General features: G+C 44.3%; 1 long non-coding RNA gene across 1 annotated transcript; it reads right to left on the bottom strand.

Annotated features, from left to right (window-relative positions):
* Positions 1 to 4,239: 4,239 nt before the first annotated feature.
* LOC119088489 lies at positions 4,240 to 54,204 on the bottom strand. The gene is made up of 4 exons (XR_005092114.1): positions 53,796 to 54,204; positions 22,400 to 22,542; positions 7,895 to 8,245; positions 4,240 to 5,754 (listed from the first exon to the last, which is right to left on the bottom strand). It is a non-coding gene; the product is annotated as an uncharacterized LOC119088489 (long non-coding RNA).
* Between the last annotated feature and the right edge of the window lie 10,713 nt (positions 54,205 to 64,917).

Below are 64,917 nucleotides of genomic sequence, written 5' to 3'. Positions count from 1 at the left end.
TCTGACACCACTCATTTCACACTCCAGAAGAGTGAACGAAAGTCCTGTGACAATGCAAACACCCTTGAATGCTCTTCAGTTCACATGAAATCATCCTTAGATTTCAAAACGGTGTGATCCATATCAGGTCGCTGTTACACAGGCCTACTAAATCCTGCTCAGAAACACTGGCTTAGTGCATGGAACAGAAGCACTCCCAAAACCTCGTTTGGTCCAGTTATTTGATCACCCTTAAAATATGACAACATTGGAATGATAATATTTACATTACTGCTAATAAGTAATGAAGGTGTCCTCGGACGAGGATAAACATGAACAGATGCAGTCCCTGCTTTTGGAAGGCTCAGTCTGGTGGGGGCAAATGAGTAAACAGGAAATCGGAGCGAAATAATATAAGTAATAAAGGAATTACAAATGTGTAAGTGCACCTAGCTATCCAACCAACAAAGCTGGTTTTTAAGTATATGATGCCAGTGGAGGCCAAGTATAGGAATACTGTAACGCTCTGCCCAAAACGTACTAATTCAAATGGGCTTTCCAGGAGCTGACGCAATGGCTCCGTGGTTAAAGTACTGGCTGCTCTTCCAGAGGACACAGCGTTGATTCCCAGCACCCACACGCCTTACAACCGTCTGAAACTCCAGTTCCAGTACTGATTCCCAGCACCCACACATGCCTTACAACTGTCTGAATCTCCAGTTCCAGTACTGATTCCCAGCACCCACACATGCCTTACAACTGTCTGAATCTCCAGTTCCAGTACTGATTCCCAGCACCCACACATGCCTTACAACTGTCTGAATCTCCAGTTCCAGGAGGTCCAACAGCCCCTTCTGACCTCTGCCTCTACCAAGAATTCACATTGTACCCATATACCTATTTGAGCAAAACACGCCCCCAAAATAAAAGTAAGTCTTTGAGAAAATAGTAAAATAGACTTTTCAGTGTCACCGTGAAACCCATTACTTTCACACTGACCTAGAAAATTAGTCCAAGTGTCTTTTCTGTAAACAGTTTGGCAGAATTTACTAGAGGCCTCATCCTTTGAGCCAATCTTTCACTTTAGGAATTTTAATGATATCAAGGTGAAAAGTCAGACACGATAATCACCGTGTGTGAGCACCTAGAGAAGGCTGCTCAGAGGTGGGACTGGAGCCAGAGTGGAGCAGAGGGCTTCCAGCACAAAGGGCGAGGAGGAAAAGGAAGCCAGAGAAGAGTGCAGCAGGATGGAAAGACGGCGAGCGTACCGATCCACACCTCCTCTTCCCTGTGTCTCGGGGATCCCCTTCTGGGTAAATTATAATCAAAACCCAGGCCCACCCCAGTGCTGAGGACCGAACCAAGGCCCTTGGGCTTTACCGCGTCCACAGCTGCTCTGCCGGCTTGTTTTTGTGACAGGACCCTCACTGTCCTGCCAAGGCTGACCTCGAACTCCCAATCTCAAGGCACCCTCCTGCCCCAGCCTCCCAGCAGCTGGGACTACAGGTGTACCCCACATGCCCATCTTAGCATTCAGATTCTTGTCTTTAGGTTTGGTTTCAAGTACCAAACCACAGAGATAGAAAAATATCCATATAGTGAAGTGAAGCCATTAATCCAATTATGTTCCAGAGTGCATAAAATTCAAGTGGGACAAATGCTCCAGAACTTTAATAGAGCACCCTGAGGTTATAGGCAATTAAAACTCAGAGCTAATGTAAATCCTTCCAAGTTTTCCAAACTGACCTTCCAAGAAAAAAGATAAGTCTTGGTTTGGTTTGGTTTGGTTTGATTTGCTTTTTGTTTTTTTGAGACAGGGTTTCTCTCTGTAGTCCTGGCTGTCCTGGAACTTGTTCTGTAGACCAGGCTGGACTTGAACCCACAGAGAGCCACCTGCCTCTGCCTCCTGAGTGCTGGAATTAAAGGCATGAACCACCTCTGCTCAGCAAAAAGTAAGTTTTTTTTTTTTTTTTTTTTTTTTTTTTTTTTGGTTTCTCTAGACAGGGTTTCTCGAGACAGGGTTTCTCTGTGTAGCTTTGCACCTTTCCTGGAACTCGTTTTGGAGACCAGGCTGGCCTGGAACTCACAGAGATCCGCCTGCCTCTGCCTCCCGAGTGCTGGGATTAAAAGCGTGTGCCACCACCGCCTGGCCCAAAAAGTAAGTTTTTAAAGAAAGTATTGTATTGTTGTAATATAGAAATGAACAAGAAGCAGGCTGAGGATATGGCTCGGTTGGAAGAGTGCTTACTGAGCATGAATGAAGCCCTACAATTTATCCTCAGCACCATATAAACCCAGCATGGTAGACATACTGTAGTCCCATCACTCAGGACAGGCAGAAGTTTACAGTGATCCTCAGCTGACCTATGCTGTTCTGGGCTTCATGAGACAGTATCTCAAAACTGCGAATCTCGGAAGTCTATCTTCAAAACACAAAATTGCTTAAACCATCACTAAAGTTAGTTATCCCAGCAATACATAGAAAATGAAGTACCAGTATTCACAGGAGACATGAAAAAAAAATCAAGTTATCAAAGAAGTAAATTCAGGTTAGAATCATGTTTCAAGCCAAATGTTATTTATGTATGTCATACACAATAATCATTTGCCAAAACATGATTTTTATTACCCTTGTTTATTTGGTGTAGGTGAGAGCATACAAGCACATATGTGAACATAAAGTGGTGATATAGCACGAATCTTAAAAGGGCTTATTAATAAAAACAAACCCGGAGCCAGGTATTGGGGTGAATGCTGGAAGATCAGAGAAGCAGAACAAGCCACAGCCACCTCACCTTGCCAGTTCCTCAGCTGATCCTGTTTCCTCAGACTGGAAGCCTCTGAGTCCTCATCCATATGGATCTCAGCTGAACTGCTGCTCAAAAGCCTAAAAGCTTAACCAAGCTCTGGTTCCTGGTTTTCACATCTTATGTACCTTTCTGCTTCCTGCCATCACTTCCTGGGATTAAAAGTGTGTGTCACCGTGTCTAGCTGTTTCCAGTGTGGCTTTGAACTCACAGGGATCTGGATGGATCTCTGACTTTGGAATGCTAGGATTAAAGGTGTGTGTGCCACCATTTTCTGGCCTCTATGTCTATCTAGCAACTGTTCTGTCCTCTGACCCCAGATAAGTTTATTAGGGTGCACAATATATTGGGGGACACAATATATCACCACATGGTGATGTAGAGGTCAGAGGACAACCTGCAGGAGTCAGTTTTTTCTTTCCACTGTGTGGGTCCCAGGGTTCCAGCTCAGATCTCCAGGTTTGGAGGCATGCGCCTTTACTCAATGAGCCGTCTTGCTGGACCCCAGTAATTATGTTTTCTTTCATAATATTTACCCTTCATTGAGTGGGAACTGTACCTTTTTCCATCTCACCAACTTCTCCCCATCGTACTTGGGATCACATGCTGTGCACTATCAATAAAGTTCAGAGCAAGTGATATAAACGCTCTTGTGTGTGTGTGTGTGTGTGTGTGTGTGTGTGTGTGTGGTAGGGGACAAAACGAGATTGGGCCAAAGTCCTTGGTTGTTGTAACATCTCAGTTTCCCACCCGCCTCCCGTCTCTTCCCACATATTTTAGTGTTACCACTAAAAAATGAAAATCAGGGATTATAGTCAGTGAGTCAACGATTCTGCGGCCTCTGATGTAATACACACCACAAGGCCGGGCATGAACAAAGAGATGGCGGGCAGGAGCCAAGGGCCGCCGCAGAGGAAGTTGGCACAGGCTCCCCAGAGCCAAGTTGGTGGAATGACTGACAGGAAAGCTGTGGCCCTTTAAACCCTGGAGTGTAGACATTGCTACCAGAGCAGCAGAGAAGTCACCTTGTCCATCAGCCAGAGATGCCATTTTAAAGAAAAGAAAAAAGCTCAGACTCTGAAAAGTGCAATTTTAAAGCTCATTCGGTGCTAGAGAGATCGTCCAGTGAGTAAAGAGTTTGCTGTGCGAATGTGAAGCCCTGAGTTCTGGTCCCCAGGTGAAGGAGGCCAGGCTGGGTAGCAAGGATCTGTAACCCCAGTGCTGAGTGAGGATGGGGATGGAGGGACCCTGGACCATCAGGGTCTGGCCAGCCGTGAGCCAAAACCATGAGCTCCAGATTCAGTGAGAGACCCTGTCTCAAAAAGATGGAGAGAGAGAGAGAGAACCATAACCAAAGTTGACCTCTGGCCTTCACATACACACACGTGAACAGATGAATGCACCACATACATGTGCACAGAAATACAAGACATATATGCATGCCACACACATATGAATAGATGAATGAATATATAGACAATTTATTCGAGAGCAGTGATCTTAACTTTTCTACCCATGTGCAGTACACGCTGAGTGAATACTGGAAGCCCTTCTTCTCTCCTGTTTACATACGAAATGTTAATTATTCCTCAGGACTTAAAGCAGAATGAGTATCGCCCGTGTTGGTTCAATCTGTTGCCTTACAAAAACAAAATTAATAACAGACATTTGCACAAGAAGGGACTAAATAATCTCAGGTTTTATTCCCAGACCTCAATCAACCCCGTAGAGGGGTGTGTGTGTGTGAGAGAGGGGGGGGGAGGGAGAGGGAGAGGGTGAGGGAAAGAGATCTGAAGAAAAGTGAAGAAAAGATAAAAGAAAGGGTGTAACTTCTCGAGTGGACACACAAAATGCAGCATGTACCTACTACAGTGGAACATTATTCAGCCTTAAAAGGAAAAGAGGGGCTAGAAATGGCTCGGCAGTTAAGCAGGCTTACTGCTCTTGTGGATGAGGTGAGTTTAGTTCCCAGAAACGACATCAGGTGGCTCATCACTGCCTGTTATTCCAACGCCACAGGATCTGGAGCACTTGCTGGGTCCAGAGGACCCAGGTTCAATTCCCAGCACTCAAATGGAGGCGCACTTACCTGTAACTCCAGGATCTGATGCCCTCTTCTGACCTCCACAGGCATCAGGAATGCACATGATACAAAGACATGCATGCCGGCAAAACACCCATACACATACATTGTTTTTTTTTAATTTTAAATAAATCACTACAAGCACATTATTAATGCTGGAATAAAACTTAGGAGAAATACTAATCCTCATTAGCTCAAACAGGCTTATGTGGAACAAAAGTTCCAAGAATTTCAAAGACATAAAGGTTAGGCAGAACAGAGACTACAGAAACAAAGGACAGAAGAGGGCCAGTGAGGACGTAGCTTAGTGACACAGAATATATTCAGTATACATGAGCCTCCAGACACTGTCTCAAGCACTCTCACCCAAAAAGTTCAGGTTGACAATTCAGAGAAGAAATACAAAAAGCTGTAATTAAATAAAATAAAAAAAAAAAAACTAAAGTACTCAGGCATGGAAAGCATGATGAAACACAATGGACTCCAATTTTAGATAACAATATAAGGAATTTCGAGGCAGAAAGTCAGATGAATAAAAAATGGATATATCACTCCATAAATGGTACCAGGACATCTGGTTAGTGATTTGGAAAAGATAGAATGCGCCAGATCCTATTTATACTGAAAATTATGGATCTGCTACTTAAGTAGTTCTAAGTAAAAGAGCCGGCAAACTCATCTCCTGTTTCACAGTGCAGAGGAGAGCTGCAGTTGTTTTGTGCCCTCTACTCTTTGCTGGGAAGGGAGAGTGAATCTTCCTCACCATCCCGGAAAACCTGCAGGTACAGCACCATGACCTCCTGAGGAAATACTGCACTATTGAGAGGAGCAGCTCTTCTCAGCCCAGCCCCTCTGACTGAACCATTCAGCCCAGTGGACAGCATCCTGTGTGAAAGAGAGATCAGAAGGAAATACAGCCTATTATTGGATAATTCGATTGTTTCTCTAAAAACTAGAATTACGGGTGGTTTCTTCTTGCCATTTTTCTGTTTTCTAAATTTCCTATGATAATCATGTGTACATTGTTGCCAATATATATATATATATATATATATATATATATATATATATATATATATATATACCATGCCACCAAGTTAACATAAATTTAGTAATGAAACGGATGGTGAGCAGCAGCTCCCAGAGGTCCTACCTGCCTTTCACACTGTCCGTGAGCCCTGGGAACTTCTTCTGAGGAAGGGGGATGTGCCTGCTCACCAATCCACAGTGTGGGCTTTTCTTTCATGTCTCACAAATGACAATGTCCTCATCTGACCCTGGTGACTCAGGGGGCATGGAGGAAAGGGGAGGGCTAAGTGCTTGGTGGCCAGCTGCCCTGCGCTCTCAGGACCTTATCCTGCCTTTGAGCCTCCTAGCATATCAACAGGATATGGCCTGGACATTTTCCTCCCCTGGCTTCCCCAAACACAAAATGCAGTCCTTTGTCTGGACAGCACTTGGATGGGCTCTGGATAGGACCATTTTCAACTTTCTCTCGTTAGATGAAAACGTCCTCCAGCCAATTAAAATTTAATCTGTGAAAGTAATGCTTGTACATTCTAGATCCACAGCCTGGATGAAGTTTGGCTTCTGATACTTCTCATATGCTTAGCCTGGATTTGATTCTGAAGAGCTATTTTATTGTTCAAAAAGTCTTAGCACTGTATAGTGCCTTCCAGTTTGGTCTCATCTTAGGCTAATAGGAGCTCTACTTTTTGAAATAGTACATTACTTTGCAAACCTTCAAAATCTAGCTATTGTCTTACTCTGTTTTCAGTTGCTATAACTGAATGCTTGAAACTACAGGAATTATAAAGAACGATACATATGTGTCTTAACGGTTCTGGAAGCTTAGAAGCCTAAGATCAAGGGGCCACATCTAGTGTGGACCTTCTCACTGACAGGGACTCTGCACAAAGTCCCGGGGTTGCACAGGGCATGGAGTGGTAAAGGAGCTCACCAAAGCAGCTAATCTGGTTTGAGAATACATCTAATCCTGTTAACTTCCTTCCTCCATTACTAATTAATCCACTAATCCATGTATGGATCGATCTATTCATAAATTCATAGTCTTCCCTTACTCACCTTTAAATGGTCCTATCTCTAAATACTATTAAATATAACTTTGGGGGATTAAGTTTTCAACTAAAAAATTCTGAAGATAAACATTCAAGCCATAGCAGCTATTTTGTAAGAAGCACACACAAAAAAAACCCTCATACATTTTTCATGTGAATTAAAATGGACAGTCTAAGAGCAAGCCTACATAACAGGAAGCAGCACCATTTTTACTGTTTTAGAATGGCATTAGCTCTTGTCAGGGCTTCGTCCGTGTAAGGTCTGGAGAGTATCTACTGCCTAGTTTGTAGGGCTCAGTGCAAAATGAAAAGATGTGACTCGTTATTTAAAAATTATGAAGACTTCTCAGCCGATGACAGCAACTCATTCAGCCAGTCTCGTGGCCCTTCTAACCATGGGGTCCCGGGCTGCACAGGTCACCTATCCGCAAGGCTGTTGAGATAGAAAGCCTGAGTGCAAATTATACTGTGTGTCAAAATGCATTCACAGACTACACAAACTGTGTTCTTATGGGAATCGCCTTTGAAAATACTTTGCTTTTAAACTCAGGTGGCTGCAAGTCATGTGTTTATTTTGTGAGAGGCTCTGATAGAGCTATAAATAGCATTCTGTGTGTGTTTTGGAATTCGTGGACAGTGAGAAAATCGGGCCTTTCAAGTCACCTTCAAAGCTAACAAACTTTATGAGCACAACAATGGGCAGTGGATGAGGCTGTCATGCTACTCTGTGTGTAAGTATTTAGTCAAACAGCTACAACCCATGATTATGACTTTCTTTTGATATTTTGAAACTGACGCTCTATTTAATCCATGTATTTTCACTGGTATTTGAAACATTCGTGGGGTCCATGTGGTGTAATGAGAGCACGTACTGGGGGAAAACACAGCACTAAGCCATGTCTCCCATTCCAACGCATCCTCTCCCAAGAGAAGACAGTGCCACTCACCTGTCATACAAGAAAAAGGTCATTGACAAAGCACATCAGGCCACCAAGCTCTGTTCAGTCAAGAGAGAATTTGGGTCTTGCATTTTCTTCTTTTTACAACTGAAATTCAGAACTGAGTATCTTGATATCTAGGGAAAGTTTGTTTCCTTTATGGTGTGAGCTATGGCGGGCTGGAACCATCACAGATTCTAATGAGATATGGTACAGCATGACGTGGGTACAGATGGTTCAATCGGCTTCCTCACCACCAGTTGGTCTCGTTAGACTCTCAATCCGACTTGATCCGTGGAGTACAGACTTGTACACGTGGCGTCTGTTATGGCTGAGATCTTCAGTGTCCTCTGTAGGCCTCTGATGGTAAAGGAGAAGGTGGTAAGGCCTGTGATGAGAAGGATTTAGTAGAAGAAAACTTCCCAAGCATCCCGTGGAAGGGGATACAGGGACTCTTGCTTCCTGCTGCCATGAAGCAGTAATATTTCCTCCTCTGTGTTAATCTCCAACAGGCCCAAAATCAACAGGGCTGAGAAACATGAACCACAAACCCTGAGCCCAAACAAACATTTCTCTGGTTAAGTTGCCTCAGCCTTTTGTCGTAGTGAAGGAAACCAACAGGCCATCACGCTTGGGTTTCTAAACAGCAGTTCACAGCAGAGATGAAGACATGGAAGAGGGGAAGAATCACCTTTGAGCCAAGTGGACATGTGGGTATTTTTTTAAGATTTAATGTATATGTTTGGATGTATGTGTACCACATGCATGCTGGTGCCCTTAGAGGTTAAAAGAGGGCCACCATGTGGGTGCTGGGAACCAAACCCAGATTCTCTGCAAGAACAGCCAGTGCTCTTAACCACTGAACCATCTTACCAGGTCAAGGGAACATGTCTTAATTTGAATTTGGACACTGTATTTGCACTTTGTGGTTAAGTTCCTCTTTTAAAACATTTCCTTACTTGTCAAGTGGAGAATTATTAATATGTACTTTATAAAACTGTCATGAGAATTAAAAAAATTAAATACATGTGTAGATATCCACACATATAATCATGTATGTATAGCTACATGTGCACACATATGTAAAATTTGGCCCATTGACACTAAGTAAATGGCAGTTTTTAATAATATTTATTTGTTTATTTATTAAAAATTGTTCAACACAGTCTCACTATGTAACACAGACTGGTCATGAATTTGTCATGCTCATGTCTCAGCTCCTCAGGTGCTGGGATTATAAGTATATTTCATCACACCTAGCTAGAATTTGTATTATTACTAACTATTCAAGCAAGAAATTTGCAAGACAGTCTCCTTGATAGGAAAAGAAAGAAAGAAAACTCTACACAGCATTAAGTTACTTACGTTATCTCCATAAAATTAGATCTGAGGACAAAGAGAAACATCTCAAAACAAGCAGAAAATAATAAACTCCAGTGTGTGTCTGACTACTAATTAAATGTCATTAACTTGCATTCTGTCTCTCTCTCTCTCTCTCTCTCTCTCTCTCTCTCTCTCTCTCTCTCTCTCTCTCTCTTTCTCACACACACACACACACACACACACACACACCAGCCCTCTCTCCCTCCCTCCCTTTCCCTGTCTTTCTCCTTCTCCCTCCTCTCCCACTCAGAGCTCTTATATCTGCTAAGCACAAGTTCTACCACTGAGCCACAGCCCGGACTTCTATAATTTAATGAAGATGTTAGTCAGAGGGTCAAATGTCCATGGACAGTTGTATAAAACCCGCACGCACGCACACAACTCTGCTAAGGGAGTTTGCGCTGCCGGGAAGGCTCAGCAATGGAACACTTATTTGACATGCACAAGGTCTTAGATTCAATGTCTAGCATTGTAAAAAAACACAAAAGTACATGATTCTGGCAGCTTATTGAGCCCATTTCAAAGATGATTTTGTTTGTATCTACCAAATGGAGACAGTGAGTTGTGGTGGTTTGAAAGAAAATGGCCTCCATAGGTTGTGGCACTATTAGGAGGTGTGGCCTTGTTAGAGTAGGTGTGGCCTCCTTTGACGAAGTGTATCACCATGGGGGTGGGCTTTGAGGTCTCTTATGCTCAAGCTACGCCCAGCGTGGAACACAGACTCCTTCTGCTGCCTGTAGATCAAGATGTAGAACTCTCAGCTCCTTCTCTAACACCATGTCTGCCTATACTCTACCATGTCCCACCCTGACGATAATGGACTAAACCTCTGAAACTGTAAGCCAGCCCCAATTAAATGTTTTCCTTTATAAGAGTTGTTGTGGTCATGATGTGTTTTTACAGCAATAAAAACCTTAAGATATGAGTATCCTTGTATAAGATTGGTACTTTTGGCTACATATTACTCTATCTCAATTAATTGACCCTAACACAATAAAGTATATTCTCTCCAAAGGCATAATTATTATAAAGGTAGTTCAATTGTTGGGGATCCAGGTCCTTTCTATACATCTGCCCTGCCATCTTTGGAATGTTAATAATTTTGTCTCCCAGTGGTGATGTGGCTCAAAAGCTCCAAACACTGCATCCTCCCTCAGAACCTATGAAAAGGCTGAAAATAATCAAAGAAAAGGAAAGAATATAAAAATATTATCTCTAACTTGTGGCTTAAGAACAAAAGAATAAACTTTGCTCATAAGTGTCCTCATAACAGACTCTTCGTATCTCATTAGTTAAAGTCAGATCACATGTTCATTCCTAAGCCACTCGATGGCAAGTGGTATAGAGTCAGCTTCTGAAGAGGCTGGAGCCACCTCTGCAGAAACACAGGGCTCCATGGAGTTTAGACACTAGAAGAAAGTCAGAGATGGGACCAGGGAACAAGAAGGGGACATCTAGCCGTGTTTGCTCACCACTCTAGGCTTCCTGTGAAAATGAGTGAAATAATTCACTGGAAAAGCTTTAATCCCCTAAAAATGGGCACTGCTCTGGACAGCTGCCATCAAGCATAACATTTAATCACAGGGATATGATCACCCACTGGAACTGTCAACAAGAGTGGGCCTACCGATGTTGTCTCATAGAAGGGGGTGTGCGTGGAGCCATTGGGCACTCTCTGAAACTGCAGTCACTTCCTCTTATGCCTGCCTCTGCTACCATTGCTGGAGAGCTGGCCAGATGTTTCCAGATTCTTGGCCTCTTATCCAAAGAACTGAAAATAAGGGCTCACACAGATTTGCAAAAGAAGCAAAATCTCTTTATTTAAAGCAAAGAGATAGTACAGATTAAAGAGGGATACACTGTCAAGATTGACAGCAGGCCAGATGAGTAACAGTACTTGAGGGTCTCAGCCTACAGCCTGCGATCTCTTTATGGGATATAAAGGAAGGAGTTGGTTACTATGGGATGCACTTTCAGTGGTTCCCTGATTGGCAAGTGAGATCATGCATTCTTTTTTCCTACTGCCCATGTCCCTTCCCATAATGCATCTTAATGCATTTTAATAATATGCATGTCCAATTATACATAGATGTAAGATAGTGTGATGGTCCAATTAGCAGTGTTCCCCTTAGGCTCGTGTATTTGAACTCTTTGTCCCCAGCTGTTTGGGATGTTGTGAAACCTTTAGAAGGTGGAACCTTGGTAGAGGAAGTACATCCCTGGAGGTGGGCTTTATAGCCTGAGCCCACTTCCTGTCCTCACTTTCTGCTTCCTGTGCACTGATGAAAAGTGGTTTCTCTGCTTCCTGACTACAAGGCTGCCCTCACAACCCTGCTGCCTTTTCTACCACGATGGACTATGTCTCCTCCGGAACCTAAAGCTAAGATAACACCTTTCCTCCCGTGAATTGCTTTTGGTCATTGTATTTTATCACAGCAACAGAAAATTAAATGGTGTGGATAGTATATGGGAAATTCTCCTAAAAATGTAGTAGACATAGTTTTGCCTCATTGCATATGCACCCCAAATCAGTTCAGGTTGGATTAGCCCTCTGTTCTTTATATCATGATACACTGGGAATACACATGAATAGAAACTGCCTGAATTTGAGTTGTTATTAGAGGTGGGACCTATACTGTTGCTCAGAGATGGGAGCAGCTCAATGTGGGGGAGGGGGGCCGCGAGGGGGCATTGAGGGTTTTTCTGAGGTTTTCAGGTGTATTGTTTGGAGAGAAAGATGTGTGTACACAGTACACGCAGGTGAAGTAACCAGACAACCAACATCACTAATGGAAGAGGAGGCTGTGAATAACCCCAAGTAAGCAGAGTTGCAGGACAAATTACCCCTCACCCCTGCCTCACCACCCCTCACCTTTGCATAATTCGGTCCTGCTGTACCTGATCGTGGGTGGCTGCTAGAGTACAGAGGATATGGAAAGTTACCTGAAGGGAGGTCTCTATCTGTGGAGAAGTCATTGTCCATTTGAGGGTGGAAGCTTTCCACAGTGCCGCAGTTTGGGGGTCACCCACATTCTTGTAAGTAACCACCATATTTGTATAAATAAACCCAGTAGGCTCATTGGTCCATCAAGCTGAGTTGGGTGGAATCATTCCTTTGGCCTTTCCTTGGTGCCATATCTAGGGTGAACAGGCATTTGTTCAGGTTGCGCCAGGAAAAATTAAAGTGACAGGTACATGGAAAGAGTCCTTCACTTTGAAAATTTGTAATTCCTAGCTGGGCAGTGGTGGCTCATGCCTTTAACCCCAGCACTCAGGAGGCAGAGGCCAGCCTGGTCTACAAAGTGAGTTCCAGGACAGCCAAGGCTACACAGAGAAATCCTGTCTCAAAAAAAAAAAAAAAAAAAAAAAAAAGGAAAAAGGAAGGAAGGGAAGAAAGTTTGTAATTGTAATTCCTGCATCCACACCAGGCAGTTCACAATTGCCTCTAACTCCAGTTCCAGAGGTAGCAGCAGTCATTAACACATACCCACACCCAGAAACATAATTAAAATAAACCTTTTAAAATAGAAACCAGTAAATCAAACAACTTTCTCTCTCTCTCTCTCTCTCTCTCTCTCTCTCTCTCTCTCTCTCTCTCTCTCTCTCACACACACACACACACACACACACACACACACACACACACACCCTTAACCAGATTGACGCAAAGCCCAGAATTATCCTTCCAGCTCATCTTGTCTTTCCCAGAGTTCCCATCAGCAGAGGCCTGTCTGTCCTCTGTCCTCCCCCACGGTGTAGGCAGCTCTGGCATGGCCCTCGTGGTCCTCCCCCACGGTGTAGGCAGCTCTGGCATGGCCCTCGTGGTCCTCCCCCACGGTGTAGGCAACTCTGGCATGGCCCTCATGGTCCTGCCCCATCTCACTGCTTCCCTTGGCTGTAGGCTGGACTTGATCATTTGTTTTTGTCAAACAGAGCAGTGAATTTCTGGGATACAGTGTCCAAGCTGAGGTAATACGAGACTATGACTTTCATCTTGCTCGACTGCTTTGTTATTTCCTCATTTATTACATTTCAGTGAAGGAAGACACTGTGTGGGGAGAGGCCCCGTGGCAAGGAGCTGAGTGGCCTTGTGCCAAGGCTGTGTGAGGAACGAAGTCCTTCCAACAACTACAAGCGGGTTTGGAAATGCCTCATTCTCCCGATGAGCTTTGAGAGAGACTGCTGTGCCAGCTGGTGCCTTGACAACGGCCCATGAGAGGCCAAAAAGGTGAATGTCGGACCCAGCGCTGCTGGTTCCTGGTCCATGAGTATTATGGGATGAGACATGCTATTTCAAGCTACTTCAGTTGGAAGTCATTGTGTGGGTTCACTTTGTGAGCTAACTTGAGTAGATTAAAGGATACCTAGGTAGCCAGTAAATACATTCTGAGTGTGTTTCCTGAAGAGATGAATGTGTGAAGATGTGTCTTTGGCTCTGTGAGCAGGTGTCATCCAATCTACCCTCAGACACAGACTGGGATGACCCCTCCAGTTTCCCTGACTCTCCGGCTTGTGAGACATTTGATTTCTTTGATAAATCTCCATATATGCATATACATATCACACAGCATATACATACATAAGTCTCACATACTTACATACAAATAACACCGTATATATCTATATAGGTGAACATAGGTATTACATTATTTTAATTACCTATCTACTTATTGAAGGGCACAGTGTGTGTGCCATGGTGTCTTTGTGGAAGTCAGAACAAATTTAGGGGTTAGTTCAGCCCAGTCCTTCCACTGTGTGGGTTCCTGAGCTTGAACTCAGGTCATCAGACTCACTGACAAGGACCTCTACTGGCTGGGCCATCTCATCAACACACAGCTCCCCTTAAAAGACAAGATCTAAGTAGCTCAGGTTGGCCTCTAACTTGCCATTGTAGCTAACAATGACATCAAACTTGCAGTCCTTCTGTCTCAACCCCCCACCCCCCACCCTCCACCCCCTACCCCCGGTGCTGGAATTATAGACATGTGGACAATGTTATTCACGGCTAAGTGTGGAACTCAGAGCTTCATGCATGCTAGGCACACACTACCAACTGAGATCCATCTCCAAACCTCAACTGTTACATTCTTTAAGAGAACAAAAAAATCCAGCTGCATGTGACGGCACACAACACTGATCCCAGCTGTGGTAAGAGGACTGAGAGTTCCAGACCAGCCTGGGCTGCAGAATGAGGTTCTGTCATGAAATTTCAGGAAGGGACAGAAGTAGGATTGGACTCAGATGTGGCTTTACTTAAGAAGAACGAATACTAGCTGAGCCTACTATGTGCTGATTTTGTGCTGGACGCTATTTGAAGTGCCGTAGATACAGCAGCTTGCTATAGCAACCTCACGAGATGGGTGCTGCATTCTCTCCACATAAATGAGATAACCGTAGCACCAACCAATTAGGGCATGTGTCTAATGTTACATATTGAGCTACAGGCTTTGATTCCTGTCCAGCTCCCTAATAATTCCTAGCTTTGTTGTTGTTGTTGTTATTGTTGCTGTTTGTTTTGTTTTTGTTTTGATGTGTGATTTTTCTGTGTTGTCCAGGCTGGCCTCAAACTCCTGGATCTGAGTGATCCTCCGCCTGAAGAGTAGTTGAGCCTCTGGGTATATGCCACTGTGCTCTGCTTATTGGTGTCAAGTGTGAACAAAGGGGCAAGAAATCCAGGCAAAGCACGCAAGCACAGCACACACTTTGGAATCCTATTTGGATTTGGTCGCATACGCCTAAGCCCCTTGTAACAGAGTACTTGGCATACCAATCCCCTCACCTGCGTGTACTGTGTGCACTCACCTCTCTCCAAGCACTGCTCCCAGCAACCTCAGAACCCGCTGGACCCCGTCCCCTACATCTGCATTGAGCTACATGTACTCCTACCTAAGCAAGAGTATGAGCTTTCTTATCCATAGTAACAACCAAATTTAGGCACTTTCTACTCAAGTATATTCCCAGTATATTATGATTTAAGGAATAAAAGGGCAGGTGTATAGTGAACTGGTTTTCTTTTGATTTTATTAGTAAATTTTGTTTTCTCACAATTTTACACATACACTGTAGTTTCTGGTTACTCTCCCTACACCCTCTTGTGGTAGTTTGAAAGAAAACAGCCCCCAAAGGGAGCGGCACTAATGAGAGGTGTGGCCTTCTTGGGGAGGAAGTTTGTCACTGTGGAGGAGGGCTTTGAGGTCTCCTATGTCCAAGCTATACCCAGTGAGACAAACCACTTCCTGTTGCCTTTGAGTCAAGATGTAGGACTGTCAGCTCCTTCTCCAGCACCATGTCCACTGCATGCCACCATGTTGCACCATGACAATAATGGACTGAACCTCTGTAAATGTAAGCCACCCCAGTGAAATGTTTTACAAGAGTTGCTGTAATCATAGTGTCTCTTCACAGCGATAGAAACCCTAATTAAGACACCCTCCTATTTCCTCCCACACTACAAGAACTTGTACTCCTTACAAATCTCTTTCCCACAAAATTTGACCAAGGTCATCTGTTTGACCCCATGTTTAGAAGTAACTATTAACAGCCTGGTGAGCTCACCTGTGGGTATACAACTGAATACTATACCTCCAGAACCTGTTGGTTGCCAGCAGCTCAGCAGAAAATGACAGGGTCCTGGAAGTCCATTCCCTCTCATAGCTGACTATTAGGAGGTCCCAATTTCTATGAACCCAGTGTCAGTATAAGTCTGTGGCTGCCATGACCTTATCACGCTTTGAAGATGGTGTTTTACAGCCTCGATCCCCTACAGCTCTTACATCCTTTGCATATCCTCTTCCTCAATGTTTCTTGAGCCTTCAATGATGGTGCAAATATTTTGTCTTAGGCTAAGCCTTGTCTGAGCTCAACCATCCTTCTTGTACCATAATGGGTCTTTGCATGTATCTCTGTTCACTGCAAGGAGAAATATCTCTGTGTAAGACTGAGAGTAGCCTTTGTCTGCGGGTATAAACAGATAGTTAGGGGGTGATTTAATGCTATGTCAATCCTGCTAATCAGACATTTGAGGTCCCTCCACCCCCACTCCCAGAGCCTGAGACCTCTTCAAACACCAGCGTTGGACCAATTTTACAGAGTGAACCTGCAATCCAATTGGCAAGCAGTTGGTTATCCCCATAACAGTAATGCCACCATTGCACCAACGGGCACGTCTTTCTAGGCAGCTGAGTACTACAGTTTGTAGAGTTTACATCTGAGTTGGAGTATCGGTACTTTTACCCACAAAAGCCTCCATAGGACCATCTGGCACTATAAGAGCCAGTTGGTAGGAAGGAATCTTCCAACCCAGCTGAACTGGTTGGGATATGCACTGTATCCTTTAGTATAAAGGTTTAGGTGAAGCCCCTATTTACCATCTTATGCTTATGAATAACTGGGCATGCATATGACTGAAGTCAGATGCATTAAGGGAAGAGATGTGTGCAATAAGAAAAATAAACATGACCTAATGTATCAAAGTGGGGAACTACCCAAACTATGCCTCTTAGTATCTAGCCACTGCTTTTGAATCTCATATAAAAGAAGGCCCAAACAACAATTGGGGACCTTGAGTCCTCTTCCTCATGTGGCCCTCTTTCGATCTTGATGGCAATTCTCTTTCTAATCTGTACTGTTATTTTGCTCTGAATAAAATAGTTTTGTTACTTTTATAAATCTATGTGAGCCATTATTTCTAATTCTTTGGACAAAGGGCCTGGAAACATCTGGTCCAACACCCAACCACCAGTACTCCAGGAAATTCTTGGAGCAATAACAACAGCTGCAATGGACCCTCTGGGTGAATTATGAGGGGTGCAGCTGAGGGGTGCAGGCCATAAGATGTATGCTATATTTGTTCATGGCTACCATGTCATTCTGGCCTTTGGGAAAACATGGTTAAAGTTAGCATGCTTTTCCAAAAAATAGGATAAGGTATACACAATTTAAAAATCTATCATTTTAACTATTTTTCAGTGCTCATCTCGGTGGCATGAAGAGCACTCTCAGTGAAGGCTGGGGATGTACCTGTTGGTAGATGCTTGCTTAACATGCATGAAGCCCTGGACTTACTCCCCAACACTGAGGAGAACTGGGCTGTAAGGAAGATCAGAAGTTTAAGGTCATCCTTGGCTACATAGAAACTTTGAGGCCAGACTGGGATACGTGAGATCCTGTTCCCCACCTCTGCTCCTCCCACCACCAGAGAAAGAGAGCCGGAGAGATGGCTCTGTCAGTAAAGTGCCTGCCATGAAAGCCTGAGGACCTGAGTTCAGATCCCCAGCACCCATGTACTGTCAAGGGTATCAGCACACATCTGTCACCCTTAGTTGGGGAAGAAGAACAGAGATGGGCAGATCCCTGGAGCTTCTGACCAGCCAGTCTAGTCATCAGTGATCTCTGGGTTTAGTGAGAGACCTTCTCTCACAACAAACAGACCTCTGACCTCCATTAATACATGTATATACATGCATGTTCCTTGCATGCACACACACATGAACACACACTTCACATACACAAAATTTTAGAAAGAATTATTATCAATGTTATACAATTATCACCATCATCCCTTATATAATTAAATATGCCAAGAAAGCGTGCCCAGTCCTCAAAATGCAGCCTGGAGCTTTCTGGCTAACTAATGCTAGGCTATTTTGAAAGGACTGCCAGGTGGTGGTGGCGCACACCTTTAATCCCAGCACATGGGAGGCAGAGGAGAGTGGATCTCTGAGTTCGAGGCCAGCCTGGTCTACAGAGCGAGTTCCAGGACAGCCAGAGCTACACTGAGAAACCCTGTCTTGAAAAAACAAAAATAAAAAAAGAGGCAAAGAATCAAGTTGCTTTTTCTTGTAGTTAGAGACAGAGATTGAACGTACCTACCTTGAAAAGGAGGCAATAGTTTGCCTTACCCTTATTCACCTGAGTGAGTGTCAGGAATGGCTTTTGCTATTCTTATTGGCCACTTAGCATCTGTTTTTGTTAGGGTTCCTATGTCTATGAGGAGATTCCATGACCATGGCACTCCTTTAAAGGAAAACATTTAATTGAGGTGGCAGCTTACAGTTTCAGAGGTTCAGTATACTATCATCATGATGGGGAGCATGGCGGCAGGCAGATGTGGTGCTGGAGGAGTAGCTGGGAGTCCTACGTCTTACAGGCAACAGGAAGTCAACTGAGACACTGAAGGGTTCACAACACGCTCCCACGGTCGCATATACCAGGTGGACACTTCCGCCTAGCCAGTTCCAGGTCAGGATAGGCATTTCCGGGTCAGGGCGTCTCTCGTAACCAGGATACCCAGCAGACCTGGACACCTCCGCCTAGCCAGTTCCAGGTCAAGATAGCCATTTCTGGGTCAAGGCGTCTCGCGTGACCAGGATCCGTGACGTTTCATGGCCACATAAGTGTGCAACGTGGCCATGTGATCTACACACATGCGTGGAGTAGTGATGTGACCTGGCCACACCCAGCCTTTTAAAAACTGAGCGCCATGTTCCCGGTTCCTTCTTCTTCTCCACGCACGTGTCTCTCCCACAGGCCTGCGCACTCTCTATCCCTTTATCTCTAATAAACTCTTATTAGCGGATTCTGTCGTGTTTCGTGACATTTCCTTGCAGGGTAAGAAAACAACGCGGCTAAATAACTAACAGACACTAGGCAGTATCCTGAGCATAGGAAACCTCAAATCCTGCCCCCACGGTGACACACTTCCTCCAACAAGGCCACGCCCACTCCAACAAAGCCACACCTCCTAATAGTGCCACTCCCTATGAGATGATGGGGTCCAATTACCAAACTACCACGGCATTAAAGTCCATTATCCTGTGCAAAGGTCTGGACTAAGGAGAAGCAGGGGCAGCCTTCCTAAACAGGAACTTGATGCTCTCATGACTCCAACTTCCTTTGCAGCGAAGACACACTCCTCCCCAGACTCTGTCATGTGGACTCTCTCACATGGAGTTTTGACTCAGGATCTCACAATGCAAAGAGGCAATACTTGGCTGGAATCCAATCTAGTATAGGTAGCAAACACTAGGACAGCCATCTTCAGAGTATGGACTAGCATTTCTCACCATGGTGTTCTGGGGACAATCCCCAAAGACACAAGCATCTGTGCTTATGACAGCAGCAGAGGACATCTCCACAGGCCCGGCTTGGTGGCAGAATCTTGGATGTTTTCCTGTAGGCATGACTTCTAATCCTGGCTTTCCTGATTCTAAACATGCTGAGAATTACTCAAAGGCCTTTTATAGACCTGGGTATGGTGACACATGCCATTAGTGCCGGCATAGAGTCGTGCTCTTGTAACCGAATTGACCATCACTCTATCCTTCTGACAGAGGTGAGGGACAGCATCTCACTGCTACCTGTGAGAAGGTCATGTAGAACTCAGGTGACCAGATGGGAACTTTATTTCCATGATGCTATTTCATAGCTTGATAGACAGCTCTGACATCTGCTTGGGTCACCCAAAACTGAACTCAGAAGCCTCAACAGAGGAATTTTGATTTGACCCTGGAAAGGAGGAAGTGGCCTCTGTCTCTGAGCATGAATTCCTCCTGGATGTGTCAATCCCTTACCACTCCTTTGAGTGGCCTCAGGGATCTTTCCTGGGATGGAGAGGTTCAGTACTGGAAGCGAAAGTTCCTCAATGGCCAAGGGCAAAGATGAGCATTTCTTATTTCATAATACAGCCCAGCTCCCCACTCCACTTTTATCTACTCAGCAAAACTAAGATGAGTGCCTGGAGATGCGGACTAGGCATTAGACAGACTCCCTGGTGGGCAGACAGAGAGGGAGAGGCAGACTGTGCACCTCCAAGATGGCTGGCTTCTTCCTCATCTTCAGACCTGAGACAAAAGCCTTGGAGCTTAAAACAAAGGCCTTGTGGGCTTTTTCTGCTGCTGACAGACTGGCTCTACAAGCTCCAGATTGGATCAGGACATGTTTACACAGTTGTGGGCCAATCAACCATCCTGTCATTCTTCAAACTGACTAACCCTAAATTAAGGGGAGGAAGACACTTCAAAGACTTTTAAAATTCAGAGCCCTCAAGTAGAAGCGGGACTTTGTCTCTCTGAGTACCACCACCACCACCACCACCACCTCCACCACCTCCACCACCTCCACCTCCACCTCTACCTCCACCTCCACCACCTCCACCTCCACCACCACCTCCACCACCACCTCCACCACCACCTCATCCTCCACCACCACCGCCTCCTCCACCTCCACCACCACCACCACCACCTCCACCACCACCACCACCACCTCCTCCACCACCACCACCACCACCTCCACCACCACCACCACCACCACCTCCTCCTCCTCCACCACCACCACCACCACCACCACCACCTCCTCCTCCTCCTCCTCCTCCACCACCACCACCACCACCACCTCCTCCTCCTCCTCCTCTCCTCCTCCTCCTCCTCCTCCACCACCACCACCTCCTCCTCCTCCACCCACTCCTCTGCTTTGTGGAGGGTCTTTACCTCTGCATGTCTGCTGTACATGTGTGTTTCCTTAACCTTAGTGAAAGCCTTTCTTCAACTGCTGACCCTGTTTGCTGTGTTTGAGATCTCCCTGGCTAGTACCTGTCACACTGGAAATTTTCCCTTTAGATTCTTTAAGTAGCAGAGAAAAGGAACCCAATCAAGACCCAGAACCATAACAGGAGCATCTCAGGATGTGATTAATTACTTTGGATGCTGTTGATGCAGGCTGAAGATAATGTACTGAAAACAGCAGTGTGGAAGTCTACTGACTGGTGGCATTCATCTTCAAGAATTATGAGTTACAGTCTTGTTATATTCACCAAGTGACTATCGTGAGTATGAGACAACCACTTACTACATCCATGAAGAAATGCCCATGTGGAATGGTCACATGGACCCCAAAAAATGCACAGAGCACCTAAACCCTGTTGGTACCTGGAGGTAAATATGGAACATCCTGTGGCTATGCAGGGCAGGTGTGCTTGCACATGTTGTGAGGGCAGAGTCCTGGGTCTGCCTCTTTCCTAGACCAGTTCCCGGTTACTGCTGCTCTGTTTATCCACTGAAGTAACCCAAGCATGGCACAAATCCCCTACTCCTCTGTTGGCATGATGCCTGGCGCTCAGCTGCTGTGCCTTCTCCTGATCCACAGGAGCGGTGTGCAAAAACAGCTGTGAAACTGTAGACGTCTCAGGCTCACTCCTTGAGTAAACTGTTTAAAGCTGCTGTCAAGCATGGACATGAGGCAAAGATGTATTTTGGAACTTGGAGTCCCAGAAGTGTTCTCATTCTTCATACAACCAAGGAAGAATCATGGAAGCACATTGGGGAAGTAAAGTCTAGCAAACCCATGGCTAGCGCTAATACATCCTTGACATCAGACGTAAGAGCAGAGTGCTGTGGATATTACTCTATATAAATAAAACACTGATGGCCAGTGACCAGGCAGGAAGTAGGTGGGACAAGGAGAGAGGAGAATTCTGGGAAGCGGAAGGCTGAAGGGGGAGACGCTGGAGCCACGGCCAGGACAAGCAGCATGTAAAGACACTGGTAAGCCACCAGCCACGTGGCAAGGTATAGATTTATAAAAATGGGTTAATTTAAGATAAAAGAACAGTTAGCAAGAAACCTGCCATGGCCATACAGTTTGTAAGCAATATAAATCTCTGTGTTTACTTGGTTGGGTCTGAGTGGCTGTGGGACTGGCGGGTGACAAAGATTTGTCCTGCCTGTGGGCAAGGCAGGAAAACTCTAGCTACAACATAAAGCTAAAGATGCAGTTGATTACCAGAAATGATTTTGTTTTCTGGAATGTACCCCACTCTCATGCACAGCAACATTGCTTTCTTTTTAGTGTCAGAATATCTTCTACCCACCAAGTTCTGTGTCTAGCTTACAGCCCCCGCCCTCATCGTATGTAGCTTATTGAAGTTATAACTTTCCCACATCCCCACATCCTTATGCTACTCTCAAGTGATGTCAGAATTGTCATTTTTCTTCACATTGAACACTAGGAAATAAAAAAAAAAATGACCTGCCTTTGATAATTCTTTCAATACAAATTAAAAGTATTTGTCTAGAAGGTATAAATTATATGAAATTCAAAACAAAATTGCATTTGTTTCTTTGTGTGCTTACTTACATATTCAGTTATTTTGAGACAGGATCCTGTTCTGTAGCCCTTGCTCAGAACTCATTCATGTAGAACAGGTCAACCTTCAACTTGCAGCAAATCCTCCTGCCTCAGCTTCCCGAGTGCTGGAATCCCAGGCCTATCTGAAATAGCTGCAGGGTCAGCAAGAACAGGTGTCTCAAAAAACAACATAAGGTGGCAGAGATTGAAAAAGACGCCCAACATCACCCTCTGGTACACACACACACACACACACACACACACACACACACACACTATTAAATTTCTAATGGCAAGAAAATGACATTTTTTAAATTGCACTGAGCTTGACAGTTTTGAGCACATGCCTGGATTGTCTTGGCACCTTGTTATAACACTGGTCCAGATTTAGTGGGTCTGGAAATCTGTTTTCTTCCACTCTCCCCGTGTTACTGGTCCACAGACCACATGCACTATGGATAACTTTGCCTACCTTTAAATGTTAGCCTAACCAGGGTGTGGCGTTCAATGCCTTCAATCCCAGTACCCAGGAGGTAGAGGCAGACAGATCTCTGTGAGTTCAAGGCCAGCCTGAATTCACATAGTGAATTCTAGAAATAGCCAAGGCTACCTAGAGAGATTCTGTCTCAAAAAGCAAACAATAAAAATAAAAATTAATTAATTAATGTTATCTCAAATGATTTTTGTGAAACTCCAAAAATTAAAATAATAGCTACCAGTGTTTCCCCTTGCTAAGAGGTCTTATTTTGTTATATGTTAAATATTTTATTTTCTCTGCATAGTTACAATTTTAACTAATAGTACTTATTAGCATAGGAAAATGGGGATTTTTAGATGATGTGATGAAGAGAACCTTTGTTTACTTAATGTTCAGAAATCAGGCCAGTGTCCAGCGTTTCTAAAGTAGGGTTAGGTCTCCATGGAAATGTCATAGCATTGGCAGTCCTGCTGCTAGGCAGGCTAGGAAAACTCCAGAACAAATACACATGCCAGGCAACTTCTGGTTTTTGTTTTGTTTTTCTGTTCCTCCATGTCCAGCCTGGCAAGATGCAGCAGCGCACAAACACTGGGTTTGCATACTCATTGGTCGGGTGGGTGCGTGCGTGCGTGCGTGCGTGCGTGCGTGCGTGCGTGCGTTCTCTCCTTTCTAATGGGATGGTCCTTCCAGGATTCCTTCTCTCCTTTCTAATGGGATGGTCTGCCCCCTTGAACTGAAGTTCTCAAGCTGTTGTCTGATCCCGTGTGTTACATACTGAGCTGTATCACACTAGCTTTTTTTTTTCAAGCACGATGCGATTGCCCTGATTCAGTGTCTCGTTCTTTACATAACAGCATCATGCCATTTTTCATGTCCCAGGAATGACTTTCTTACCCAGTCGCTCTTTCTCCATTGCTCCTTGGCATGGGAGATGGAGGAGTCCATACTAAAGGCCGAAAGAATGGTTGGAGGGTAGGACTCAGTGCTCGACTAAAAGTCATGAAGTCCTGGGTTCCATCGCCAGCATCACAAAACCCTGTCATCCCAGAACTCAGAAGGTGGAGGCAGGAGGACCAGAAGTTTAAGGTCATCCCTGAAGACAGAACATGACACCAACCTGGGATACCTGAGGTCCTATCTTTAAAAAAAAAACGTGCTGAAATGAAGAGGGGGTAGAAATCCTGGATATTCCTTTGAAAGGCAATGGTGTCAGCACATAGAGTGAAGCTTTTAGCGAACCACATTTTCCTCCACAAGAGAGAATATTAAAACTTTCCCCAAATGGAGAAGAACATGGCATCTTCATTTGTGATTGCAGTCATCCAGGAGAGAAATAATCACTGGAACCTGAATGGTTGAGGTGGAGCTGGGCTTAGGTGTGTAGCATTTGAGCAGTGTGGAGATAGCTGGAATGTTTGATCTACGTGGGAGGGGCCATCACAATGGTCCAGACCTCAACTCTCCTCTTAACGTCCCTCCTTCAACATTCTACCTGCTTAAAAAAAAAAAAAAAAAAAACAGACAAAAACAACCAACCAAACAAAAACCTCATTCATTTTCACTCTTCCTGGCTTATTGATGCAACATTCCTAAGAAGTCTAGTCGGTCTTACTGAGCTCTAGGTTACCATAAAAGTGTTAAGTTCACAGCAGTGTCAGAGTTCAGAGAAGGATGGGAGAGACTGAAGGACAGTTCTTTTCTCTGGGGTCAGAATGTTGCCACCTTTCCACTGAAGAGCAGCCATTAGTTTTCAGGCTCATTTTGCATGAAAGAAGTGTAGAGAATTGCAGAGCAAACCATCTGTGGTGACTATAGAGAAGGACCTCTGGAATACACTTATCTAAATTACTGCCCATGTGCCCCTGTGCCATCCCCTCTCTGTAGAAGCTCACTGGTTCCGCTCCATCAAAGAGTTTTATACACAAAGTTTATACACAAAGAAGAATAATTCCCTATCCCCTGACTATCTGCAAGGAAGTATTGTCAAGAACTGTGAGTTCCCAACCCTAAAACACTTGGAATTCACCCAATGAAAGGTCCTGCCCTTATTTCTCCATCTACACGAGGGAATGCAGTTTCTGTAAGAAAGGAAAAAGGTTGTGTTCTCTGCCTGCCTATGAAAGAAAAATAGGGACTGTGGTCCCTTTCAAGTCAAAGTTTTATTCTTAGGTCAAAGGCACCTCGGGAGCCTCCTGCCAAATGCGTTGAAAGGCTTTGTTTGGTTATCTGAAGCCATCAAAGGTCACGAAGGTCATCGTTTCACCCATGCTGGGTTTGAGAAATGTGGCCTTTCACCGCTTCTAATGTGCAGCAGAAATGAATGCTCAATGTTCGCTTCATTACCCGGTCCTCGCTTTTTCTCTTCGGACTTGATGAATATCATCACCCATAAGATAGTCATGTTGTGGCCTCTAGGTTACCTTAAAAGTCTTGTTGTTAAGTCACAACAATGCATGCTTGTCCAGACTTAGAGAACAATGGGAGAAGCTGAAATGTTTTTCTCCAAGGTCAAGACACCTTTCCGGGGCCTGCTGGTTTCTCTCCTGGATAAAGGTGACCTCAAATCACAGACAGACCATCCAGCCAGCAGCAGGACACCAGGGAGCCTGTTTTCAACAACACTCAGGAAACCCTTCTTTCTTCATGGTAAATACCAGTTAATGACTGAGAGGTAATAGAAAACTTAAAGTTGCCTAAAGCAAACATCAGAAATAAAGATTGCAGACGAGTGTAGATCCGCAAAAATTAGTGGATCAAAGTACAAAGAGGACATTATCATAGACTCAAGATGTATACCACAAGGCTAACTCCAAAGGGGAAATATTAAATAGACAGTGGAGAAATCTGTGATGTAGCTGATACCAGCATGATCAAAAGATATCGACATTATCTATCTCCTTGTGTAATATGCCTGTCAAAAACATAGCATCATTTCTGTGGTTGGTTGTTCTCTTTTTGTTTGTTTGATACAGGGTGTCAGATGACCCAGGGTGGCCTCAAACTTACTGTGTAGTCAAGAACATGGCCTTGAACTAAACCTTCTGACCCTGCTTCCCGAGAACTGGCATTACAAGTATAGACTGCTATGCCAGACAGTTCTGAAGTCTTGTCCAAAATGCATGACCTTGAATTTAATCATGAGGAAACATTAGACATGGCTTTGATGTTGTCATTTTTAGTAGTCATTCCTCATTCTGGGTTATACTCAACCTGCCTGCTTAGTGTGATAGTCAACCTGCCTGCTTTGTGTGGTAATCAACATGCCTGCTTTGTGTGACTTGAGCATCTATTCTTAACTCTTTTTTTTTTTCTTTTTTTTGGTTTTTAGTTTTTTTGAGACAGGGTCTCTCTGTGTAGCCTGGGCTGTCCTGGAACTAGCTCTGTAGACCATGCTGGCCTTAAACTCACAAAGATCTGATTGCTTCTGCCTCCCTGGATTAAAGGTGTGCGTCACCACCCACCAGGATCCTAACTCTGTTCTTTTTTCCCTGGGGCAGACTTTTCTTTTGACACCCAGACCTTACAGGTGTTTCTTCTTACCCATGTCTCAGTTTTTTTTCCCCATCTTCCCAGCTGTGGCACTTCCCATCATTTGTGTGGTGATCTCACCCACTCTTCTGCTTCTTGGTTATAGGTAGGAATCAGAAAGTTAGGAAAACACCATGGCCCAAGACCACATACCTTAAATATCAGCGTACCAATCTTATTTCACTTGCTTGCCTCAAACTCACCAAGTAGCCACACGTGACCTTTAACTTCCAATTCCCCTGCCTGTACCATTCACGTGCTGTGACTTCAGGTGTAGGCTACTATGATCAGCTTATGTGGTACTGAGATTCTAACCTAGGTTCCTTGCATTCCCAACTGAGCTACACCCCCAGCCTGGCACCCTGATCTACTCACATTCTATTGTGAGTATTCAATGGCATAGGCACCCTCAGCCCTAAGAGAGCTGACTGTATGCTAAGTTACAAAGAAAGCAGGCACTGGAAAACAATAAGCAACAATGGCAGGCGTCAGACGGACCTAGAGTAAAGAGGTGGACTACTGGACATATAATAGGATAATGTGATGCATAGCCTTTCTTTCTTCTTGTGTGTGTGGGAGTGCATGCATGTGGACATGCATATGGAGGCCTGTGGGGGAGTACATGTATGTGGATACACATATGGAGACCTGTGGGGGAGTGTATGTATGTGGTCACACATATGGAGGCCTGTGGGGGCGTACATGTATGTGGTCATGCATATGGAGGCCTGTGTGGGAGTGCATGTATGTGGACATGGATATGGAGGCCTGTGTGGGAGTGCATGTATGTGGATATGCATATGGAGGTCTGTGGGGGAGTGCATGTATGTGGACATGGATATGGAGGCCTGTGTGGGAGTGCATGTATGTGGACACACATATGGAGGCCTGTGTGGGAGTGCATGTATGTGGATACACATATGGAGGTCTGTGGGGGAGTTCATGTATGTGGACACACATATGGAGGCCAGAGAAGGACATTGCATGTCTTTCTCTCTCACTCTCACCCTTACCCTCCTGAGACAGGGCCGGTTACTGAACCGGAAGCTCATTGTTTCCACTAGGCCTACTTGCTAGCCAGTTCCTGGGATCTGCCTGTCTCTACCCCATAGTGCCAGGGTTACAGACACATGTAGCCATGATCGGTTTTTGTTGTTGTTGCTGTTTGCTTAATGTGGGTGCCAGGTATTTGAACTCAGGCCCTCCTGCTTGAACAGAAGGCACTCTTACTTAACGAGACATCTCCCCAGCTCTGTGATAGTTAAACTTGATTTTCTATAACAAACACATACAACAACAACAACAACAGAAATCAAACCACCTTTACTTATGTGTGCCCATACTTATAGATAATAAAATTTAGGGAAAAAAGACTAGAGAAGTGGGGTAAAGGTATCTTTTTACTTAAAAAAAAAAAAAAGCACAGAGTGTAGCAGGAATCTTAAAAGTACTTATTAATAAAATCAAACCCGAGGCCAGTTATGTGCTTAATCAGCCACATGCTTAATCAGCCACATGCTTAACCAGCCAAATGCTTAACCAGCCAAATGCCTCTAGATTCTGGTCCTCAAGCCTTAAATACTTTTCTGCTTTCTACCATCACTCCCTAGGATTAAAGGCGTGAGTCACCATGCCTGGCTGTTTCCAATGTGGCCTTGAACTCACAGAGATCCCAGATGGATTTCTGCCTCTGGAATGCTAGGATTAAAGGCGTGTGCTATCACTGCTTAACTAGTGGCTTTTCTGTTCTCTGACCCCAGAGAAGTTTATTAAGGTACACAATATTTTGGGGAACACAATACCACCACATCTCCTCTCTTTTTGTCTAAAATTAAAGAAAGCTTATAACTAATACAAGAAAAACTGTGTATATTGTATATACACAGACAAAAATTACATTAATGATGTCTAGTCCATTAACATTTGACAGATTCAGATAAAAACTCCATTATATATATTAACAATGTCCAGTCCAGTAACATCTGATAAACTCAGACCAAAAAATTTTCATTACTTATCTTATTTAAAACAAGTAGTTCCTTTTTAAAAGTAGATTCCATAATCTCCCTTTTTATCTTATCATATCCATATTCTCTTTTTTCTTTTCATAATACATTCAGTAGTCTACTTTTGTCATTTTTATATCTTCCCCTTTTTCTTCAGTGTAGATTCAATGATCTACCTATTTATCCTATTATTTCTTTACCTTTTTTCTCAGAGTAGATTCAAGATCTATCTCATATCTTATTCTCTTTTTCTTTTTGCTTTCTAGGGGTGAAGATATCTTTAGAGAATCTTGAAAAGAAAATTTTTGGGTTAATTGTCAAGTCCTGTATCATTTGTCCAGTCTCTGCATAAAAGGAAAGTTCAGGGCTTGTTTCAAGTCCTTGTTCAAGTAGTCTGTCAGGCTGGATCATCTCAGCTAGCCATCTCAAAATTGTCCTAAGCAGTTTGTAGTCCAAAGCAGATCTTTCAGCTTAATGGCTTTACCATAGTCCTTTTGAAGATTTCAAAGTTGCTGTTAGGTGTGGTCATGGTTCCATGCAGACTTTTTTTTTTTTGCTTCCTCTGTGGTTTGAAGCAATCACAGTCTGATAAATGTCTGTCTCTCGAAACCATGAACATTCTTCCCTAGAACAGAAAACCTTCACAACAATTTCTCCCCACCAAAATTTGTCTTGCCAAAATTTTCCAAACTGACCTTTGCCGATGCTTTCTTGTAACACGATGGTCCTGGCAATTCTTCTCTGAACCAGCAGCAGTAAACCCTTTGTCCCCGGTAGCAGCATCACCGCAGTCACCAACATGATGAGAAGCTGGCAACGTGGAGCAGTAGCCACTGCTTCCATGGTCCCACCACTGTTTGTGGTTCATTCCAGGCCAAAGCTTCTCCCAAGCCTCCTAGGCTGGCCTCAAACTAGGGATCCTCCTGCCTCTGTCTCCTTCAGCAAATCCTACCAGCCGTGCGCCACCACAACCAGCTGAGTGTAATGTGGGCCTGAGCTGGGGCTCACAAGGCCCAGGCAAACAGCTTTTTCATGAATTCGTAACATGAACGTTGGGCACCAACAGAGCAATGAAGAAAATATCTCCTTATTTTCCAATTTTATCCAATGATGTAATGGAATTGCAATAAAACTAGTAAGATACACATTAGTAGAAGACTCAACTTTCATAAGTCAGGTGACTTTGCTCCATTTTACAAAGTATCATGAGTATCATGAGTACAAAGCTCATGCTGCTTTCTCAGTAAGTGCTTGACCATTGGATGGATGACTCTAGACCATGGCTTACAGCTGTATAACCTAAGTGCACCCGCACCGGGTGCTCTCCAGTTAGTGCCTTAGAACATAAACCTCAGTGAATCGGCAGGAAGGTGTGCTTCCAAGATGTGCTAATCTGTTCCTCTTCCTCAGAAAAATTATTGCCTTCACTAATGAGGTCTAGAAGGGGAATGCTTCCGTCAGTTTGAATCTGAGGAGACAGACTCAGGCACCATCCACGCACCTTCTACAGAACTGTCAGTAGTAAAGTCAGGCTTTTGTGAATGACTTAGTTGGTGTTTTTTAGTAGTATCCTGCATGTCCTAAGAAACAAAGTCTTTTTTCTTTCTTACTAAATAAAAAAGCTCCATAATATGTCTGGTGGTTTGAATGAAAATGGCCCCCACAGACTCACAGGGAGTGGCACTATCAGGAGGTGTGGCCCTGTTGGAGGAAGGGTGTCACTGGGATGGGCTTAGACGTTTCAAATGCTCAAGCCAGGCCCAGTGTCGCTCTCTCTTCCTGCTGCCTGCTGATCAGGATGTAGAACTCTTGGCTCCTTCTCCAGGACCACGTCTGCCTGTGTGCCACCATGCTTCCTGCCACGAGGACAGTAGACTGGACCACTTACCTGTACCCAGCCCCCATTAAATGCTTTGCTTTATAAGAGTTGCCATGGTGGGAAGTTAAAGGGATTTTCCACTCTTGAGGTTAGGCCTTGAGGAAAGTCAGAGGAATCTTTACAATCTTGAGTTTGGGTCTCGAGTTACAGTACATTCGGAGATTTACAACTTTTGATTACAAAGTGCTTGTGAAAGCCCCTGGCTATCTTGACACAGCTGCTTCCCTGTAGCTGAAAGAAACGCAGGGCAAAGGGCCACCTAGAAGCAGCTGTTAAAGGTTAACCTTTGTCTGAAACAGTTGGCAGCTCCAGTATCCCTGGAATATGTGTGCAGGCTATGGGCATACAATTTTTCACATTCGGACCTTGAGGTATACCAGAATCAAACTCTTTTTTTTTATTTCTAGATTTTTTAATTTTATTTTATAATTAATTTAATTTTACATATCAGCCATGGAATCCCCTGTCCTCCCTCCTCCCACCCTCAGCCTTCCCCCCGCCAATCCACCTCCCCATTTGTACCTCCTCCATCAAAGTCTTGATTCTTCTGAGTCTATATATGAACCCGAGTCTGAGTCTGAATTTTCAACAGTTGCATATTGTGAGCAAAGAATCAAGAGTTCTACTGAAGAAATGTGGTCTTTTCCAAATCTAATCAGCACATTCATCACACATGGACCGATCATTAAGAGTATCAAAAGAATAAGTCTATCAATGGAGGGTTGTCAGCTGAGGGGAACAATTAAAGAGCTTATGGAACCAGGAAAGTGATTGCTGTCTTTCTTTTTGTCTTTCTGGGAGAATCACTTTGAGTTCTTGAGTGTTTTTCAACAACACCCGAGTGGTTAGCATAGAAACAACAGGATTCACCCAAGGCAGCACATAGCCCTCCTTGCTTCAGGAGTAGCAAGTCTTGTTCCCTTCTGTTCTATAGAACCATTTCTGCTAGAGTCTACCTGTTGTTCAAGGTGTGCAGTTGCTGCCTGGATGCAAAATAGGTCTTTTTCCACAGCCTCAGAGAGGCTCTTGTAATTGACTCAGCTAGTGATCAGTGCTGCTGCTCCTAGGGTGGCAGAACCCACAATCCCTACCTGCACCATTATGGGGACAAGGATTGGGTTTCCTCCTTTATGTCATAGCTCCAAGGAGGAGTCCAAATGCTGCCTGCCAGCCAGATCATCATAAAAATATATTTGTGGGACAATTTGTACTAAGACACAGAGTTCAGGTTGGTTTCCCATGGTATAAAGGCTACTTAATATACAGGGACATAAACCCATGGGGCAGGCATACCAAAACCCTCATGGGGTGACCAGCTGATAAGAGTTGTTTAGGTTAAGAGTATTGGAAGACCTTGAGAAAAAATATATATTTTTGCATATTGATGAGTAGGCAGTTTTGTCTAAGGGATAATTATATGAGCAGAAGCAGGTGGCATCTCTTTGAATGTTTCCTAGGGTAAGAGGGACAAGCTGTCCTGTTGGTTAGGGACACAGTCCTGAGTGTTATGGATAGCTGTGTAACCAGAAGACCTAATCCTATATAAAAGGGCAATCTAGGTTCTAGACACAACCAGCAGTCATGAGCGATATTGGTATTGGTAGAATTAAGGAGGGAATAGGTGGCCAGGACCATTTCAAAGAAGCGGTCCATAGGCACTGGTGGTTCAATCTGGTTTATTATTTTACTAGTTATAGTTAACACTTTGATTCCTGGTGAGGTGACATTCTGACATTCTGGACTATCTGGATGGTTCTGGGATGAGTTGTGAGGACCTGAATGGGAATCAGGAGAGGCCTAAAGAGGTCATGTAAAAATTCTATGGGGACAACAGGAGTCCTAATCTGTGGTTGCTATATGATAAATGCCATTCCATGGTCATTATCAGAGTCCTATAGCCTAAATCCCCAAGATCTTCCTGAATCCTAGGAGCTACAAGCTTATGGCTGTGTAGCATCCCATCTCATAACTTGGATAGTAATAGGGTTACAGAATATGGGTCTTGTGCAGGAACTATTAAGAGAAGCTGATATTGTTATTAAGGGCTCATTGTCAACATTCCAAGAAGGAGCCCAAATTTCACATCCTGAAAATGTACACCAGAACTCATTCTGACTGGAGCAGACTGAGTAGAGATAGGTAGACAAACATTGTAGATTTTTCCTTGAAATTTTCCTAAGAGACATTTAGTTAAGGCTAGAGATTTGCATGCTTTTCTAGGGTGAGAACCAAGTTGGAAGGTTCCTCTATGACCAGATCTTCCAGTTATCTGATTGAATACTAGGTCTGGCATTAGATGACATAAATCAGTCATAAAGATTGGGGCTGCCTCAAAATCTGTTTGGAATACCTCAGATGTTAGCCATCCTGTCCAGAATTCTGTAAGTCTCCAAATAAAAGTAACAGGAGAAGATATTGTGAGGTTCCCAAGAGTCCCAGAAACTAGACATGAGTAAATCAGAAGAGTCACGATAGCTTGAGAACTCTTAGTCTTATCTTCAACAGGTCCTTGGGGTGTGTGAAGGCTCTCCACTGGGCATCCGAGTTGTCTGATCTTCCAGGCTTGAGATGAGAGTGGTGAATCCATGTCCTGATCCTAGCAACTTTCACAGCAGTCGGGATAGTCAGGATCACTCTGTGGTCCAAGGGGTTCTTTGTGATATCTCCAGACGAGGTCTGCCAGTTTATGGTTATGTAGCTTGGCATGTGGCAGCTCATAGATATCTCTCAGAACTGGAAAAATATTGTCCTGTACCACCTGGAGTGCCTGGATAGACTTAAGAAACTTGTATTCAAACATCTCTGTAGTCAGAAGTTGTCCTGTGTCCAGCCCAGCTCCATAGTTTCTCAGCCACTTATAAAATAATCATTCAGAGGCTTAATATTATTTACAACTGTATGGCCTATGTCAGGCTTATTGCTAGCTAGCTCTTATAACTTAACCTATTTCTATTAATCTGTGTATCTCCACATGTTCCATGGCTTTACTGGTCTGCTGCATCTTGCTGCTCCTTCAGCGGCAGCTGGCCATGACTTCTGAAGGGAGCTCGGGAACCAGAGGAGGGGGCTGCCAAATGTGGATTTCAGAGGGAGTGTTCCATATCCGGAAGAGGGCCAAGTGTAGGAGAGCTGTTCAGTCGTCTCCAGTGTCTAGGGTTAATTTAGTTGAGGTCTCCTTTGGGGTCTGATTCATTCTTTCTATCTGTCCTGAACTCCGGGGGTGGAATGTATAATGCAATTTCCAATTAGTTCCCAATATTTAACTAAATCTTGTGTTACCTTAGAGATGAAAGCTGGTCTATTGTCTGACCCTATTACAGAAGTGTGGTGATATATTGTGTACCCTAATAAAATTTGCCTGAAGATCAGAGAGACAAAGGAACAAGTCACTGCCATGTCTTACCTCTAGGACTCCTCAGCCTGAAAAGCCTCCAGTTCCTGTCTCCTCACGCCTTATATACCATTCTCCACCCAGCCATCACTTCCTGGGATTAAAGGCACGTGTGCTTCCGAAGCAAAATCACAAGATCGTGCCACTGCTGCCTGGCTCTGTTTCTCTCCTAGACTGAGTCAATCTCATGTAATCTAGGGTGACTTTGAGATCCAAATGGATCTCTGCTTTCTGAGTGCTAGGATTAAAGCGATGTGCCACCACTGCCTGACATCTATGGTTAATCTAGTGGCTTGTTCTGTTCTCTAATCTTCTAGCAAATTTTAATAGGGTACACAATGTACCACACAGAAGAAAGTCCATACCCCGGGATGAGTCCATTGATGATCTTCTTGACTACTGTGGATGCTGTCTCTTTTGGAGTGGAGAAGTACCTATAAAGATTAGGAGATATTTATACCCATATTTGCCTGGTTTACCTTGGTGAAATCCACCTCCCAGTGGACTTCAGGGGAAGTTCCTCTTTCCTTCTTGTTTTGAGAGGGCTCTTTATTTTATGGGTTAGTAGTCTGGCGGGGGAGGCATTCAGTCACACAGTCCTCCACTAACTGATTTATGTTGAAATTTTTGAATTTTGAGTGGCCTAGGAATTCTTTTAATTTTCTTTGGCCTAAATGTGTCCTCCTGTGGATTTGGCAGATCAGGGACTTGGCCACTACAGTTGGCAGGATGAGTCTTTCATCTGTAGTATACAACCATCTGTTTTTAACCTGGGTGTTTGCCATCTTGGCAGAATAATCTGGCATCTTGGACAACGTATTGTCTGGTATTGTTATCAGTAAATTGGTAGTGGCCAGGCAGCCTCCTTGGCTGTATGATCTGTTCTCTATTGCCCTGGGTTTCACAAAAGTTTCCTTTCTGATATCCTGGGAAAGAGATGATGGCCAGTCTTTTGGGGAGCCAGAGAGTAGACAATAAGTCTAGGACCTCTTGTTTATTATTAATAGTTTTCCCTTCAATAGTTAGCAAGCCTCTTTCTGTAGCTTGAGTTTTCCTGCCTTGCCCACAGTCAGGACAAATCTTTGTCACCCGCCAGTCCCACAGCCGCTCAGACCCAACCAAGTAAACACAGAGACTTATATTGCTTACAAACTGTATGGCTGTGGCAGGCTTCTTGCTAACTGTTCTTATAGCTTAAATTAATCCATTTCCATACATCTATACCTTGCCACGTGGCTGGTGGCTTACCGGCGTCTTCACATGCTGCTGGTCATGGCGGCGCCTGGTGGTGTCTCTCCGCGTCAGCCTCCCACTTCCCAGAATTCTCCTTTCTCCTTGTCCCACCTACTTCCTGCCTGGCCACCGGCCAACCAGTGTTTTATTTATTGACCAATCAGAGCAATTTGACATACAGACCGTCCCACAGCATCTTTCTCTGTAGATGACAATGGACATGTGCTGTGGTGTAGACATAAGTTTCTGTCCCACCTGGTCCCACAACTGTTCAGTCCCAAATAAACACACAGAGGTTTGTATTAATTATAAACTGTTTGGCCTATTGCTCAGTCTTATAACTAACTAGCTCTTACACTTAAATTAACCCATACTTCTTGTCTAGGTTTAGCCATGTGGCTTGGTACCTTTTCTCAGTCCAACATTCTCATCTCACTTCTTCTGCTTCTGACTGGCAACTTCTTCTCTGCCTTTCCTCTTCCCAGCCTTCTCCTAGTTTGGTCACCCCACCTACACTTCCTGCCTGGCTACTGGCCAATCAGTGTTTTATTAAACCAATAGGAGTGACAAATCTTTACAGTGTACAAGAGCATTATCCCACAGCATTCCCCCTTTTTTTTCTTTTCAAAACAAAAACCCTGAATCTAATCTTTGTTTAGCTTTTTCCTGATCATTATTCATAACAATTTGTAACCAACATTTTAAACAAAGACAAACATCCATAACCCACCAAATAACCAAAGCCCACCCACACACCCCCAGCTCTTGGGAATGTGGGCATAGTTTTCTCCATACTGCCTCCTGTTGGCCTTGGGCGAAGGCATCCCAGGAGTTCCTGAGAAAATTTTGAAGTAATGACCAAGTCTTCTGAAGACCATCAGTAACTTTTGTTGATAGATATCACCTGTCAAGTTTCAGGAGGTCTCCCTTGACCATATCTGATCCATATTAACCTGGAAGGAATCGACAATCTCTTGTTTCCTGTAGAAACAAAAGCAAAACCGATTCTCCAAAGCAATGTATCTTTCAAGGATGCTGCAACCTGCCCAGAGGAGCAAGATGTAAGTACAAGTAAAGCCATGAGACACATGGCGATACACAGATTAATAGAAATAGGTTAATTTAAGATGAAAAACCTAGGCATCAAGAAGACTGAGCCATAGACCAAACAGTTTTATAACTGAATAATTATTTTGTAAGTGACTGTGGGACCACAAGTGGGAGAGATTCATCTGGCCTACTGGGCTGGGCAGGACGGAGAATCTTCCACCTACACCATGGCAAAAGCATATGGCGGTCCGAATAAGCATTGATAGTTTTGTCTTTTTCTAATTGTCTTGGTTAGGGAAGTCAGTTCAGCCTTTTGTGCTGAGGTGAAAGAGGGGCCCAGACAGCCTCTGAGAATGTCACTATTACCTGCATACCTGGTTCCTTCCTGGATGAAGCTGCTGCCATCCCTGGATCCAGCCAGGGGATGTTAGTCAATTCTGGTCAGATTCCATGTACTTGCTGCAGTATCTCTATGCAGTCATGGATGATGTCCGAATCTGGGTTAGGCAGCAAGGTCACTAGGTTGAGACAAGTGCTAATGTGAGGGGGTTGAGGAGCAAGGCCTGGTAATATGTCAACCGGGCCTTGGTCATCCACCAATCAGGGGGATTATTGAGAACCCCCTCTATCAAGTGGGGAGTAGTATGCTTAGAGGTTGCTCCAGAGTCAGTTTGTCAGCATCCTTGACCAAGAGGGCTGTAGCTGCAATGATACAGAGGCAGCTGGGCCATCCAGAGGCCACAGGATCCAACCATTTGGATAAATAGGCCACAGGCTGCTTCCAGCGTCCAAGGTACTGAGTCAGTACCCCTCAGCTAGGCCCACTCTCTCATCTACAGATAGCTGGAAGGGCTTATTTATGTCTAGCATAACAAGATAGGGGCCTTTAGCAGAGTTTTCCTTTATGGCTTTAAAAGCCCTTTCTTGAGCCTCAGTCTAGAGGAAGGATTCCTCTGTTCCACAAGTGGCCTCATATAGTGGTTTGACCATTTTAGAAAATCCTGGTATCCAGAGTTGGCAGAATCCAACTCTGAGCCTAGAAATTCTCAGATTTGCCTTCAGGTCTTAGGGGCTGGGATATCCAGGATAGTCTGCTTCTGGGAAGGTAATAGCCATTTCTTACTTTTTTTTTTTTTTTTAAAGAATGTGTCCTAGGTACATGACTTCTGAGATGCAGATTTGGGCCTTTTTAGCTGACACCTTATATCCTAGATCATCTAAGTCTTGCAGTAAGTCTCTAGTTGCCTGTAAGCAAGAGCCCTGGTCCTTGGAAGCAATAAAGAGGTCATCTACATATTGAAGGAGGCTTACCTCAGGGTATGATGCCCACTATTCCTTCATATCTCAATGGAGGACCTCATCAAAGATGGTTGGGGGTTTTTGAATCCTTAGGGTAGGCAGGTCCTGGTGAGCTGCCCACTGAAGCCTTGGTCTGGGTCATGCCATTTGAAGGCAAAGATGGGCTGGCTCTTAGCCTCCAGGATTAGGCTGAAGAAGGCATCTTTATGAACTAGGACTGAATAAACTTGGAGCTCTGGAGAGAGGGAGCTCAAGAGGGTATAGGGGTTGGATATAACTGGATGAATATCTTCAACCCATCTGTGAGTGTCCCTGAGGTCCTGCACTGGATGATAATCATTGGTCCCTGGCTTTTTGACCAGTGGAAGTAGGGTGTTCCATGGTATCACAGGCTGGGGGAGGCCAGCTCCCAAGAACTGCTCCAGGGTTGTGAATAGAAGACCTCAGAGAAGCGAGGGCTTAGGAAACTTTTAAAAGGGTATTTAGAAATAACTTTCTATCTATCTGACAGGTAAATAAGGAAACACACCTGCTCTCTGAAGGTAACTTTCTCTTTTACTTCATCTTAAAAATGTTCTCTCACTCTTTTCGTCTCTACACAGTTACAAATCTCCATACAGCCATAGCTATACATCTCATTTTCATAGCTCTCTCACCATATATTATTTTACACAGTTCCTTCATGTTCTCATACAGCTCTTCACACAGTTCTTATACATAGCAGCAGCTCTTTCACACAGCTTTCTTTCTCACACATTCATTCACATACATATATTTCTTCTATATCATTCATTCACTCTTTGCTCATTCATTCTCTCACATTTCCCTCACCTTCTCTAATGCTTCTTCTTCGTCGTCTCTCACTCAGCACACGTACATTTTATTCACATTCTGTATAGCTTCCTTCTCTACATTGCCATTGCTGCTCTCATAGCCAAACTCTGGACAATATATGTTACATTTTCGGGGGTCTGACACAATCTCATAATACATGATAAGGTAAGTCACACAGGTTTTCTCAGGCTAGGAAGGTCATGCTGACTGGTGAGTTGTGCTTGGCTAAGCATGTAGCCCTTTCCTGGACAGAGAGTGACTTTGAAATTCAGGACTTACAATAGCAGTAGCAAACTGAACCTTGAGTAGAAGGGATTCATGCAGAAAGAGAATTATTGGAGGAAGTTGCTTCAATTTTGACCTTGATTCATCAACAAACAACACCTGGGATCTTGTCTTTGTGTATTTTCTGCAGGGGCAGCTTAGTCTGTTTTGAATTTGTTCTAAAGTTTAAAATTAGCTGTTTTTTGAGACTGAGAATACTGTTACTTTCTTGAGTTATTAAAGAAAAAATAATCTGGTATTATTTCCATACATCAGAATTATACAGCTTAAACAGAAATCATCTTCCTTACCATTCACAGCTAAGTGTGCCCAAAGATGTAACACATTACCAGTGAGTGAGTCGTGGAAGGAACCCCACAGCTGTTCTTTTTAGGGAGTATAGTGGTGGCACATGAGAAAGTTACAGGGAGAAAACAACCATTTTCCACAGCCAGTGACCCCATGGCCTTGCCAGGTGAGGCTCCCCAACAGGAAGTTATACATCTGGTGAGTCGACTTGTCAAACACTAGCTGTCACCTTCTGTATACCCCCACAGCCCTCAGCACCATGGAGACTGGTGAGGCACTAGAATTCCATGCTCCAGGAGCTGGTTGATATTCTTAGTGATGCCCAATTTGACTTGGGAGTCATGGGGTACTACCTTACCCAGATTAGTTGGGCACTTGCTTCTAAGATAACTGAGACTGGGGGCTGCTGGATTGCTAGCTCTGGGAGACTGGTCTCTGTCCATGCTCCAGGGATGGAATGTTGGAGTTCGAGCATCAAAGGACACAACACCTACAGTAAGCATCTGTGGGAAAAGCCTGTATTATTCTTCTAGGTCCAGGCATAAGGCATAGACTTCACATCATGGGTAGATCATCACCCTTTTCCCAGTAAAATGAATTTGAACTTCCATCTTGGTCAACAAGTGTCTTCCCAAGAGGGGTAGGCGCATTCAGGGATAACCATGAAGAATCGTGTAACCTTTTTGCTTTCCAAGTCCACAGTTTGTTTTGTGGTCTGTGGATGTATGGCTGTCCCTGTAGTCCCTTGAACAATGTTTTTTTGTTTGATAGAGGCCCTAGTGGGGTTTTTAACATGGAATGGTGAGTTCCCGTGTCCACTAGGAAGTCAGCAGTTTGCCACTCCACTTGTAGGGTTACCTAAGGCTTGTGGAAGGACCTCAAGCCTCATCCCCTTCAGTCATTAGGCCTGCCAGTTTGAGGAAATTTTGACCATTTTTAACATCTTTTTTGTCCTTTCTTTCTCTGGGGACATTCCTTCTCCCAGTGGCCCATTTCCTTGTAGTATGCACATTGATTCTTTTTGAGACAGGGTGCTTGGTGTTCTCATTATTTCCTTGCCCATTGTTTATTTGGGACAGCTGTTGGTCCCTGAGTTCAGTGTACCACCAACTCCTGTCTGCTGCCAATAAGAACTTAGCCAACCCTTAAATGTTTGTCTATCTTTGGGTGCTCCTCTGTTACTATAAACTTTGGTGGCTACAGTTACTAATTCAGACAAATTTTTACCTTTGAATCCATCAAGCCACTGAAGTTTGCCTTTAGTAGCTGGAGCTGCTTGGTTAATGAAAGCCTGATTGATTGCCATCTGATTCTCTGGTACCTCAGGATCCAATGGAGTGTAGGAATGATGTGTTCAACAGGCATGCAAGAAATGCACCCCGTGGCTCATTCTCCTTCTGTACTACCTGACTCACCTTTGGCAAATCTGTGAGCTGTCTAGCAGCTGCTCAGTGCCCCCCCATAAGAATCTGGTGATAGACCTGCAGCTGCTCAGTGCCCCCCCCCATAAGAATCTGGTGATAGACCTGCAGCTGCTCAGTGCCCCCCCCATAGGAATCTGGTGATAGACCTGCAGCTGCTCCCTACCTTCAGCTGTGCTTTAGTCCCATCCCTTGTCAGGTCAGGAAGTGGGGAAGGTAGTATTAATAGTCGTCTCATCATCCATGGCGCAACCATCTTGCCCTGGGACCAGCTTGCAGCATCCTCATCAGATTCTATCTCTTTCCTCAGTGGTAAATAGAACCTGGAGGAGCCGTTGGTAATTGTCCCAAGTCGGATGATGGGTGAACAAAACAGAATCAAGAAGAACTATGAGCACTTGCGGCTTCTCACAGCTGTATCGGTCACTAGTAGCAAAGAGAAAATAGGCTAGGCAAGGTTTGCCCTCCACATTGGGTGGATCCTGGTGCAGAGGGGAAGAGCAGTAGAGGCCTAACCTATTTTCTCTTTGTGGTTCTCCTGAGTATGGAGGTGCCTTGGCCCAGGTGGTGAATCAAGAGGGGAGGGGAGAAGGAGGAACTCTGGGAAGGGCAGAAGGTTTAGGAGAAGGCAAAGTCGTAGCGAAGCCAGTAGCCATGCTATTCCCCATTTCAGAGAAATTCCCCACTTGCCTATGGGGTCAGAGGTTATAAGGAGGGGGAGGGGAGTCATCCAGGCCAGGATCAGAAGGGGAAGGCAAGTCTGCAGGAGTACTGGAAAGGTTAGACTTTCCTTTTGATTTCTTCGGTTGGATGGGAAAAATGACAGTCTTATTCTCTGAGGAAAGAATTGGGGTTTTTAGCCAGGATGGGGTTTGACTAGGAGATAGCACTAGGTCACAATGTAGGGGACCTGGTCTGGATAGCCTGGATGGCTAAAAATGATGTCCTGCACCCTAAGAATAAGTTTAAGATCAAAGGAACCTTCAGGAGGCCATGTATCTCAGAAGGCTGGCAATTCTAGTGAAAAAAAGACTCTAAGTCGTCCAGGTTTGACATGGGCAGCAGAGACTGCTGCTGCATCCCCAAAGTCCTGAAAATGAGGAAGTACAAGGTCCAAGGGGGCCTGAGATTTAGAGGAAGCTCGGTCCATGGTGGGAGTTAATTCACAAGCAAGTACAGTGAGGAGACCAAAAGTAAACAAGACAACAAGTAAACAAAAGTGGGGAGACAAAAACCCGGTAGACATAGACAGAAGAGTGCTGCACAATGAGCCATATGGTCCACAAATGAACAACCCAATGGCCAGAAGAGGGGTTGAGGCATCCCCCATTCCCCTCTGGATCAGAAGTCAACAGCATGTCCTCCTGCTCTCTATTGAGCCCCAGTTTGCCTGGACACCAGATACAGAAACCAGAGAAAAACTTATCAATCAGCCAGAATCAGTAGAATAAAATTGCCAGAGACTGGGGTGTCCTTGCAAAATCCTGCAATCCCAGATGATCTCCCAAAATGTTGGGTCTTCCAGACCACTGAAGTTCATTAACCAGAAGCAAGGGTACCAAAACTTCTAGCTAGCTAGGGCCACAGGCAGAGTTTGGGATTCTGACACTGTGACCATGAAAAGGTGCCACAAGCCTCTTTTTATAGTAAAAGACCACACAGCAGGTGGGAAATTAAAGGGATTTTACACTCTTGAGGTTAGGCCTTGAGGAAAGTCAGAGGAATTTTTACAATCTTGAGTTTGGGCCTTGAATCACAGTACATTCTAGGATCTACAACTTTTGATTACAGGGTTTTGGTGAAAGCCCGTGGCTATCTTGACTCATGCTACTTTCCCCCATAGCTGAAAGGAATGTAAGGCAAAGGGCCCTGTAGAAGCAACCTTTGTCTAAAGCAGCTGTTAGCTCCAAATCCCATAGAATATGTGTGTAGGCTACAGGTGTCATGATGCAGCAGGCAGGGCCTTTGGAGAGTTGGGAGCCAAGGTGCCCCATGGCGGGTGAGGCAGACATGCCATGTAGACGTGGTGGCGGGCTGCAGAGTAGCAGGATGGAAAGTCACTCACACCCCAGGCACAGCATCCACGTGTAGAGTTTATTATAGAAAAATAGAGAGAGAGAAGAAGAGAGGAAAAGAGGGACAGACGAGAAAGGGAGGGAAAGGGGAATCGGAGATGTGCACACCTCATGGTGGAGAAGGGAGGAAGGGAGGAAGCAGAGAAAGTGGAAGGGAAGGGTTTTCTTTTTTAAAGAGGACTTTACGTCAGGACGCAGGGCGGGTCCCCAAGGGGCGGGCCAGAATACCAACAATAGGCATACAATTTTTCACACTCCTGGGCTCTTCGCCATCTTGTGGAGTCAGACATTGGTTGGCTACTCCCACGAGCTCTGTGCCACCATTGACTCAGCATATTTTACAGGCAGGAGATTGTAGGTCAAAGGTTTTGTGGCTGGGTTGGTGTTTACATTCCTCTTTTGGTGGGCTGCCGAGTATCTATCCACACCAAAGGCACTAGAATGTAAGGATGAAGGCTCCATGTAGGCACCAGCTTGACTTCTCCATCCTTGAGTTGTGAAGGTGGTGTCCCTGGCAATGGAGCCCTGCAGTCTGTTTTCAGAGAGCAACCCATTGTCTTCGCAACAGGTTGGGTGGTTTGAGGATTTTCCTAGGACCCCCTTGGCCAACAACTCAATTGAATGCCACCCAGTCCTGTTATTGGAAGCCTCATTTGGTGACAAGTGATAACCAGTTGAGACTCCATATCCCCCACTATTAGGAGACCTCATTAGGATCATCGTCCTCATCATCCTTCATGTATTTTAGGAAGTTTCCACTGCACTAGGCTTTTATATCATCTCTCAAATGCCCCTCAATTCCAGCTGGCTCTCCTTGAATCCCCTCCCCCAACCCTATCTCTCCTCCCCCTCCCTACCCAATCCTCCTGTTCCCATCCTCAACCACCCCCAATCCACCCATAAAATCTATTATTAGCTGCCGTTAAGTAAATGATAACCAAGTTACAATCCATAGACCCAGAGATATTAGGTATAGAGGAAGCATCTGGGGTGGAGAGAATAACAGACACATGGATCTCCCTAGGAGACTGACTTTGATTTTCAATTTGACAGGATTTAGAAACACCTAGAAAACAAACACCCAAGAGTGTGTTTCCAAAAGAGGTTTAACTGAGGTAGGAAGACCCACACAAGATTTAAGTCATGGCATTCATCTCCCTCTGCTTCCTGAATACAGGGAGCATGTGACCAGCTGCCTCACATCCCAGCTGTCATGTCTTTACCACCATGCTGGACCACCATGCCTTCAAACCACAAGTCGAACCAGTCCTCTCTCTTATTGGGTCTTTTGTCCGGCATCTTGCCACAATACTGGGAAAAGCATCTGGTGTCAATGGTAACTCTAACTATTACTATTTTAAATAAGATTCTTCTGTATCATATGACCAGCATAGCTTCTAGTACATGCTGTTGTTCCTGAGCTAGTTGGTTGGTTATCTCTAACCTAATCAACAGAAAACATAAAAGGCAGGATCTTAGGTAGCCCAGGTTGGCCACAAATTCACTATGTAGAAAAGGGAGATCTTGAATTTCTGATCCTCCTGCCTCCACCTCTTGAGGTATTACAGGCATGTACCACCATGACTTTCTGATGTAGTGCTTGGGTCTCCTGAATGCTAAGAAACTGAGCTATGTCCCTAGCCCGTGATTTGCTCTTAACTGACAAAGACATGTTTCCTTTTATAACTCAATGGAGGATGGCAAGTTTTTGGTGCCATGGTTTAGTCTGCAGAGACTTTTTATCCTCATGATATATGAGGTATTGGTCTGGTCCACCACACGTATATACTATTGTACTCACAGGACCCGGAGGAGAGGAGGAGTAGGTTGTGCAAAGATTCTTCTCCGGGAAAAAGTGAGCTGCTGTGCTGGTATCAGCCACACCAGGGATAGAAATGAGAGAGTCCATGAGAAAGCTTCCTCACAGGGGCAGAAAGAAGAATAAAAACAAAGCATTTGCCAACTTTCCTAGAAGGCTTGGCCTAAGGCAAATGCCTATGACACTTCCTTCCCTCCTTCCTGTTCCTTCTTCCCTCCTCTCCCCTTCTTTGTCTTCCTAGTTAACCTCCTTGCCTTTCATCAAGACTAAAATTTGAGCCAGATCATAGGACTTAATGTTTGAAAGATTTATAACAAATAATAGGGAAGAGATGGATGGATGGATGGATGGATGGATGGATGGATGGATGGATGGATGGATGGAAGGATGGATGGATGGATGGAAGAATGGATGGATGGATGGATGGATGGGTGAGTGGAAGGATGGGTGGGTGGGTGGGTGGATGGATGGATGGATGGATGGATGGATGGATGGATGGATAGACACACCGGTAGGCATGGTCCCATTGTAAGACAATACCTTTGTCTCATATGAATAGTCACTCCTGCATTGTTGAGGCTATTTTCAAATCAAGTATTCCCAAGCTACTTTGAGGCATGCACACTGATTTCAGAAATCAAGTTACACTGATATTAGGGCTTGAAGCCATGTGTAGGCTCAGAGATGTCTGTTCTCTCAGATACTAACCAAGGTATCTGGGTGCTGTTTCTACTGAGTATCCTGTTTGCCCATAGCAGCCCAGTCCTGAAGCCTGGGTATAGTACCACACTTTGAGGAACAGACAGAAATTCTGCGGTATGTATTTGTGCTCAAAGGAAAAAATACAGTCTTCATTTGATTTGTATTCCCTATGTCCTATACTTCTGTCAGCACTGCCATCTCTGGAACTTACTGAATAACTATTTAAGACTATGCCTCCTACTCTAGAATCTGTTCTGATCAGGAAACCACTGAGAGTGAAAGGAATCATAACCAAGTGCTTCAGAGGAAATGGTAAAAACAGCAGAAATTTAGTTTCTCAAAATTCTGTATGCAAACCAAGTGTTTGAAAAAAATCTTCCAACATCCTGACTTGATAGCTATCTACAAGCTTTTGGATTCTTCCTGTGTCTCTTTCACAGGTCCATCTTCTCTGAGAGTCTGTGGATTTCTTCATTGGATTTCTGACAATCCTAATCACATTGATCATACTGAAAAAGACTTTGTTTCTGAATGAGGTCACAGTTACAGATAGTGTGAGGGAATTAGGACATCAGCATCTTTGGTGGCCCTATAATCTCAGAACTCAGGAAGCTGAGGCAAGAGAAACATTTGAGTCCAGTTGTCTTAAACCAACCTTGGCAACATAATGAGGCAATCATTTCTTAAGAGAAAAAAATAAAAGACAATTCATCCCACAACAAAGACTGGGAAGGAGAGTGTATCTGTAAAGATGATAGGGAAATTATAAGCAAAATGGTAAGCCAGATCACTCAATTCTATCATAGGTCTAATGGGGTTCATAAACAACTCCAGGGTGAGCTAATACATTTTTACAGGCAAGAGAAAAACTTCTATTTGGTACACTGTGTGCTAGAAATCGACAAATCAATATTATTCAAGGTGTGTGGACAGAAATATTTTTTACACAATATTGCACACATCCTGTAGACTACACCTCATAAGAATGGGGACATTAGCAAAATGTTGAAAGATGTCCATCTTCTTCCTTGGGGCTGGGTCTTGGAGTGTGGTTCTGAAAGGTCCTGTGTGTCTGCTGTGGGATGTTTTGTATGTCCTGTGGGAGCCCTTCTTGGGTTCTTTGTGGCGTTACCCAGCAGGTCCGTATAGAGGATGATTAGGACCATGGGCCTGAGTGCAGGTGTTTGAGATGGTCTGCACTTGGCTGTGCTGGGGGATGGTCTGTATGTCAAGTTGTTCTGATTGGTTAATAAATAAAACCTGATCGGCCGTGGCTAGGCAGGAAAGATAGGCGGGACTAACAGAGAGGAGAAATAAAAGGACAGAAAGGCAGAAGGAGACGCTGCAGCCGCCGCCATGACCAGAGAGGCTGTAGCCGCCGCCATGACCAGAGACACTGCAGCCGCCGCCATGACCAGCAGCATGTGAAGATGCCGGTATGCCACCAGCCACGTGGCAAGGTATAGATGTATGGAAATGGATTAATTTAAGATAAAAGAACAGTTAGCAAGAAGCCTGCCACGGCCATACAGTTTGTAAGCTATATAAGTCTCTGTGTTTACTTGGTTGAGTTTGAGCGGCTGTGGGACTGGCGGGTGACAAAGATTTGTCCTGACTGTGGGCAAGGCAGGAAAACTCTAGCTACATGTGTCTGTTTTTGACTTCTGCCTCTAAATGATTGAACTGGTCTCACACCCACCTCACAAATGAGGGGTGTTCAGAGCCCATAGAAGTACAGAGAGCTTGTACTTCTTGGATTTGTAGATTAGGTCCTGGGAATGGTCTTCATGCCTGTTTGCTCATAAATACTGGCCTAATAAGCAGCTCTGTGTGTGGCAGAACTCCAAACATAACACCCTGGTATAATCCACTAACTAGGTTGTGGGGAGGCAGTTAGTTCCCTTCTATGTATTAACTCCCAGAATTCTTAGAAACTACTGGGAAAGACCTAATTGTTGCCCATGAGCAAACTGCACTGGTCAGTTCTGTTCCATGGGATCACTGTAAACCCCACAGCGTGGATAGTCAGTCACAGGGACCTCCCTGTCTCTGAGCCCAACCTCTGTCCTTAATTCCCTTCTTTGCCTGGTCTGACCTTTGTTTCTGAGCTTACCCTGAACCAGATTTCCTACTTCTTCTGGATGTTTTGATCAATGCCTGAAGACTACACTGTCGCTCCTTCCTTCTCCTTCAGTATCCTTCCAGATGTTGCCTCTGGGCACATCCTTGGCTCCAGGTGCTGCTGTTGAAATGTTGTCCTTACACCCAGTGGTCACCCAGGTCCCCAGAATTCTACCTGAGACTCATGCCTCAGCTTTTCCACTCTGAACATTTGGATTTATTTATTTATTTTCTCTCCACAGAGCTTCAGGGACCAGTCTCCTCAATGCCCATTTGAGCAACTAGATGTCCATATCAGCACTGTAGCGTGACACCTGTTTTCTCGTGTTTCAGCTCGAATGGAGAAAACCAAGAGGCTCTGCCCAAGCAGGCATGCTCCAGTCTATCCCTCACCCTCATCCACTCAACTGCAGAAGTCCACACTTCCGCGCTTTGACTTTGCCCTCCTTGGAATTTGCAAACAAACAGAGTTGGAGATAGCAGGAAAGAGCCTACTGCAGCAAGACCAACCTTGGGTTCTCCTGGAGAAGCTCAATGTAAGAATGACTTAGCAAAATCTTTGTTTTTCTAGTTCATGGCCTCCTCCTCCTCCCCTCCTTCCCCCTCTTTTCTTCTTCTGTTTGTAGCAGTGACCATGATACAGCACATTCACAGTTTTAAGTCAGTGTCCTTGAAAATTATCAGCAAAAAGTCAATCTTACTTAAATCAGGAATTTTTTTTCCTCTTTCTTCTTGTTTCTCTCTTTTGAAACACAGTCATTACAGCCCAGACTAGTCTATGACTCAATATATCACCAAGGATGACTTTGAACTTCCAATTTTTTTGCCTCCACATCTGAAGTGCTAAGGATTACAAGCAGGGACCATCATGCCCAGTTTTCATGATCCTGGGAATCAAACCCAGGACTTTATGAATGCTAGACAAGCACTCCACAAACCGAGATACATCCCTAGTTCCCTAGAGGAGGCAATTTCAAATATTCAGCTGGGGTTGGTTTCCAGTACATAAACTCAGTAGAAAATAGGAAGAGCATTGCCTGCTGCTCCCACTACCATGCTTTGCCATCGTGGTGGACCATCCTGCCAAGTCACAACAAAGTCACCTTCCTCCTCTAAGCTGCTTCAGGTCAGATGCTTTGTCACCACAACAGGAAACATAACTACCACTTCTTCTATTAGGAGCTGGACCAAGGACAACAGAGCTTTCCTCACGTGTCTAGATGCCATCACGGCACACCTGAGGGATGATGTGCCTGGTGTCAGCAGCTGTCTGTTGGCCACAGGAGAGCCAATGTTTGAGTATAGATGCTGCTGCCCACGACACCCTTGGGAGCTTGGGGACAAAGCAAGAGTCCCCTGGTTTAACAGATGGGAGTGGGGCCAAGATAGCTACCTGGTTTCCTTGGCCTTAGCACCAAGGGGATACAACTTACAAAACAAATCCTTCTTAGCTATGTGAGGCTTGAGTCCCTGGCTTGCTTTCTTCTCTCAGTTTCATTGTCTGTCTCTACAGGGGAACCCATGGCTCTGTGGCAATAGGGTTCTCAGATTGGGGAAACTGGAGGAACAGCTCTAAAAAAGCCGCAGGAGAGCATGTCTCTATGGCTGGTCCTGACACAATCCCTACAGGAAAGCCAGAGATGAGCACATGAATGAGGTTAGGAGATTCAGCTGCAGCTCTCAATTCCTTTGTATTTGAATCTGAACTACAGGGAGAATACTGGAGAGTCTCCTTGTCACAGATGTCTAATCCTAAAGTGTTTTTTTTCTACCATCAAATTGGAGGCCATTCTTCTCCCTCTGCTTTTTCCTCTCTTCCTCCTCTTCTTCTTTTGAACCAGGCAGGCCTTGAATTCAGTGTGTAGAGGATGACCTTCAGTGTCTGAACCTCCTGTCTCTATTCCTGAGTGCTGGTATTACAGGCATGCGCCACCAGGCCCAGTTTATGGATGGGACCCAGGACTCCATGCAGGTTAGACAAGCACTCTATTGATTGACTTGTTGCAACAGCCCCTGGGCCATTCTTGACAAGAATTTTCTTTTTCTCTCTAGCCTAGGTCTTGAAGTAGGAGACTTTGACCCATTCTTCTCCCTTTCTCCTTAAGTTCCTGGAGCACGAGGTCTGTTTATTCCTTTTGCAAGTCCTTATATCATCCTCTCTCACCATGTCCTCTCTTGATGTGCCGTGTTCAGTGTGAAGGATACAAGGAAACCGTGACCCCACTCCCTGTGATCCAGATGACACTGAATAAACCTACATTGTGTTGGTGACATTCACTGACTGACCTGGCTAGACAGTTTTGCTTAGGCTTAATTTGGTTTGGTTTTTCTCTTAAGGCCAATGCTTTGATGAAAGGCTGCCAGACATTATCAGCCCTATTCTCAGTGAAGTAATCCCCAACAAGGATTCAAAATCTCTACAAACATGCACCCATACTACAACTCAAGCAACAACCTAAGACCTGACAAAAATTAGCTCATGGGCTGTAGAATCAGCTCATGGACTTGGTAATAGAATGTTTGCCTCAAATGCACAAGGTCTTGGGTTTAATCCCCAATATTGCAAAAGTAAAACATGTAAAAAAAGGTTGCTTTGGTGGGCTGATTGCCCTTCCTTATAGCTCCAGAAGCAGAAACCTCACCCACTCTCATCCACCACCCCAGGAAGTGCCTGAGACTGAATTTACTTAGCAAAACACACCAAACATTCCAGCAGTATCATGATGACTCTCACTCAGTGTTCTCTAAGCCTTCACCACTGCCCAGCTGTGCAAAAATCAAGAGCAGGATAATCCTGGGAGCTCAGAGATGCTCTGGCTTGGAGGACACTGTTAGCTTGACCTTGGCTGAGCTAATTCAGTTTTCTCTCATCTTCAGACACAAACCCAGATCTGCTTCATTGCATTGGTTTGAGAATAAAATATGCTGACACTTGAACTTAAAAATCTGTTTTCTTCTAAACACCTAAATCATTAATCTGTACTTTTAAGACTAATGGACACTGGAGTGCTAACACCCTATCTCAAAGGTTAATATTAAACACTTGTATTGCTTTTGCCCTCTTAGAAGTTGAGCAATAGACACCGTTCATGTGTTGACTTACCAAATGCAAGCAGAGCACTGGAGGACCAGCTGAACAACAATCATTATCATCGGTAAACATACAAAGCAGGCAAGGACTGAGGCTCTTCCTTCCCTAACAGAAAACCCTTATCATGGGACTTCAGTAATCCCATCACAGCTAATCTCTGCTAATCATTCACTATTGCATCATTCACTATTGCGTGACTTCTGCTCCTTTGGTTATTTTGAATTGAATTTCAGTTCTTCAAGGCCAAATGGGCTAGCCAATGAGGTGAATGATTTACCTTTTTGTTATCCCTTCAGGCATCACTGCCCTTTAAGGTTTAAGGTCTAGAAAACAAAGTAATACATACTTCTTGTCTTAGGAGTTTGAAATTCCATTGCGAGGAAAAGACAGTTTGCGGGAAAAGCAATCACGTTAGGGCTCAGAAGGGTGGCCCAGTCCGTAAAATACATGTGACCTGAGTTTGATGCCCAGCATTTATGTGTTAGCAATGTGTGGGCAGTGCATGTCAGTCATCTCAACACTGGGAGATGGAGCCAGGAGGATCCATGGGGCTTGCTGGTTAACTAGTGTAGAAGAATCAGTGAGATCCAGGTTCAGGGAGAGACCCTATCCCCAAAAAAATAGCATGGAAAGTAAGTGATTGAGAGATGCACCTGACCCCCGTCTCTGGCCTCCACATTGATTTACATACAGATGCATAAACATGCGTTAAATACCAAGGGCTTGAAGAGACAGATGAAGAGAATAGTTTGCATGAAGAAGCTCTCAGCTCTTAGTGTAGGAGACAAATAAAGCCAGAAGGAGGACCTATTTCCTCAAGTCAAAGCACAGAGGCAGTCATCTCAGCTCCACGTGTCCAACAGAACCTGTGACAGGCCACGCACTCCACTAACCGAGGACCCAGTGTGTTCCTGCTTCCTAGGGGGTCTTCACACACTGTCCTGGCAGCTCCTGCTGAAGTGTGTGAGAAGCCTGGGGCCTCAGTCTCACTCAGTGCATGTGAATGGTTTGAAATATAGAGTCAGATTTTCCTGGACTGAGTACTGACTGGTGGTACCGAACATCAGAGTGAAACCAAAGAAGGACCCTTGAAATCCACTCTAAAGATCTGGGAAGAGATTTCAGCTGGTAGAGTACTTCTGATGCAAGCATAAGAACCCGAATTCTAGCCCGAGCATCCTCATAAAAGCCAGGTATGTGTGCTAATCCCTGAGAAAGGAGAGAAGGGAGACCTCCTAATTCTGACAGCCAGCCAGCCTAATCAGCTATACTGTCTTAGAAACGGGGTAGATGACTCTGCAGGAATGGCAGTGCAGGCTGACCTCTGACCTCTACGGCATATGCACTTGCCCCCTACACACACATGACATGGAAACTAAAGTTGATCATCAAGTCTGGAATATATAAATGTAGAAGTATAAATAAAATCAGTCATCAGGCTGGAATATAGTGACAGTCTATTAGCAAGTGAAAAAATGGTATACGGAAAGTCTATGGTATGTAGTGAACAATGGGTATCTAAATTAGGGTCATAGTTCCTTAAAATGAAGTGCTTCTTGAAGACAAGGCTTTGGGACATCCAGCATCTGCTCCAGTTAACATTTATGCTAGGAACGATGATCCAAAAATCACAAGGATGGTTGGTGCTTCTCACTACCTTCAAAGAACCTCACCCAAAGAAGGAAAAACAACAACAAAACCAACCACCATGTTGTAAAAAGCTTTTGGTGGGTGGAGCCAAGGTACCTCATGGCAGGTGAGGGAGACATGCCATGCAGACAAGGGGGGCAGCAGACCAGGAGGCACAGCAGAAATTCACTCACACCATGCAGATGTGGCACCCACAAGGAAAGTTTTATTAAGTGGGAAAGGGAGAGGGGAAGAAAGAGAAAGCAGGCACGGGCTGAGGAGAGGAGAAGAAGAAAAAGAGAAAGGGGAGGAAGGAGGTGTGTGCTACCTCATAGCAAGAGAGGAAGGAAGGGAGAGAGAAGGGGAGGGGTTTCTTTTAAAGAGGACTTTATGTGAGGTGGCATTGTCTGGGCGCTGGGCGGGCCAGGGGAGGGTCCAAATGCTAACACTTGTGGCTTTAATTAATAACGCGGGGCAATCCAGAAACCAGTAAACTACAGTTGTCCTGAAAGAACCTGGTTTCTTTTAGCCATGGGATTGATAAAGTCCTAAATTTGGGGGTTTGGGTTGCAATATTGCAAGACAAACTGCTTTAGAAGCTTCTCCGTTTCTTACAGGGGTGTGAACTGGGAAGTGGAACCATGAGAACTGGAATGGGGACATTTGTGTGGATTGAGATGAACACAACAATCTTCAAACTCCAAGGCTTTTAGTCTCCATTGCAATGGGACCTCCCTCCCTCCCTCCCTCCCTCCCTCCCTCCCTCCATTTCTCTCTCTCTCTCTCTCCCCTCTCTCAGATCTGAGAAGACAAGGCTCTTTCTCTTGACTGAAAACCCCTCACCTGCTGTTTTACAGGTTTATGCTCTGAACCAGCAACTGAGATAAGCCCCTCCCACGGATGCAGGGGTGAAGCAGGAGAGCACACAGTAACTCAACTCCTGTCATTCTGGACTCTGTAGTGCTGAATTTTGCTACCTCTAACATCTGTGCTGACTTACAGGTAGTCTCTACTTCTAAGAGAAGAATGCTTCCACTGGCGAATCCATCAATAGTTCCAAGGAAACTGACTATTGGCCATTTCTCTTGTCAATGAACAAAGGAAACTTGAATACTGAATATTACTAACTTGAATAACTCAGTGATTAGGGGAAACAGGTTGTCACTGCACAGAGTAACAAAGACAGACCACGTCAAACAGAGCTCAGTTCTCTGGAGTGACTCTTCATACCTCCAAGTCTAGTACCAGTATTTTTAAAAATGACTGCAACAAGCCAATGACAGCTGGATAAACAAGGACTCCGATCCTTCTCGCATGGGGATGTTGGTCACTCTTTTAGGCAAACAATTGTGCTTGCCAAGTATCCTGGAGAAGATCAAAGGGGAAATGGGACAGGGAGTAGAAATAATTCAACTACAGCCTGATTGTGCTGCATCCATCATAGAAATGAGGATTATGGGAGAGGAATCATTTCCACTTTGAATTATTATGACTTGTCTAATATCTATCACTCTAATACAATACTCGAGATAATCAATGCGAAGAGGAATGGTTTATTTTAGTCAGGGTTCCAGAGGTGTCAGCTCATAGTAGACTGGTCCCTTGATTTTTGAGACGGGGACAAAACAGTCTATTATGGTAAGAGTGGGTGGCAGAACAAGCTGCTCACCTCACGGTGGTCAGAAAGCAGAAAGGGAAAGAGAGGCGGAAAGGAGTTAAAACTGAGAGGCCGAAAGAGAGAAAGAAGGGTGTCTGGGTACCAGGGTCCCCTTCAAGGTCATGTTCTCACTTCTTGTAAGCAGGTTCCACGGTTTCCCAAGAGCCACGAGCAGAGGAACAAGCCATCAACATTCAGGACTTTCCTGATCCAAACTACCGCAGTGTTCACTGTGTGGTCAGCATTTTAGTTTATGTTTAAAGATGTCCACTTAGGATTAGACCTTTTATGACCATCTTCTGTCTCTCTTTCCTCTCTCTCTCCAGGTCTCCTGTATCCAAGGCTGGCCTCAAATTCTCTATGGAGTTGAAAATGCCTTTCAACTATTTATCCTCCTAAACACCCTACTACTTGTACTTCCATCTCCAGGATCTTGAGATTACAGGGAGGTCCCAGCTTGCCCAGCTTATGTGGTGCTGGGAACTGAATGAACCCAGGCTTAGTACACACACACACACACACACACACACACACACACACACACACACACCACATTTAGAATTATCCAGTTGAAGTTTGTTTAGATGACGCTAATCTTGATGGTAACATCACAACTTACCAGGAGCTGATGGGGCTGGATCTGCCTTTTGCTGTGTACCAGGCTTCCCAGGGTGCTGGCTGTTGCTTCCGCCCACAGAGCTTCCTCCCAGCCTGTTTCATCTAGCTCCTGTTGGCCTTGACCTCCACATCGAACAGCAGTGTGTTGTCATCCGTCTTCCTCGTGGTAGATTTGGTGATTAGGAGAACTTGACAACAAAGCAGGGCCAGATGTCTTTCTCCTAGGGACCTGATTCCAAATTTATACAGGATCTGTCCAGAACCACAAGGTCTGTGGCTGCCAGAATGTAGGTGACGTACAGGTCTTCTTTACTGGGACTGTAGAAACCTCTAATGACTGTCTCCCTGATCTTCTTGACCTTTGGTTTCACCTTTGAGAAGGACAGGGATGTCCTATGCATTCAAAGCCATCTTGGTGGAAAGGGTGCTATAAGGATTATAGATGGTGCTTTAATTTATAACGCACACCTGTATAAAGAACTAGAAAACAATTTACATGAATCAGTGATGTGCTAGGTTCCGGTAAATAAATTCAGAGTTTTTATTTTAACATCAAGATGAATAAGTTCAGAAGTGGTGTTGTGCCAAGAGCATTAAGTGCAATTGTGAATACACTTAGTGACACTAACCGAGCTCAATAAAAAGGTACATTTTATTTTAAGTGCATTTTCCTACAATGTTCTCTAATGAACAAAACTATTCTTACTGAAGGACCCCCCCCCCATTTCCCATTGTGCTGCTCTCTAATACTTACATCAATAAGCTTCAGGTGTGTAGAGACAGGACAAACTCCAAATATGCCTCCCAAAGGACAGGGTTGGGAGTATTACGAGATTAAAAAACAGGTGGCTAGCTGTGGTGGTACATACCTATAATCTCGACACTTGGGAGGCTGGGGTGAAGGCTGAGGCAGAGGACCATAAGTTTGAGCCCAGCCTGAGCTAGATAGTGAAACCCTGTCTCCAAACACAGAATCTGGGGGGTTGTAGTTTACTGGTATAGCACGTGCCTACCATGTATGTACAAGGCTCTGGGTTCAATCCCTAGCACAGCAAGAAGAAAGGGGATCTCAGGCATGAAGAAAGATGAAGGTCGGGGGGTCGGGGGGCAGTGACACAATTGTTGGTCTGCACATGTAACTCAAAGTGCGTGGCTCTTCACAGGAAGCATTTTCAGAAAATGGAGGCATTGCAGAGATCCAGCAGTGAAGACCTCCTGCATCCAAAGTCACCCACGGGACATCTACCCATACCCCAGTGAATTGTCGGTGGTGGCAGCCAGTTTGATAGACAAAGGCAGTCTCGGAGGTCTTGAAAAACAACTTGGGCACCATCACTACTGTGTCCCCTGTGTCAAAGGATGTCTACAGCAGAAGTGGAGATTCCCTGCCAAGCTGTGTGGCCTCTAAACTTAGTAATAAAAGCAAGCAGCTAATAGCCATGGCAGGAGGGGTCTGTTCATGCTTCTCCTCATTGTCATTGTAGAGACCAGAGGTCCCTGCACGCACAAGAGGGTATATAGAGTAGCCACAGGGCAGGAATGCACTTGGTCATCCATGTTGCCTGCCCCAAACATACCCTTTGGTCGGCTCGAGAGTCCTGGCCCAGGACTCTCTGGAGTACATATCCCAGATGATCTTGCTGGTTTGTTTCCTGGGTGTTTTGTTTGTCAGCAGGGTGCACCATAGAAAGACTACAGAAGGCCCCAGGGGGAAATGGAGAATTCACTCTGGCGTCCACCAGCCTTCCTCCGGCTTCTTGGGTCAAAGCCATTATCACCACCGTGACCCTGCCAACACTAAGAGCAGCCAGCAGTGCCAGCCCAGGGGAGCTGACTCTTGATTAGATCTCCTCAGGGGGTCTACGTAGCTCTTAGCCACCCACGTCCCTTCTCCCATCCTCTGGGCAGTGATTGTGTGGAAACCTGGCTGGTGGCTAAGTCACTGCCAAGCTCTAAGTTGCTCCATGCTATGCGACAGTGGTTCTCAGGCTGAGTCTTGCCCTGGGTGAGTCTGTTTCAAGTGAAAATGCAGAGGCAGGATGACTCTACAGCTCTTTTGTACATGTAGACACCACCGCCCAGCCAGGCCCAGCCATGAGCAAACTGATGAATAGCTTACTCCTGCAGATAAAAACGTGAGTGAGTGAGGGTCCGTAGGCAGGAGGGCAGGATAGCTTCTAACACACCCTGCTGCCCCTTTATATGATGGTTAATGCTCCTTTCAAAACCAGCGTTCATTAAAATAATCCTCTGCCACCCCCCGCAACCAGAATCGTATGAGGAACCAACCAAAATTGACAAGTAACTCTGACTCAGCTTTTTAGGTGACTTAGAATGAGTTATCTGCAAGAAGCATTCTGTTGTTTTTGTTTTGTTTTGTTTTTACATGTGGCCCATGACCTCAAATTGCACATATCGGGCAATGTTGCCATCTCTCTAGATGATGATCAGTTTTCACTGTAGAGCAGGTCTTAGTTTCCTTCGTCAGACCTGCTGTCTTAGTTCACAGAGCCCAGCTTTGCAAAGCCTGTGCAGTAGCTCTTTACCTGCTCCAGGAAACATTCTCTCAGGCTTTATCTCCTGGTGGTGCATATCAGCTTGCTCTCCATGGGGGGCAGGTGCCCATTGCATCTGAAGAGGACTGCTGAAGAGAACCTGTCTCCACTGAAAGCCATCACAATGCTCAGAATCTCTGTGACCAGATTAAATCTAGACACAGCCAACAAGGGAATCAGCGCCTTGGAAAAGAAAGAAGGGACTGGTCAGTTTATACCACGGAGGATGAAGAAATGGAAAACAGTAAAGACGAAGGACAGAAATGGAGGGTGGAGCGTACATGTCATGAGAAAGCTTTGCAAGAACAGATGAACACATGTGTGCCTTTCCATGACATCAAAATTTGTTGAGTAACAGTAAAGTACGTTATGGCAGGTTAGTGGACGGACCTCAGTCTAGTATTCCCAGTGTCCTTGGTAGCCCTGGCTAACACCAGCACAGGCCCGTTCTTTCTAATCATCTTTAATATTTAACCCACTTTTAATTGTATGTGTGTCTGGGGGATGGGGTGGGGTTACAGAGGAGCTAAAAAGGGTTTAAAAGGCCACAGCAGAGTTCAAGAGGTTTCAGAGAGGCCTGATAGACAAGAGCAGAAGTTGCTGTAGATACAGAAACTGTCTTTGCAGAATAAGATAATAAACCAGCTGGAGGTCTAACTGCCACTGTTGTCACCACCACCACAACTACTCCTACCACCATCACCACCACCATCACCACCACCACCACCAACAACAACAACAACACCATCACCACCACCACCATCACCACCAACACCACAATCACCACCACCACCATCACCACCACCACCATCACTACCACAGCCACCACCACCATCATCACCAGAGGGTCAAACTGCATATCAGAGTTGAGTCCCAAGAGTGGGTTTCACTGGAGACTGAATGACAGCAGACAGATGGACAGCAAGTCCAAACAGGTAAATGGACAGATGGGCAGATGGCAATTTAAGTAGGCTACATTAATGGGAGTGGGTCATGCTGAGCTGACCTCTTGAGTCAGTAGGGAGTTCCCTGACTGCTAGTGTCTTGACACACAAGCCAGGTGACACATGAAGAGCTTGAGAATTTGGTGGGAACTCTTCTGCCACAGTGTCAAGTGCCCCTCTCTTTGTGGTCTAGGTGAGAAAACGTCACTCTTCCTCAGTCTGATGTGTCCAGTGAGTTCTTGGACCTGGCTTCCCTGATGTCATTTACTGTACTGTGTACATTTATGGTCCCATTTACTTTGTACGTTTATAGCATGGTACCCTTTCTGTTTCCAGGAATGCGTTAGCTGTCAGCCTGGGTCAGCTGGGTCTGCCTGTGTGGTACCCTTTACATTTTCAGGAGTGTGTTAGTTGTCAGCCTGGGTCTTTGGGGAGTGCGGGATAGATGGGCCTGTTCACCTGCCCACCAGGTATGCAGGCATCCTCCATCTTCAGCATGGAGGCAAAAGCTACCCATAAAGGAGAGTCTCTCAGAGCAGGACACAACCTGGTCACAGATGAAGAAAAGTAGGAGCATACATCTCAAATAAGATTTAAAAACTGGCAATAAGTTATGAAAAATAGAAAATATATGTACACATAGACTTTGGTGGCTTGTCTTTGTGCAGTGCTGAGACTCGAACCCAGGGCTTCAAGCACACTGTGTGCAAGTCTTCTGTCACTGAGCTATGGCCCTCATCCTTTAGCATTTTCAAATATGATGAATACAAAATGGTGTGTATGGCATTGCCTTGCATATTTTATATATATATTATATTTGCATAACAAGTTCTTAAATTTTAATTGCATAAAGTGCAATCTAAGTATGTTATTGCTAAGAAAATCATACAAACTGAAACTTTAAAAAATATTTAAAGTGAATAAAAATGATATTTTAAGAAAAATATTTTTCTAAAGAAAAGCAAGAGCAATAGGGTTGAACACTGTAAACTGGATATTTGCTGTCTGCTCCATTCATAGGTTGAAGCCCTAACCCTCAGACTGACTGTGTTCTGCAATACTGTTATTGTAGAAAAAAAGGACCATAAAATGAGAACACAAAAAACTGGGCTCTGAAAACACCGTCTTCTGGACATAACAGAACTGCCTCACTCATGAACTCATAACAGCTACGGTTGCCAGCACCAGATCAAGCCAGTCAGCATTCTAGCATGGAGTAGGGAAGGCTCCTATCCCTCACTGTGAACAGCTTCTTGGTGAGGGAAAGCCTGTCTTCCTTGGGATATACTTCCTAGAGGGTGGACCACATCCCACTGGATGACCTCACACGCAGAAGTACACATGGACAGCACAAACAAACAGATACAGAATTGGGGGCAGTGTGGGTGACTCTGGGAGGTGTTGGGGATGAGGATGATCGAAACACGTCATATGAAATTCTCAAAGAAATAAATAAAGTGTTTAAAAGCAGAAGTGGGCTCAGTTTGATGGAATGCACTTACAAGACCTCTTCTTCCTTGTGAGCATGAGGCCAGTGCCATCCTCTCTCCCAACTCTCACCAAAAAGCCATCTGAAAACATTGAAAGAGAACAAGCTGTTGTCAAAGCAGAAGCAAGGACACCAGAATCTACCGCGCTGACACACCTGGCCCAGATGTGGAATGAGCGGGCCAGGCAAATATGACAGGCCCCTGATAACTCAGTTCACAAGCAAAGGGCAATCAGTCACCGAGGCCCTGACAATGGATGGGGAGAATTACACATATGCCTGGGCCAACTCCCCTTCCCCCTCTGGGACTGGTCCTGACTTGTCCAAGAATGGAAGAGCTATTTTTTGAAAAATATAATAGCATAGACAAAAATCTGGCAAAATTAATTAATAAGAGAGAGAAAGAGATTGAGAGAGATTATTAAAATTTAAGGTGGAAAGGGAATTTTTTTAAGGTTATAACAGAACACTGAAAACAAATTGATGCTAATAAAACTCAACAATATATTTTAACTCAAAATAGAAAGCAGCTTTCTTACCTCAGCAATTCAAAGTGGTTTGCTAAAAATTACAGGAGGCTGGAGTGGGGTAGGCTCCATGGTCAAACCCTGGCACTAAAATAAACAAGTAAACAACAGATTACAAGAAGTCATTGTTGGGGGTTAAGCTTTTGCAATGAGATCCAACAGGAAGTCCAAATGGAATTATTCCTGTTTATCAGGTTTGGGGCCACAGTTTGATTTCCACAGCAGGCCTGCCTTGAGGGGAATGATAATTTCCTTCGCCTTAACCATAGCGCTTGATATTCAAGAAAGGAAGAAAGTAGTATTAACTCTGATGACTTAACATTACCCCTGTAGCTCAGTGCATCTCTCAGCCCTCATCAGAGAAGCTTCTTCCTGCACTAGACGGCGATTTAAAATTTGTCAATGCACAGGGGATAAGGACCTGAAGGGTGCTTAGCCCTAAATGGGACATCTGTGTCCCACCCCCTCCCCCAGGCTCAAGAATCATCAAGGAGGAGCCAGCAGAAAGACTCTAAGACCCGAGATGGTGGATGACCACAGGGAAAGAGTGCTTTCTGAACACAGAGGGTGGTTCATGGGAACACAGTGCTGTGACAGACCTGTTCAAGACCAAGCCAGGCATAACTTCAGCACCCAGAGGGGGAGTGGGCCCAAGTCCCACCTCTAACCGAGGAGCCACTGTGGATTGACAAGTGCTGGGAGAGGCAGGGTGTAACCCCTGGTAGGCTGACCACACTCCAGGGAAGAGTCCACACCCTAGAGGATTGGAGCAGCACAAATTGGACTCAGTGGCTTGAAAAGAAATGGGGGGTCATGAAGTTTGGTAGCTAGGGATGTGGGAGTGGGTCGGGAGGAATCGGGGTAGGGGTGAGTATGGTCAAAATATTTTGTATAAAATTCTCAAAAAATAATAAAAATATATTTTAGGAAGGAAAGGGAGGAGGGGGGAGGAGGGAGGAACATTAAGTAGCCTGATGTTGTCTGTCAGTCACTGTCAGCGCTCTCTCTGTCTGCGCCTTATGAAGATGTAATTTGCAAGCGAACAGTGTGATTTCTGGTATTGTCTCTCTTTCTTTAACTCTTCTTGCCCTAGAACTCGTTTCTGCTCCTGGAACATTTACTGTTTTTTTAAAGCATTTTTTAAAAATTAATTTATATTATTATTGTGCATTGGTGTTTTGCCTGTGTAAGGGTGTTGGTTCCCTGGAACTGGAGTTACAGACAGTTGTAAGCTGCCGTGTGGGTGCTGGGAATTGAACCCAGGTCCTCTGGAAGAGCAGTCAGTGCTCTTAACCACTAGGCCATCTCTCCAGCCCCCATTTACTGTTTTTTAATAGGATGAAGAATTGCCTGACTCTAGAAACAAAATAAGTTCAACTAAGATTAAAACTAGATGGAATTCTTGTCATTTCGTCTTTTGACTCAAATAATAATGTAATTACATTTTTGTTTATTGTAAAATAGAGATCGGTAAAGCTTCATATATCAATAGATTGTAAAATTACTGAGTTATAATCAATACAACCCATAATTAAGTCTCCCAACCACCCAAAAACATAGACTACAATTAAGAAGAAAAAAATCCCTTAACCTATTAAAAGGAACCTACAGGAAAAGTCCATCAAACATGAGAGCTGCTGGTTAAAATCAGGAGGCACCGTGGCAATACCAGGAGCTGCTGGCGTCCCAGGGTTCCTGTGTAGAACCAAAGTCTCAGAGGTCTTTAACATAGAGAAGGCTTATTATTTCCTGCACACACACACACACACACACACACACACAAACACACACACATACACACAAACACACACACAAACACACACAAACACACACACATACACACACATACACACACACAAACACACACACATACACACACACAAGCACACACACACATACACACACACACAAATACACACACATACACACACACAAGCACACACACACATACACACACACACAAACACACACACACACACACACACAAACAAACACACACACATATACACACGCACACACACACATACACACACACATACACACACGCACACACACACACACACATACACACATATACATACACATACATACACACGTACACACACACACACACACACACACACACACACACACACACACACACTGCAGTGCTGAGCCTGAACCACAAATACAATTTGATGAGAGAAAAAAAAAAAAAAATGGATCCAAAAGGAAATCATGGGATTCAAGAAGCAGCAATGGTCAATTTGGAAATGCAAATTTTTAGAAATTTTGGAAATGTGGTTGGGGACACACTCATACTACAATTTCAATGCTTAGGGGAATTATTTCAGGTTTTTTTTTTTTTAGATCATATCCTATGATCTAAAGTATTTATTATTTATTATGGATATTTTCAAGCAAATATAGCTAGAAGTAGAGAGAGTAGGACCATAAACTTTTATGGTATGAACTTTAATATATATATTTTGTCCATTTTGTTTTGTTGTCCACTTTTGCTGGAGTGACTCATAATTCACCCAGCTATGCCCACTGGCATGTGAGTGGGGTCCAGATGACATCTCATATGGCCAGGCTGGCAAAAACAGACTGTATTGAGGCTGGCCTTGAACTCCTGGCTTCCTGCTTCCACTTCCTGAATGCTGAGATTACAGATGTGAACCACTGTACCCTTTCTATGTGGATCTCCAGGAAACAATTGAAACACACATCATTATCTCATCTAATAATCCTTTAAACATCCTGGCGCTAAGATGGGTAGAGACTGCTTGTACCTGTCTGCCTCACTACCCATCTGTCTTCAATGCTGTATTTCCGGGAAAACTCTTTACTTTTAGATATCCAGGAAAACAACTTCAGTCTTATTTCTTTATCACCCCCTTTGTCATTACTGGACAATAATTTAATCAAATATCTTTCCACCCAGCACTCGAAATTAAACGGAAGTATTTTGGACTACAAGTGGGAACCTACTGAATGCCTGAAGTGGGCGGTGTAACCTACTAGACGCCTGCAGCAGTAGCGTGAGCTCCCAAATGAAAGACTACCACAGAGGCAGCTTGTGAGCCTGGAACTGAATGGAATACGTTAGTATCTTGGTAAGTGCAAAGATACCAAACAAGCATGGCCAAGAAATGGAAGACTGGAGAGAGATGTATTACAGTATTACAGAAGACACTGTTTCCAAAGCAACGCTCTCCTTAAGCGCAGGAACCCTGGGGATTTCATTTAGGGAGCCTATGCAGACTCATTCAGGAAAACATGCTGGGGGGTAGGCACATTCCTGAGCATGCTCAGTTTAAAGTCATAGTTCAAGAATGAAAGATGGCAGAACTATCTGGGGACTTTCCGAGCTCAAGCTTATGGAGCTCTGGAGTATTCAAAAGGTTAAACGGGCAGGAACATGGGCATGCTAAGTTTTCATTGTAGAGTTGGCAGGCAGGAATTCTGGGCATGCACAGCTTTTATCATGAAATTTTAGCTGTGGGGGAGGGTGGATAAAAGGATGTTTTGAAGGCACACACCCCCGCCCCCCAAACATAAGCATTTGACTTTAAATTTGTCTACCTGTTCAGACTAATACTACCTGTCACACTGTGGGGTTCCTAGTTCTGGTGCAAATGCAATGCTGTTTGTCTTTGCTGTGTGTTCTGTGCCCAGTGTAGCTCAGTTTAAAGGCAGAGAGGAGCGTCAAACCCACCTCTGACGGATTACTGTATCCTCTCCAATTCTGCCATCCTCCTGCTGCTGCGTTCACTCACACCTGTCTCGATCGTGGTTGCCGCTTTGCTGCTCTGATCTTTCAGCTTTTATTAAGACCAATTAGAATTCGTACTACAGAGACATCTGAAGGAAAGGAACAAATCATCCACAGAAAATGTCCCAAGAAAAAGAGTAAATTGGCCTAATGGTATACCACACCTCCAACAAGATAGAATTCCATACATCTTCCCAAATGTTTGTTTCTGCTGTTCTCTACAGACATAAAAGGCAAATGGTCTTTTTGTAGTCCCAGTTCAATTAAAAATTAAAGCTGGCTTTGGAGTTGGAGCATGGCGCTGTCCTTCTCTAAACCCAAGCATGCTTGTTAAAGGAAAATCGGAAGTCTCTGTCTCATGTCAGAAGAGTCACCTGATATGGGACAGAAGAAAAACCAAAATTAAGAGACTATTCTATTGCCACTAATCTCAAAATTCTTTGGTTTTATTTTGACTCTTTAAAACTTTTCTTAAGGTATAAATATTATCTCAAAGTTTATAAGATTATTATATATCTATATATAAATGTTCTGTTGTGATATTAGTGGTCATATAGAATACTAACTAATTCTAGAAATAAGCTTTATCTGGCTTCCTGTATGTGATTTCAGGCTTGAGTCAGAAGCAGATAACTAGGAACTAAGTTTGTGTACCCTGGCTGTCTTTAACAGAGTGTGGTCCTTTAACCTCTCAGACATCTGATGTACATGACATTTACAATATTTAAGTTTTCTGCAGTGAACCATGACCATTCCTAGCAGTGACCTTTGAGGTCTCCAAGAAGATGACGGGGCCCTGCAGTGATGAATCCGCCTGGACTGTGATAACGCCACTAAGCTGACAAATACCATACTAAGATCAGCTTCAGACTACAAACTGCTCAGGACAACTTCCAAGCGGTTAGCTGAGATGGTCCAGCCTCATAGACTACTCCAGCCAGGACTTTAGATAAGCCCTCCACTTTCCCATTGCACCAAGAATGAACAACAGCCAGCTCTCCCAGAGCTTGACCATTGTCTCCATTTTCTCAGGGTTCCCTAAAGATGTCATTGACCCCAGGCAGCAGGAAGTAATTTTAAGAACACAGCACCACATTCCCAAGAGGTGAGAGGGTGGGTTTTGGTCTTTTGGTGGATTATGGATGTTTATCACTGTTTACCTGGGTTAGTTGCAAGCTGTCATTGGTCATGGTCAGGAAGAAAACTAAGCAAAGGAGGTTTGATTCAGGGATCTTCTTCTGAAAAGATAAAAAGGGGGGATGTAGGAATGATAGGATAAAAGGGTAGATTATTGAATCTACTTTTAAACTAAAAAGCAACTACTAGTCTCAAATATTTTATGTTGGTATGGATTTTTGCATATTGATACAAATTTAAGGTTGTTTTTGTTGTAATATTATACACATACACACACACACACACACACACACACACATATATATATATATATATATATATATATATACATACATACATACACTCTTGTTCAAAGTATTGTACCTATACAGCTCATCTAACAATGTAATGTACATCTTTAGTCCTTGAAAGTTATTATTACAAACTATTTAATGTAATTAAGAAATGCAGGTTAATAGTCATCTATAACAATCAAACTTGTAGTCATGCTAGGTATGTTTTCAAGGTCAAACAGATATATTTTAGATAGATAGGTCATCTTAGAACACTTCAAGGATTTGCAGAATATGGCATTTAAGATGTTTTAAGAACATAATGCTTTTCATGACAGTGAGACATGTCTGCTCCTGGCAGCACCAATCTACTTCAGAGAAAATGATGAGCACCAAAGAAACTCCATGGAGTTTGCTTCACTTGTGGCAAAGTTAGCCACTG

Source organism: Peromyscus leucopus, chromosome 9 (genome assembly GCF_004664715.2).
Source record: "Peromyscus leucopus breed LL Stock chromosome 9, UCI_PerLeu_2.1, whole genome shotgun sequence".
NCBI lineage: Eukaryota > Metazoa > Chordata > Mammalia > Rodentia > Cricetidae > Peromyscus > Peromyscus leucopus.
This window is presented reverse-complemented; position numbering and strand designations above follow the sequence as displayed.